We start from the raw sequence: 60,948 nt of genomic DNA, 5'->3' as shown, positions 1-60,948 counted from the left end.
CGCCTAGCACATTGGTGGCGGGGTGTGTGTGTGTGTGTGTGTGCTCATCCACAACTGGGGGTCCTAGGTGCTAGGCTACTAAAACTAACTCACTGACTATGCTGGGCTGCAGGAACTGAGTTCAGACCATCCGTCTAGGCCCCGGGGGAGCTGTCTGTCTTCTAGTAACTCTCACCACGGTTGGCATTTACGCCCCTCCCCCGATTTCTTGGGCTGGGGGGGGAGGGTCAGCAGGGAAGCCAAGAATTGACTGTGGCGTCTGGTCTCCCTTCTCAACACTGGAGGGGGACAGGCAACTCCAGGGCTGGGCTGAGGCACACAGCAGGGGGAAGCGTGAGGGAACTTGTCATAAATTGGAGGCGGAGCCACAGTAGATAAGAGTCTACTACTGCTGTGAGCTAACAGCATTAACCCATGGGTTAAAAGGGTAGCAGCGCATGGTTTTAGCCGTGGCGGTCACAAGTTCAAACCCCACTGGTAGCTCAAGCAAGGGGCTGTTATACTTCGTCTGTGGGCTGTGCGGGAGGGGCTCTCGGGTAAGTGCTATAACCCCCACCCTTTTGTTCTGCCTCCTACAGGAGATGGAAAGGGGGGGGGAGAAGGAGGGAGCATTTCGTGACTACATATCAGAAAAATGCCAGATTATTTGGGCTGCATGCCTTCTCTGCCCCCCCCCCTCCCCCACACAGGACCCAACTGTGTGTTGAAATTTGGATTCATTCCATTAAAAAAAAAAAAAAACCATCACCAGCCCTGCTTCCCTTATTGTTAACCTTCCAAAGAGCCAAATGCCTGGAAATGCCAATAGCATCATTAAAAGAAAATAAAAATCCAGGGATAACACCACCCTCCCCCTCCAGCCCACCCAGCAATGTTCAAACCGCATCAGCCTTGGGAGAGGGGCAGGGGAGATGTTGGCTGTAGGCTCACTGGCTTCATTTGGCTGGAGAGCTTGGGCTCAGGAAGTCATCTCCTGGGGCTGCAACGCAAGATGGGAGCAGGCTAGGGCCTGCTGCAGATGGAGGAGAAAGCTAACATCAGCCTTGCAAGCACACACGCAGCTGAGCTCTTCCCTGCAGAAAATACTGTTAATCTGGGCCTGGCACGTAAGCAAGGTAACAGACCTGGTGCTGGGCCCTGCAGGTGTGAGTGGGCACTGGAGGGGGGAGGGGTTTTGGGGGAGTATTTCAGTGAGGCCACACTGGGATTTCAGTGCCCTGGGACAATGCTATTTTGGGATTTCTGTAGCATCTTGACACTCCCTTGGGATGAAAGTGTTTTGCAGATTGTGCAGCTGATTCTCAGATGCTCTGCCCTTTTTGTAGCCATTTACACCCGTGCAGAATGGATGGATATAAAGATCCTAGGCTATTGGGTTAGGCCAGCTGGACTCTGCTCGTCTCTGAGTACCCTGATGGGCTGCATCTCCCAGTGGCTCCAACATGTATTTCTCTGCCTCGATTCTGCTCCTGCAGGAGATGTCCGCTCCCGGGCAGTGAGGAAAAGTCCGGGGGGAGGATGGGGGAGGACTCTGAACAAATCCTTCTTTCAGCATCTCAGTATATGGGGAAATTAAAGTAGCAAAAGAAAGCAAGTGAGACGAGATGATCACAATGGAGCTGTCAGGCCTTGGTATCTGTGGGCCAAAGAAAGGATGGAGGAAAACCAACATGAAAGCAGACCAGAGACGGGAACGTAGCTGGAAGCTGTGTCTGAAGAACGCCTTTGGAAATAGAGCTGTAACCGATCAGCTCTGCCAACATATTTCCCCCCTGTTTGCATCTCCAACTTCCAGGTGCCAGGCCTCAGGTCTGACAGGTCTAGCTGTCTAAGAGCCTGGAGAGTTTTCCCAGGAAAAGTCTGATGAAAGATTGAGTGAGTTTCACACCCGTTCCAGGGCAGGACTACTGGACCCTTCCCCAAATTACAAACTGCTGATTAATTGGTGACAGAGAGGAGGCCAGCCTGTGGCTTACTGGCTTGGCCTCACAGCCTTCTGAACGCAGGGTTCTGACCTACCCATCAAGGTAGGGCAGTTGTCAGGGTTCCTTTTCTCCCTAGGGGGCTAGCAAACACCCATCAGCAATGCCCACAGCACTTTCCAACCAAGGCTTGAGTAAACGTTTCAAAGTGCTGTCATGCTTGTGGGGCGCGAGCGGAAAGGCAGACACTAGGAAAGGCTGGGACGTGCTGGCTGCATGTGAGTGGCACCTTGCCGGCGTTCCCTTTGCCTTTGGTTTTGCACGGCCAACAAGGAGACCATGGCAAACATCTAACAGGTGTAGAAGGAGCTGGGAAAGTCTCAGCTTCTCAGCTGACTTGGGGGTCTTTGCTAAAACTTAAAGGCCTGAGGCTCCTCTCACTTGCACGCGTTTAGCCTTGGGGTAAATCCCTGGATTTTTGTGGCTTTGTGCCTTGTCTGCATGAGAGGACGATCAGGTTCTTAGCGCTCGCAAGCCCAGGCTTCGCGCCGCTAACAATGACTGTGTCTTGGAGCCTACAGTGCTTACACAATACTGTGAAGGGCACTGGAGAAGACCCGTGGTAGAGAATTTGTTCCTGCCGTACAGTGCAGGAACTGCTGTGCCCTACCCCAGGATTGTCTTCACGGACTCTCCAGGCACCCCTGCTCCTCTCCACCTCTCGGCCTCCCTCCTGCCGCTCCCCGCAGAGATGGCTTCAGCACTCGGCGCGCTGTCTCCTCAGAGCTGCGCTGCTTGAGGCCACAAACTCGCTCTTCATCCCCTACTGAGACACACTCCTGAGCACCCCTTCCACAGCCACGTAGCGAGCTAGGAATCAGACACGGCTGTTTCCAGCTGCAGGTCAGATTCCCGGCCCCGAGGTGCCTCCAACCCATCACGAGTGTGGCCATAGCTTGGAAAACACAAAGGACCCCCATCACTACTACTCCAGCCCCCCACTTTGATCATGGCCCTAAGAAACACAGGCACCCCACCCCAGAGTTATACAGCCCTGGGAAAGCCAGCCTGCAAACCAAACTGCACCATACATCAAGAGCCCAGCAGGATGATACAACGCCCAGGGCGAAAGACCCTGGGGTGGGCGGGTGAGGGAGGAGAGGAATACTCATAAAGCAGGCCGAAGCTATGAGAAACGGGGTATTAGCTAGAGACTGATGGAGCCGGGTAGCAAACGAGGCATTTTTTATTAACAGAAAGGTTAAAAGGCAGATTAATTCTAAAGACAGGAGCCTGACATTTGAACCTGCGGGGGTATCAAACTTCTTTGAGTGGCAGTTATCAAAGGTAAGTCCCACTGGCTCAGTTTCAAAATTGGGACAGCACCACTGCAGAAAGGAAGAAGGGCCCTGGTCGTGGTGACTAGTCATTGGACTTGCCACTGTTAAAAAATCTTTTGTCTCAGCAGAGGCTGGCATGACAGGCTCAGGCCCTACAATGATGCAGGCCCTGGAAGGACCTAGATTATCCCTCTGACTAAAGCAATGTGACTAATGGACTCTTCAGTTTGCTGGCCATTTGGGGGGGGGGGGGAAATGGTTTTGTATTGAATGGAAAACAACTTTTAAAATTTTGGGGGGTGAATTAAAAAGTCGAAAAAAAAATTTTCAGTTAAAACAAAATATTTCAGGTTGAGTTTTGAGCATCATAAAACATTTTAATTTTTTTTAAATGTAAAATTAAAGGAAATTTTGAAACAAAAAGTCATTTTCAATTGGAAAATCTAAAGGTTTTGATCGTTGGAATGTTGGGGGGGGAGTATTAGGGTTGTGGTTTTGTTTGTTTGTTTTTGACCAAAACAGTTTAGTGGAAATGACACAAATTTGCAAAATGCTCCAGTGTCACTGAATCTGCACTATTTGGGGAGGGGGGAAAGTGCCCAGCTCTACCTCTGAATTTTTGCTCTGTTTCTGCCCTAGGGCTGCATGTGACATGCCACATATTTTGTACTTCTTCTGACGCTGCTACAAGGCAGAGGGTGACAGGATTAACATGGGCAAAGGGCTAGACTGGGGAAAAAGCAGATCCGTAACTTTGGTTTCAGTGTCCCCAGAGCAGAGTGCACAATGCTCTATATTGAGATGTGGCAGAAGCCAGTTGGGTATAATTTCAATCAATCATATTGATGTTTATTTTAAGCATTTTTGTCTCTGTTTAGCTATTTAAATTTTCACACCGGCATGAAATTATGGGGATCAGACAATGACTGTAATTATTGAATGACAGTAAACCCGCTGCGATTCAAAAAGTTAAAGCATTATACGCACAAATTGTGAACATCACAGCAAAATGGACAAAGTGACAAAAAAATCCTTAAATCAAATGCTAAAAAGTTGTCAAGCAGCTATTTTCTTACTTTGCCTAGCTGTGAAGTTTGATTATTGATGGACATATTTTTTGGTTGGTTTGTGTGCGGCTGGTGAAATCAAAGGTTTCAGAGTAACAGCCGTGTTAGTCTGTATCCGCAAAAATAAAAACAGGAGTACTTGTGGCACCTTAGAAACTAACAAGTTTAACAAATTAAGCTTATGCTCTAATAAATTTGTTAGTCTCTGAGGTGCCACAAGTACTCCTGTTCTTCTTTTTGGTGAAATCAAAGGTTACTGATTAAAAGCGAACCCTTCTTAGCGTACCCTTACCTCACAAGAGACTGTATCAGTCGTCAAGGACTGAACGGGAAGCTGCAGCTTCTGTGAGGGCCACTTGGTGAGCGCTACAAGGGACATGATGTAATTGCCAGCGCTTTCCCCTACTTACAAGTGGGGCAAGCAAAGCTGAGAGCCTAAGAGTGAAATTCTGGCCCCATTGAAATCAATGGCAAAATGCTCCTTGACATCAGTGGGGCCAGAATTTCACCCAATAAGATTTGTTCTGTGACAGATGGAGCCAGTGTCAAAGACGGGATTAGAATGCTGGACTCAGCCTCTTTTGCTTAGACCAGGTCTCTCTCCATGTAAAATAAAAGGGGTTTTGCAAAACCTTATAGCAGCAGAAATGGGAAAAAAATCGCTGAAAACAATTTTTTAAATGTCACTAATCTTTTGGGTTTTAAGTATCAGGGGGTAGCCGTGTTAGTCTGTATCTACAAAAACAACAAGGAGTCTGGTGGCATCTTAAAGACTAACCGATTTATTTGGGCATAAGCTTTCGTGAGTAAAAATCTCACTTCTTCGGATGCATAGAGACACTCACGAAAGCTTATGCCCAAATAAATCTGTTAGTCTTTAAGGTGCCACCAGACTCCTTGTTGCTTTTGGGTTTTGTAAATCCAAGTGGTGCTATTGTCCTAGCCCTGGAGAACCCAAAAGAGCTATTGACCGTAACCAAAAAAGAAAATGACCTGCCTCTTTTCACTGTCCAACTGAGTGAGTTGTAAGAACTAAATAAGCAGTAACTTAATTTGGTTTATGGTTGTTGCAGTTGCAATAACTTAAGTAGTTTTATCATCTTATTAATCTAGGTATCGTGGGTATTGCTAAGGCAGCTATCACCAAGGTTTCTAAGTGCCACATACCTTATGTGAAGTATGTGTTTATTTAAAATGTTTGCGTTCCAGGAGCACCTCACGAAAAATAAATCTTGTTTCATGACTTGCCCAATGAGACAAGCAGGCAGACAATCAAACCCCTGTGTTTTTCAGAGGCCTCTGAATCCGAAACCTTCCTGCACCATCAGATGGTGCTTAGGGCATGAAAAGGTGCTACCATCCCTGTCTAGCCCGGGTTGCTGCTGGCATGTCCTCTATGTTGTTAAGTCCCATAAATTACAGCTTATGGGGGGTCACTGGGCCATATAAGCCTTCCCACCGTGTCAAGGTGAAGGCCCCAGGGAAGGTTTCAGAAGCCTAGACGCACACTATGATATAGGACACTTTGGATGGGTTTTTTTCAAAGGCCTGCACTGAACACAATACCAGTCACCATTTCAGGGTTTTTTCCGTTGGCAAGGGCACCCTTAGATACATATCAAAAATATCAGTCACACCATGTGGACCTGCATTTCAAGGAACCAAAGGACCAGGACATGAACGATGCAGGACAAAGCGCATTGCTAAGGTAGCGCACCCCACAATGGTCTATTGATGGGACCAAGCCATAGATGGTACACAAATAATCAAACATTTGTATCACAGCATATGAGACTTTGTGTGCCTTTTGTTTCTGAAACATAACCACGTTGCCTCCTCTATGGCCGTGATATAGTAATGGGCCAGCAAGCACCAAATAAGGTCCATCACTTACACCGAAAGCGGAGTAATCACTTTAGGCTGGCTCTGTTACTGGGCCAGAGCGCGTGATCCATTTGGCTGGAGCTGTGATCCCAAAAGGTAAAAAAAAATGTACTTTTAAACTGCAGTGCCTGGCCCTGAAGCACAGCGCACATACTGACCTAATTTCTTTTTTTAACGCATTAGCCCTTTGCAAGCCAAGCTGGCCCTGTTAGGTACTTTAAACACTGATTAACAGCAGATGGGCACGTTGTGCAGCTGGGTTATCAGTGCACAGACAAGGTGCACGCTTGCCCTGTGTGCTACGGTTTGGGAGGGGGCTGAATTTTGGCCCAAAGGGTTGTCACTACATTTGCAAACCTTGCGCGTGAACCCCGACCAACTTTGCCGATGGGCATCTAGCCGGCATGCCAGTGCAGGCTGCAAGCCTGGCCCTTGTCCATCGCTGAGGGCCTTGAGTCTTTGGGGCTGGGGGGGGGGTGACAGTGGAGAAGGAGCCCCTGCAAAGCACATGCCCTGCGGCCAGCCCAGGTTGCAATGGGCAGCTCTTGGCTGGCTCCCCTTTCCCTGTAGGCTGCTGCCCTCTGCTGAGCCAGCCTCCCTGCAGCAGCCCCCTTCGGCCGCTAGAGGGACTCTTAGCAGCAGCCTGTGCGGAAGCGGTTTCCGTTTCCTGTGCGCCGCCCGCCGGGAGGGGCCCCGTGCAGGTAGGAGCGCGCGCCCCGGGCCCAGGCTGGAGCAGGGACCGCAGCGCAGGGCGGGCTGGGGGAGGGGCACCAGTGGAGCCAGGGTGGGGGGGGGCTGATTGGCCCCGGGTACAAGTGGGGACTGGGGAAGGGGAGTGAGCCCGGCCTGTCCCCTCCCCCCCGGAGGTGGGGGCGGTTCTCAGGCGCTACTTCGGGCTTAGGCAGGAATCTTGTGTCTCTCTGGTGCAACGGTGTGCAATGGCAGGGGTGTGGGTGCAAATAACGTGTGGGTGCAGCAGTGTGCAATGGTAGGTAGGGGTGTGTGTGCGCACAGCACTGTGCAATGGCGGGGTGTGTGTGTGCAAGTGGCCTGTGTGGGTACAGCAGTGTGCAGTGACACACACGTGTGTGTGTGTGCAAATAGCATGTGTGGGTGCAGCAGTGTGCAATGGCAGGCGTGTGTGTGCTGTTGCTGGCTGCAGGGTCTGGTACTTGGCAGGGGCATGATTAGCTTTGTGGCGTGTTGGTCACATCCCCTATTGCAATGCCTGGTAGCTGCACTGTGGCAGGTGCTGCTGGTGGCCCTGAGCACTGAATAAAGGCAAACTGCTGCTTTTAGTGAGAGATCCCACAGAGAGCCACCCTGCCTCCAAAAGGAAGCGTATGCCCCTACAACTGGCAAGTGGTCATTGAGTCACCTGGCTTGTACCCTGGGACCTGTGTGAGGCCCCCTGGTGTGTATGATCGGGTGGAGCTGGTTGGGAAGCCTACATATGTGTGTGTGCATGCATGTAACTAGGGTGTGAAATTAAATTTCCCAGCCAGCTGGGTGCTCCTGTGCTGTGCATGGTCCTGTTTCAAGTGGAGGGAGGTGTTAACTGCTTGATTCCACTCCTACAAGGTCATCATTTGCATCAGGTGAATTAAGCACCAGGTGACTGCTGTGCTAACCTTGTGGTATCTTGATGTTCTTGTTATTCCGCAGGTGGTGATATTCATTTATTATTTTTATTGTGGTAGCAACCAGCAGCTCCAGTCAGGATCAGGGCCCCAGGGTGCCAGGCCTTGCACAGCCCCACCCACAAAAGACAGTCCCTGCCCTAAAGAACTTACAGTATTACACCCCAATCCTCCGAAGCTTTATGCCTGTGCTTAACTTTATGCACTGTGAATAGTCAATGGAATTACTTGCAATGCTTAAAGTTAAGCACATGCCTAGGTCTTAGTAGGGTCAGGGTCATAGCAGAAGAGTCAGAAATTAAATCTTTGTTGAAAGGAACATACAGTAAGGCTAAAATCATATTTCAAAGAAACAGAGCGAGGAGTTCCTTCCTCTGGTTACTAATGACACTTAAAATGATTGAAACCAAAAAAAATCTAATTTACTTCTGTCTATGGTTTTGGTTATTTTTACCTTTTGTATTTAGACAATGAAAATAGACCAGTTGCTTTAATGTTTTGGTTCTTCTGTATTAACCCATGAAACAATGCAGGGAATGTTTTTTTTTTTTTTTTAATTTAAAAAAAATTGTTTGAATTTAAAGGGGCATGACCTAGATAGGAGCCAAACTTTTAAAATGTGTAAGGAGTGGGGGAAGCCCTCCAGTTTTTCTAAAAACCTAAGACCAACATGGCTTGTACAAATTAAAAGGGAAAAAATCCAGTGAAAACAGTTGCTTCTAAACAAATACACCTCTACCCCGCTATAACGTGACCCGATATAATACGAATTCGGATATAACGTGGTAAAGCAGTGCGCCGGGGGAGGGGGGAGCGGGGCGGAGCTGCGCACTCTGGTGGATCAAAGCAAGTTCGATATAACGCGGTTTCACCTATAATGCAGTAAGATTTTTTGGCTCCCGAGGACAGCGTTATATCAGGGTAGAGGTGTAGATACTTCTCTGCAGAGATTCCAACTCTGCCCCACAGAGAACCTGACAGTGAAATTGACTAAACAATAGTAGAGATGACTTTGTTGATTCCCATTGTCTACACTGGGAGAAATGCAAAAAGTAAACAAAGGAACTAAATAGTGATGACTTAAATCAGATCTTTACAATCCTTTCATTTTTAAAAAGCTTACGCTGTTTAGGTTCTTATATCATGCTCAGCAGTACGAAATCCGAGCACCTAATGTGTTACTAGTAACAGCAAAAAGTGTTTTGTTTGCAACATTATGATCTTTTAAGTTCAGTGTAGTTAATGGTTTTTAAAACGCCTATGGAGTGTTTCTGTTTATAGCAGGTGTTGAGAACACTTCTTAAAAAACAGAACCAAGACTCCCTGATCATTGTGTCTAACTATTCTATTGATTAAAATTAGGCCACATCTAAATTAGGAAATATTGTTAGATTTTAAAACATATTAGTCAATGTGTTTTAACTAATACGAATTTTAAATAGGGCTTTGGTCCTAGCGTAGACAGGACAACTCGTGTTTAAAAACATGTTACCTGGTCATGGTTAACCCTCAACTCCCCTTATTTATCCGAGTCTACCCTTCGTGAGACCTTCTCACTAGGTTTGTGTGAAAAAGATTTTTCAGTTCACTGGCAGTTTTTAAAAAAAAATGTTTTGGGTCAAACTGAAGACTTTTTTTCAGCAAATTGAAAAGTAAAATTAATTTGTTTCAGGTCAAACAAATAATTTTGTTTTGACAAAACTGAAACATTGTTTTGATTGACCATTTTTAAACATTGTTGATTGTTTTGAATAAAATTAAAGGACACTTTGAAACAAAAAGTTGTTTCAAACTGAAAAACTGAAACACTTTGAAAATATTGAAACAAAAGTATTTTGATTTTTTTTCCAGAATTGTTTAATGTTTTTTTTTCCAATCCAAAACAATCGGCTGAAACCAACACGAATTCGCTAAATGTTTTGGTGTCACCGAATCGTCATTTTTTGCCCAGCTCTATATCTGATGCTCTCCTTCCAGAAACCTGTAACTGATCCGTGTTTGAACATCTGTCTGATTTCAGGGAGAAAAGAAGAATCCATCTCTGGTGCTTGAGACAAACGGATATTCTGGATGATCTCTGAATAGAAGAGCACAATGCCTTTCTTGCATGGCTTCCGCAGGATCATTTTTGAGTATCAGCCGTTGGTAGATGAGATCTTGGGATGTTTGGGGATACAGGATCCTGAAAAGCAGGAAACTCTAGAGAGGTAACAAATTTCAAGACTTTGGTGGCCTTTACTCAGTGTTTTTTGTTTGTTTGTTTTTAAAGTAAGTCACAAACTGAATGAAGGATTAAATAAGTGGTTGTGGGTTACTCTAAGCTTATCTCCACAGAAGTTCCTCTGAATAGCTGTGTTGTATCTAATTAACCCTCTAAATTGTTGTTATCGTTGTTTGTATTACAGTAGCATGTGGAGGTCAGACCTGAAATCAGGGCCCCACTGTGGTATAGGCATGTTGTAAGTGGCGGTCCCTGCCCCAATGAGTTTACAATTTAAATAGACAAGACATACAAGTGGACGAGGAAGCAGAGAGGTGAAATGACTTGCCCAAGGTCACCTGGCAGGTCCAGTGGCAGAGCTGGGACAAGAACCCAGGTGTCCTAAGGCCCAGTCCAGTGGGCTAGCTGGTGCGCTCTCCCTGAATCACTGACTGTACCATCAGAGGCCTCTGCTGTAGAAAGCTGGATGCTAATGTTGGATGTGGGTGCCAAGAAGATTTGGGGAGCCCTTTAATAGAGAGGAGCCAATTGTTTACACAGGGGTTAAAAGGCCGATTACGGTGTTCCCCAGAACCTGCAGAGAGGGGCGGTTTAACCCTTGAGAGAGACCTTCCCTGATAGTCTGTTGACCTGGAGCGAACTCTTGTGATAGGAACTAAGGGGAGTTCTCTCAGGCTGCTGACACTTAATTCTGAGCAAATAAAACCTCCCCCGATGGTCAGACCCTAAACGAGAGCAGGGCGCAATGCACCGAGGGGGCGGCTGGCTCCCGCAACACAAGACTGGAGCGATAGGAGGGCAGGACACCCGCAGAGACCGTTATTGGCCCAATTCCCTTTTCCAACGCACATCCCAGGAGAAATGCTGGAGCTCTAACAATGGGCCACTTTTCTGTGTCTCACGCCCCAGCTGCCTAGCTGAAGACAGCAGCAAATTCTTGGTCCTCAACAAGCTGTTGGAGAGAGAGACCCAGTCCCCGTTCTACCAAGAAGGCGTGAGCTACTCCTTGCTGAAGGTAGCTGAACTCGGGCTGGTGCCTGCAGCTGAAATCCTCCTGCAGAACGGGGCCAATCTTATCTTTGAAGGTAAATCTGGGGGAGATGATGCATTCTAAGCACACCCCCGTTCCTGATGCAAACAGGCTCCGCAGGCGGCGGAGAGGGAGGGACGGGCCGTTTGTGGGCTGGCCGATGGATTGGAGCCACGACGCAGCGTCCTGGATCTGAGTCGAGGTGCCAAGCCCTGCCCCTTCCTCTTTGGGCTGGTCATTCCCGAATTAACCTGTCTGAGGCGTGGAGCAGTGTTAGATGTGTTATGAGTTTTGGAAGAAGCCAGCGCCCAACCGCCTTCCATCAGAGGGAAGATCAGTGAGCTGGGTGGGATCATAGGATAGTCCACATTCCCCTCCAAACCCCCTTCAGGGGGTAATAAAATTGGTCCTTTGCTGTCTGTCTCCGAAGACCTTCCATGCCCCCCTCCCTCACAATGAATTGATTTTTTTTCCCCCTGAACACTTAAGCCAGGGAGAGGATGCTGCGTTGCCTTTTTTTTTTTTATCAATGTTAATGAAAATGCAATTGCTGGCACTGGGCCTGGTCTCTCCCATCGTTCCTTGGTGCTTTTCTCTGAGCCAACTTAGAAATGCATTGTGCTAAAGGTCTGGGCATTGCAGGAAGCTGGTTAGTGCCTTTAGGTTTAAATCCTAGGTAGGAACGTGCTGGCTTCCCAGGCTGCAAGCACCAACGTGGTTCCAGGGAAACAGGAAAATGTTAGGCCAGAATCTGACGACACCACTTTGATTTTACCAACTCGTGGGGCAGGCGACGCGCTAGTGCAGTGGTTTGTCTGGCAGTCGCTGTAGCACAGAGGACACTGCAGGGGGGCCTGCACGGCTCAGGGGCGAGTAATGGGCTCTGTGGCCCCCTCACCTTTAGGTTGCCAGTTCAAATCCACCAACACTGACAACAAGCTGTTACCGACCAGTGGCTGCTTGTGTGAGATGAGCAAGGTGGGGGTTCCAGCCAGTTCAGTGGTCACATCAGACACCCGTGTTGCCAGTCCCAACGGCGAGCACAAGGATGCGAGCCCCCAGGATTAAACCACCCCTTCAGCTCAGGATGGAGGCATGCTGGCTGGTCGGTGCCGACTAGCTTGTCCTAAGCGTGGCAGTGCTGTACCTGGGTAGCGAACGCCAGGCTCCAGGGCTGCACGTCCGGCCTCACTCAGCAATGCTCCTTGCATTAGCTTTGTGTGGTGGCACATGGCCTGTTTAATAGGGTGAAGGGTTTAAAACACTGCAGAACCCAACACTGACTCTTCTGTTCAGCCCGTGGTCAGAGAAACCCTCCCTCCCGGCAGCGGCTGGGCTTTTGTGACATCACCCCCGGAATGCTGGCTGTGCTCCCGCAGGGTGGCTGGGTTTAAACAGCCGGCCCCGGGATCTGGGGAGCAGCCAGCTGTTGGGAAGGGGGTGGGGATGGGGGGAACTGAGCCATGAATTGCTTCCCTTGCAGGCCCAGCCGCACCAGGGCTGCAGTGACAAGCAGTGAGTCTCTTGTCCATCCATTCACCCCTCCCCCCAGCCTTGCTGCCAGGGAGGCGGTTGGGGCCTGCCTGTGGGTTGCAGAGCTTGTAGGGGATGCGGGCTGCCCCACTGCCACAAAAGCAGGGCTGTGGCCTGCCAGAAAGGGGCTGGGATGGAGTTGGCTCTTCTGATCCAGCTGCTGGAGGCTTAGGGCCAGCTTGTTCAGCGGCCTAGAGCTGAGGCCCGCACAATGGCAGAGCCTGGGCCGTCAATAGCTTAGCTTCAGCCCAGCCCTCCCTGTCATTCCTCCAAGCCAAGCAGGATCCCAGCCCCTTCCCACGCTCTCAGCGCCGTCTGGGGAGCTGGACTCTCCGAACCCAGCTGCTTTGGGTTATTCTGCCTCATCGGGGACTGTTTCATCTTTTTTGGAGGGCGTCTTTAGTCCTGGAACTCCCTGACATGTTGTTCGGTCTGGCCCTAGATCCCGTCACCTATTACACTGCTCTGCACATCGCTGTTCTCCGAAACCAGCCGGACATGGTGGAGCTGCTAGTGCGCCGCGGGGCGGACATTAACCGGAGAGATCGGGTATGGAAAGCACCCGCCTTAGACGCAGGGTTAAAGGATCGGACCTCTCCTAGGTTTATGGTACTGATAACGCCTCCTGAGAGATCTGGGCCTGTGAATTCCTTTGCAGAGAGCACAGGCAGAGAGGGATCCAGAGTGATGCCTGCTTAGCTCATCTCCCTGTATCTTTAACGTCTTGGGCTGCTCGGGTCCAGGTGGAGCATTGCATGCTGGGACTCTTAGTTTGCACAGGCTGCACGTCAGTAATGAGGCCTGGCTGCAGTCAGTCCTTTGCATGTCCTGCCCCGTTGCGCTAGCGCTGATGGGAGGAACCTCCGCGCCTCCCTTCTGGCCGTACGAGCCCTGCTTTTCACCTGCTAAAGCGGAAGATCATTGGCTTTTTTTCATTGTTGTTGTTGTCTTCCTCCCCGCAGATTCACGAGAGCAGCCCCCTGGACCTCGCCAGTGAGGAGCCCGAACGGCTGCCATGTTTGCGGCATCTCCTGGAACTTGGTGCCGATGTCAACGCAGCTGACAAAAATGGTCTGTGCCCCTTTCCATCCTACATCAAGAGTTAATTCCCCCCCCCCCAGCTCCTGGTGCACTTGATTCCCACGCAGAAAGCAACCGTTGGTATGTGTAGCAAATAGAATGGGCAGACAGCGTGGTCTAGTTAGAGCAGGGGACTGGGAGGCAGGACACCTGGGTTCTTTTGCCTAGGCTGTTAAATTTGGTTCTGGATTTCTGAATCGCCCAGTGCTCAGCCCATTTTAGAAGTAGGAACCACCTGTGGAAATTCAGATCCAGGTTAAGACCTTCAAACCCTACCGGCGTTCAGGGGCATTGGCAGCTCTAGGACAGACAAGACCGGCAGGTATTTAACCACATTCAAACATGGTGGGTCTCAGCCCTGCTTTAGCACTGCAGTGTAGCAGAGCTCAGACTACCTGGCATTGCTAGTCGCTGGCGCCTTCTGGCTAGCACGCTTAATTCCTGCCCACAGCAGTCTGGGCTAGTGCCACTCGTGCTGTAACATGCTTGCAGATGCCCTACTGTGCTCAGGGGCTAATGGACGAGTCACAATGTCTGGTGCTCCCCCTGGTGACTCTAAAGCAGTAGTGCGCTAACACACACTAGCCCCAAGTGGGGTTGCCAACGGCGGGTAGGGGAGAGTGAACAATGGAGGGAGGGGGGATGGAGGGGAAGGGGCGGGGCAAGGATGTTGAGGTTTGTGTGATTAGACAGTTGGCAACCCAATCCCTAAGGCTGTGTGTGCTCCCGCTGCTGCATCCTTGTACCGTTTGAATAGCTCACTAAGGGGATGCATTATTTTTTCTCCTTCAAGGCAGAGCTATATGCAGAGTGTTCCCCTCCATACTGTCACAGTTCGTGGACAGGGGCAGCCCCAAAAGGGACCCTTCCTCAAAGTCATCCTGATGTAATGCTTCCCCCCCCCATTTTACGCTCTTCTCCCCAGGAAAGACAGCTTTGCTGCATGCCCTGGGCAGCAGTGATGGAGTTCAGATCCACAACACCGAAAACATCCGGCTCCTGTTGGAAGGAGGTGAGGGCAACCGAGCAGCTGTTGGCTCACTTCCCTGTAAAGACCGAGCGCTTGTTCGGGCAGGGCCCATCTGTTCTGTGTTTGTACAGCACCGAGCACCACGGTCTATGCCGGGGTTCCTAGGTGCTACCACAATGCAAACAAATAACGTAACATTTGGCACTGGCCTTTCCTCCCTGCAATAGTCCAAGCTGGCGCTTCGTCTCTCCTGATTCACCTGCCCCCAAGTGCAATAACTCACAGCTTCACCCTTTCTGGTTCATGTCTGATAGTCCTAAAAGCTCATGCTTCAGCCTGCAGGGGTCAGGCAGAGATCGCCCTTCCCACCGTATTCTGGAGTTTGTTTGGTCTCCTCCCTCTGAAGTATGAGGGATGGCCACGGCTGGAGATAGGACATTCGATGAGGAGGGCCAGGGCTTTCAGGTGGCCCCAGGCATTCTCTCTCTGAGATGCTTGGCTGGCTGGTTCTTGCTCCCATGCTCTGGGTCTTACCTGATCGCCATGGGATCAGTCGGGCGGGGATTTTCCCCCAGGTCTGACTGGCAAGGCCCGTGGGGGTTTTTTTGCCTTCCTCTGCAGCGTGGGGTATGGATTGCTTGCCAAGATCAGCTGGGTATATCTGGCTTAATCAGTTCTTCTACAGGGGCCTGGCATTGGTGCACATCAGTCCCCCACATCCTCTGCCTCCGACATCATAATATTGGTCTAATGTCAGTGGTTGGGTTTAGCATGCGGGTGCTGGGGCCTGTGATATACAGGTCAGACCAGATGATCTCGTGGTGCCCTTTGACCTTACACTCGATGACAGCTTCACTCTTCTTAAGAGTATTTGTCACTGTCTGGATGAAACCCTTGTATTGGTCACACTGTGAACCCTCGGTGGAGATTGTTTCAACTGGCAGCACAGGTTGGTGCAGAGAGATGCTGTCCCTCGAGGTGAAACAGTCACAGTCGCTACTGTGCGCTCCATCAAAGCCCCAACAACTCCCTAAATGGCAGGCAGAGGAGGGTTGGAGATGCATGACAATGGAGCTGCAGTTCAGAGGAGAGGTACCACGTGCTGTGACACATACCTGCACGTGCTCTTCGGTGTCAGCCCCCCGTTCTAGGGAGTCGGTGTCCATTGCAGCATCTGACCATAGCTCCCCCTTTTGTCTCTGGCTTCAGGAGCAGACGTGAAGGCCACCACGAAAGATGGCGACACCGTCTTCACCTGCATCATCTTCCTGCTTGGTGAGACGGTGGGCGGGGACAAAGAGGAGGTGCGAATGATCAACCGCTTCTGCTTCCGGGTCACCCAGCTGCTGATGGCCCATGGCGCTGACCCCAGCGAGTGCCCAGCCCACGAGTCCCTCACGCACATCTGCCTCAAGAGCTTCAAGCTCCACTTCCCGCTCCTGCGCTTCCTGCTGGAGTCTGGGGCCTCCTACAACTGCTCCCTCCACGGCCCCTCGTGCTGGTCAGGCTTTCACATAGTCTTTGAGAGGCTGTGCTCTCACCTCAGCAGCTCAGAAGACGACAGCTTCTCCGCTGACCTCCTGCAGAAAGCAGAAACTATCCTAGAGCTCATGGTGGCCAGCTCGCAGATCCCCAAACTGCCCAGCAACTTTGACATCAACTCCACCAGCTGCAGGTTCCAGGGGGAGAAGATCAAGGCCCTTTTCTACTCCCTGAAGCAGCTGCAGCACTCACCGCAGGCCCTGAAACATCTCTGCAGGGTATACATCCGGCAGCGCCTCAAACCGTGGCCAGTGGATGTGAAGATCAAGGCACTTCCTCTTCCCGACAGGCTAAAGTGGTATCTCCTCATAGACCACGGCAACGCCGGTGAGGAGGACATCTGAGCCAGGCGGGGGGCAGACCTGGAATCCTCACTCCAGTCCCTCCCCAAACACTCTGGTGACTTGGTTTCCCCACCCGGAAGAGCAAGAGGTTCCTTATGGTCCAGACCAGCATCCTCCACTGCCAGCCAGTGCTTTGTTTGATCACACTGTCCACAAATACCGCTGCAGGGCCTGTGCATTTAGGCGCCGCATGGGCCTGGCTTCTCTGGGAAGGGACACCCCCAACAGCATGTTACCTGAATCCCAATGAAGTGTGATTCGGGGTGGGAGGGTAGAGGGATAAGTGGGTTGGGCTGGTGATCTGGACTTTGTGCCTTTACGAGTGATGAGTGCTGGTAGAAAGGCTGCTTCGCATGGACATACAGGAAATGCCTGCCTGGAGTTGGGACCATGAGCCCGGTCTGAGGAGCAGAAACCAGAGTAGAGACTCAGGCGATGCTCCCCCTAGGTTGTCCGACTGCATGTGCCATGCTGTTTGAATAAGGCCAAGGAACAACCATTCCCCCTCTCCCTTATCCGCCCGCCAGTCTCCAGTCGCGCACTGAGTGCAGGAATGGCTGAAGCGGTGTCTTAAACGAATGGCTGCTTCTAACGCTGCTGCCTCTGGGGAGCGCGGCCTGGGCAGGAAGAAGCTTTGGGCTGCTAAGGGAAAACGTTCAGCGAGCGCCTCCTCCTCCCGTCTCCTCGGGAAGCTATGCGGGAGGTTTCCCCTCAGGCCAGGCCCAAGCGCAGGCGGTGCTGGCCGAGGGATTGATGGCCTTTCGCCAGCCCCCTCTGCGCAGAGCCTTGAGCAGGCTTGGCTCTCCCACCACTTGGAAAGCAGATGTGGCTCTTTGCAGCATGGGCCACATGCCAGAGGAGCAACTAAATTCACCCAGGATTTCCAAGAGCCACATCAACGTCAACACACTCCTCTCGCAACAGCTTGTCCACCTGTTGTACCACCTGCCAGACTAAACGAAGAGCAGAGAGGTTAGCGTTCTCATCTCTTTCCCCCAGGCATCTGCCAAGCCCTTGGGGTAAAGGCTGGTGCTCCTGTGAGCCGGGTGGGCCTTGGGCTCAGAGAAACATTTACAAATGAGAGGGAAGCGGCAGGGCTGGGCGCAGCACCTGAATCTCTAGCTCAGGGCTTTGCAGTCTGCTGATATTGCAAGTGGAGGGCGGCACCTTTGTGGCAAGAGGAAACGATTGGCTTGTGAAATGAAGTGCTCAGGGGCTATTGGAGGAGATAGTAGGAACAGTGCTAACATGGGGCCTGGTTGTGGATTCCCAGGCCAGGCCATCCTTTCAGCTTAGACTAGTAGCAAGTTATTCCCAGCTCCTATAGTTGTGGGGTTTCTAGTGCAGCTCTCCACGCTGCTGCCTGTGCCACTCAGTGCCTTGGGTGTGGTGGACAAGTCTACTAGAGCAGAGGAGCCACTAACCTTGTTTCCAGCCTAGGCTCCACTGACCCTCCCCCTGAGGCAGTGTCTTGGGCTGGAGGTGCCGCCTCCTGGAGGCTGTGCACCTTGGCCAGAGGAGCACGCTTCTTGCAGCACTCCCTTGTTTTCTTCGCCCTGCTAAACCCTAGGTGTGATCTCAGCCTGGGGCTGCAGAGAGGAAAGGCCAAGTCACAGCACCATCCACTGAGGGCAGGTTTCCCTCCAGCGTGTTAATTACCTTAAGTGCCAAAGCCAAACAGCTGCTAAGCCAGTCTCACCCCTGGGAGAAAAAGCCAAAGCTCCAGTGAGGAAATCCAGTGTGATTCGCCTCCGATTACCAGCTAGGCATGAAATGCCTTCACGGATCTGGGGCTAACATTGCAGCTGGGTACAACGTGAGGCTCTTCCTCCCCAGCCATCACCTCCACCCATTTGTTAACACTCACAGCAGGGCAAGAACATGAAATTCACCCTCCTGCCAAAACACATCCACCCGCTGTCTCCCCCCTCTACCCCCACCCCAAACACTTCACAGGAGCAGCTGACAATCATATTGACAAAGGGGAGTAAAATGAAACACTGTGCCAGTGTCTTGCTGAGCTCAAGCCATTAAACATGTCCTATTGTCATAGAAAATGGCTGCTTGTTTCCTTTGGGGCAGAGGGGGGGTTCCCCAGGGGCTCAGCAGCTGGGACCTGCCTGTCCCTTAGGGGGATGAAGACTTAACGGCAGCACTCTTTAGTGGGTGCGAGGCTAGTCGCCCAGCTGTCAGTAAGTGGGTAACACTGAGGGGCCAGGCCCCGTGGAATCATTCCTTATTTTCAATGAGAGATGAAACAAAGGAGGCAGTGATCACCTGCACCCATCTTTGACCCTGGGACTAGGTGTAGGGCTGGCTGAAGAGTATAAAACCGGCATAACCCCAAATGCTGCCGACTCCCAGGATTTACACTAGACTGCGACCAGAATCTGAAAAAGAAAATCGGGCTCAGCTGTTTGTTTACAGGGCGGACAGAATGAAAACACCTAAGTTACCCAGAGCTAGGGGGGAAAAAAGAGCCTTCGCATTGTCAAAGCCTGGCCCTGCAGGCAGGACGCCAACATTTTATTCCCAGTTCTGTACTGGGCACTTGATCACATCACTTACCTGCATGCTGGCTGCACGAGAGGGATCTTCCCCTCCTCCCAGCCAGCGGGGGACTTGCTGCTGGCAGCCCAGTAAGGGCTGTGCATAAAAAGGTACTAACGCTGTCAAGCATTGAAGTTAGACGCCATAGCCTGTTACTCTGCTGGTCCATGGCCCTACCCAAAACAGAGCAGCCACTGGGCCTGCTCTCCCCCCCTTGGGTTAATCAAGAGGGTGACTAATTTCCCAAGCGGGGCACTGAAATAAGGGAGGGTGCCCCTTGGGAGCTGAATTCCTGCCTAAGTACCACGGTTGCTCTCTCCAACACAGGCCGACTCAGTAGCAGGTCCCAGGGGCTAAGGCAGCTGCTTGTTCCAGGTTAAATGGTGGGGGGTTGGTTAAAGTACAAAAGCCCAGAATGGGCTGCCCTGGGCTGGCCGGGTTTGTCTACGCAGTGACGTAGCGCAGGGCAAGCCAGGGTGCAAATCGAAAGCTAGCGAGCGCCAGAGTCGCAGCCTGGCTTGCACTAAATCACCATGCAGACAAGCCCTGAACTCCCCCCCGAGCTCCTCCACCAGTCAGCGTTTCCTTGTGGGCTGCTGCTCAGCGGTCACGCGCCGAGCGGTAACGGAGGGGAAGTTGCTACGGCGGGGGTGGTGTGCAAGGCCTGGCGCAGGCTCCCACCCTGAAATGCTAGAACAGCCGTGTAAGACGGCCTGCCTGCCTGGAGCAAGCGGGACGCAGCAGTAGCCCTTACCCTGGCCCGGACTGTGCTTGCTTGGAACAAGCTCACTCAGGAAGTGGCAAATACTTCCTAGCCTGTAATTCTACAACGGGCACCAGCAGTGGGGGGCCAGCCTACCCGCACAACCCCCGCTCTGGGCGAGGGGCCAGGGCTGGATTTGGAGTCTCTGGTAATGGGTACTTGGCTACAGCAACATTATTTTTAAAATCCGTTAGGGTGCGAGATTTCCTTTCTCCTGGACATGAGAACACAACCCCAACTCAACTGTCCAACAGGTACAGCAGGCAAGCTGGTCCCGGCTGAGGTTGGGTATTAACCCTGGGGAAGGGGGCACTGGCCTCTCAACCCCTACGCCTCCCACCCCCGCACAGATAAATATGGATTTAGTCAAATCTTGAAAGTTTTTGCTCTGAAAAACTTCCCGCGATTCCATGAAGACACTAACGATTTTGCTATTACTACTGATTTTGCGGAAGATACAGCAGTGATGGGCAGCCATATAAAACCCCACGATAGCCCCAGAGCCTCTTTTCTTCCTCCCCTTGGGAAGATCTGCTCCATCCTGAGGAAATGGCATAGATCTTGGAGAGAGGCCAAACAAACAAAATCACCCCTTTTCCATCACTGTAAGCGAGCCCCAGCATCTACCCCTCTCTGCCTTTGTGACAGATTTCACGTCCCAGGAACCTACAACCTCCTGCCTCAGACTGGTTTTGGGAAGGCAGCAAGAAACGCCTCGCTGAACTGACCCCAGAGGAGGGTTAGGAACAGCGAAGTAGTGAGATGGAGCAGGAGCCAGTGAGTTCTACCCCGCATCTCCTCCTGGCTCCCTTGCAGCAGGGAGAGCTGGTGCTGCGGCCTCCTCCGCACGCCCTGACCTGAGCGGGGTTCAGGCCTAGCGCACACAGCATCGTCTGGCGGCAGGCAAACAAACCAAGGCAGGATAGTTGCAGGGTACTCTGCCTCTCGTACCCCCATCTGGTGCAGCATCAAGGCTTCTCCTCTCTAGGGAGCCTCCAGCCTGGGTAGGTGGCGTGGGCGTGTTTAAGCAGAGTCTGTGTACAGAGGTGCAACAGCAGGAGAGTGTATTTGGCAGCTGTCTTTTCTCACAAACAGCAGCAACGCAGAAGACCCACCCCGATCTTTCCAGCCAGCCCCAGCAGGGTTATTCAGGACACCCCACCCCACCCTGAATTTTAACCATGAAGTGTCTGGACCACACGATAGGTGTCCTCCTGATCCCCCCAGAAGGGGCCTGCTGGGCTGGTCCTGGCACAGTGGTACCTCTTGGTAAACAGCCTCTCCCAGCCCGGGTTCATCTCATGGCAAACGTATAGACGTGGTAGATTTCGTCAGGGAAGTTCTCTTGCCTTTCTTCAGCCAAGAGATTGAGGCCTGCGCGCCGGACAATCATCCGCACCACGTCCAGGTCCCGGCACACACTGCTGTCCACATCGTCCATGATGACTCCCTCCTGGGCCATGTTGTCCTTGATGACGACAATGCCATTGGGGCGCAGGCCAACCTTGCATCTCTTCAGGAAGTCAGACAGGTGGTCATCAGTCAGGTGTCCTGGTGAGGGGAGAAGCACATGAGCGTTAGCAGGGACCATGGAGAACACAGACCAATCATGAGCACGGGACCAGTATAGGAAGGGCCGAGTACTACTGTATCTGTGTGGGGAACAGCTGGTGTTCTGTTGATCCACCCCTAGACGGGTGCGCGGGTCAGTTCTGCAGATCATGGCATCACCTAATGGATTAAGACAAGCTGTCCTACCTGCCCTCCTCAGGTAACTCTCACACCAGCCAGTGCATAGCCTCAGTACAAGGGAGCATAAAGAGGCTGGGGACAGCAGAACTGAATGGGCCTTTTCCATATGGCAGAGGTTCTCTTACCTATTACCCACTGGATCCAGATGACGTCATAGGAGTTGGGCTCGGGGCTGAAGTCCTGCAGGCCACAGCAGAAGTAGTTCCTCACGCGCCTGCCCTCTTCTCCCAGGTAGGTCCTCGCCTTGGTCAGGAAGTCCTCGGTCACATCCACCATGTCCACTGCTTTGAAGAGAGGCAACAGCAGCCTCTTGGTGATCCTGCCGATCCCAGCTCCGCAGTCCAGGGCGCAGGCGGTTCCCGTCCTGTTAGGGCCATCCTGAAATGAAAGTGAAAATGAGGGACAGGAGAGACGTAACCCTGCCAAGAGGAACCTCAAAGCTCACGAGCTACAACAGAGGGACGTGGCAATTGGCGCTGGGAACTGGACCTTGGCAATGCCAGCTGAGGGCCTCTTTCGTCGTAGAGCAGCACGGTCAGCGGCACCACAAGCTGCCCTCCTGTTGCCCGGCAGAGAGGAGATCCGCTCCGACAGGGAGTGGGGGGCTCAGTCTCCAAGGGTTATTCTATCCGTGGCCTCTCAGCTGAGATGCCAACAAGGGAGTTTCCTGCCCCCCATATTCACAGGCCGCATGGACACCTGGTTGCTACAGGTATTGAACTGAGATCATTTCCCAGTGGGCAGAGGTTTGGGGTTGGCTTCATGTGGCGCGATCAGCCAGACATCAGGACCACTCACAAATCCCCCTTTAACAGTGGGTGTGGATGACCAGCTAGGCCTTGAAGGCACTGGACAGCCAAAGGAAAGAGACAACGGTCCATCTTCCCCTGTGCAGAACGGTCAGGTCGCTAGACAGAGAGCTATGGAAAGCTGTGGGGTGGGAGAGAGCCACTCAGCAGGTGTTTGGAGCATGGTGGACATCCACCCACAGTTAAAGGAAAAGCTGTAGGACACCTTCGCCCCTCCCCAGACGGATCCAGACCACCTACCCGAAGGAACTTAAGCAGGAATTTTTTGGAGCTGTTGATGTCAATGCTGGAGATGTGGCCGTACCCACCCAGCATGCCGTCCACCGTGGGCGGCACATCCTTCCAGTATTTCTCAGCCTTGGAATAAAATTCCATCTCATCCTCCACCACCTCGCTTGTCATGCTGCTGAGTGGAATTGCCCCCTGGGTTAGGGATTTACCCCGCTCCTCAAAAGAGAGGAAAAGAAAACAAAGCTACGTCAGCCTGCCAGATGCAAAAAGTCACTTTGCGCCAAGAGCAGCACAATTCATGGAGACCAACAGGGCAACGTATCGTCAGGCCCTGTCTACAAGCCGCCAGTGTTCATACCACCTGGACCCATTCTGAACAGGGTTAAATGAGAAGAGTTTAACCACCGTGTTGTCCATGGTGTTCTCAATTGCAGGAGCAGCAGGAGGGCCTGGTTAATTTCACTTTACGGCTACTTGAGAAAGTTTGGGGCTGTGGCAAAAGCAGTGGCGCAACCTGCAAGCTCCGTGTACAAGTACTGCACTGGCTTACAAGCTGCCGCCTTCCCCTCTGCAGCTATCAGGCCAGGGTTTCCCTTTCTTTTTTTCCCCCCAATGAATATTGATGCCTGGGACACCACCCCCCTCATTAAGGAAGGTCTCCTACCAACCACTCGCAAACAGCTTCTCCCATCCCAGAAGCCCTGACAACTTCTCTCCCTTCCTGGCATCTGCTCTCTTCAAATCTATACGTGGGTTTGCCCTCTGTTCTTGGAGCTTCCAGCCGTCAAGTGTTTGCAAATCCATTTCAGCCTCCTTTTAAGAGCTCGCAGCCAGACGATACATACGGAGCTCTGCTAACCTTTCCTCCAAGTCATCCCTTCCTGCCCTTCTCGTTGACAGGGTGAGATTCTGGGGGCTTTAAGCCACTTTTGCATCCTTCCAATCCTGGGCTCTTCACAGGGCCGCCCAACAAGCCACAGCACGGCATAGAATCTCTGCAGCTCCCAACACGCCCCCCATCCCCAGCACATGCCCAGCTGCAGGGCTTGTGAGGGAGTCCTTGCAAGGTGGCCTTTAAAGCTGATTTCTGCTTTCCGTCAGTGCAGGCTAGTCTCCCCCCAGCCAGATGCAGGTTTTTAGGACCTTTCAGCGCCCATCTGGCCCTTTTATGCACCGTGAAGAGGCAGGCGCGGGGACGATGACCTCACCCCCAGTATCTATCTGGCAGGGACGTGCCCAGAACTGAACGCAACATCCCAGGTGCAGTCACACCATAACCACACGGTCATAACCCTGCTCCATGATGTGCATTTTCAGAGGCTGATCTCTCATTTTCACTCACAATTCCCTTCCTACCCCTGCCTGAAAGCCTTATGAGAGTTACCATTTTATAGATTACATGTTTATCTAGGTTGACACCCCATCAATCACCCCCAATTATATCCAGGGTAGCTAAAAGTTATTCTAAGCACCTACCTGAAGACCATAAATTTCAGTCATGACCATAAGTTGGACGCTTAGCAATATAATAAAGTCAAGGTATAATCAGGAATACAAGCTGTAAATTCCTAAAGTCATCTCATAATTCAAACCACTGAGGACTTGATTCAGTGCGCTGAGGATTAAAAACTAGATTTAACGTGGCCAAAGGGTAAATTCAAGGACTCCAAACACCTTTACAGCGAAAGAAACAGATGGTTTCATGGACTAAATTTCCTGAGAAATATAAAAATCTTTTCAAGGGTAGCCTAAAGAGCTTCCAATACCCTGGCAGGATTTTAAACAGCAACAGAGAGGGAACAAAATAAAAAGTATCCAGAAACTAATAGCTCAGGGAGGTGGTAACAGGTTATGGGAAGTCTCACCTTGATCACCAGCTTGAATCCAGCTTGGGTTGCTAATGATGAAAAGCAGATCCCTGTTCTATGGCCTGTGTGGAAATAAATGGCTAGGTGTCAGTCCAGTGGCTATAGCGCACATGCAAATTCAATACCGCCAGTGTAAGCGATTAGCTACCATCTCAGCAAGGAACCAGAGAGACTGAGTGTCTCTCTCTAACCTGCAGGGGGCTCCTGCACATCAATGCTGAGGCACCTTCAGGTTTGTGATCTTGATGCCTGCACTATTCCTGTTGTGGGGGTCTCAGCGGGTGTCAGTCATCAGGGCAGCCACACATGACAGATGTTAGCTATGCCCCTCAAGGCACAACTGGAAGGGGCTCAAATACTATGGGGATGAGGGCAATGTAAGAACCTACAGAATAAGGCCGTCAGCCCCGCACCTTTCATCAGCAGTAAATTCCCTTTAAAGACACTTACGATGCAATGCAACAAAATACTCACACTTGTTCCCTGATTGGGGCGGGAGGGGGGCGGGGGGATGAGTATTGGGTTCTATGCCCCAATTTAAACCTTCCTTTGAGGACTTGAGTTGGGCAAATTTCACTGCCTGGAGAGGGACACAATCCCATGCTCTAGGTGTCCCTAAGCCTCTGACTGCTAGATGCTGGGACTGGAGGACAGGAGATGGATCACTTGATAATTGCCCTGTTCTGTTCATTCCCTCTGAAGCATCTGGCATTAGCCACTGTCGAAGACAGGATACCGGGCTAGATGGACCATTGACCTGACCCCTTACGGGCATTCTTGCGTTCTTATGGACCGGAAAAGGGTTGTGGCAACCCTTCACAGAAGAGGCGGCAATATTCCAGTGGGACATCAGCACTTTAAGGGCTTGTCTACACTACAAATGCTGTGTTGGTAACACCTGCAAATCTAGCTTGAGTTGCTAGTGACCAAAAGCTAAAAGCCGTCTAATGGAGACACAGCTTCTACTGACAAAAGTTCTTTCGCTGGCATAGTTACCCCACTTCCCCGGACAACGTAAGTTACGCTGGCAGAGGGATTCTTTGCACACACACTAGGGCTTTTGCCAGCACAGCTCTGTCAGGCAGAGGGCGTGATCGTTTTCCCCGCACTCCTGGCTGACATAACTATGTTGGCAAAACTTTGTCCCATGGACCAGGCCTAAGAGAATGGACCAGGTCCACAGAGGAAGCACTGGGAGTTCGTTTTGCCCTTGGTAGGTTAGGACCTTACCCTGCTCCATGTGAAATTAACAAGATCAGGTACGTAGGGAAACAAAGACACTTGAGCACAACTCAGAGATACTGGTGTTAAACTGAGGAGAATTTAGGTGGGTTTTGTTTTTTTTTTTTAGGATCCACTGCTCAGATCTGCCCCCGAATCACTGCAGGGATTGGGGCCCCTCTCTGCGTGCCTCCTTGCTCAGGCTGATGGGAAGAGGGAGTATCAGTGTTTGGAGGCCTGTGTCTGATTCCCAAAAGAAGTAAAGAAAGATGCCCAAGTCATTGCTGCCTGGTCCCCAGTGAGCTCCCACAACAAGCCCTCCTCCTAAGGACGTTCCCTCCTCTTGGCATCCACGCAGGCATTTCACAAGCATGCGGGACACCTGAGAGTGCCAGGAGCACAGGTGACAACTGTGGCAGCCAGCAGCTTCCTCCTGGGACGCTGCTCTGGTGCTGTCATGTGAAACTGGCGGCCCAAAGCCAAAGGGCGGGTCCTGCAGCGGGGCTCCTATCTCCAGGGCCCCTATCTCCAGCTGTCAGGCCAAAGAATGCACGCTGCACTCGACCCCAGCAGCCAGCACTCCAGTCACATGCGCATGCAGGAGTGTGACAGAATCCGCTAAATATACATCTGCTGCCTCTTTGCATGCCAGGGTAGTTCCAGGTTTCCAACCAGACGAGCACCGAATATACTCTATACCCAGACGGTGCCAGCAATCCCAGGGCAGAGAACATGGAACCACATCTTCCCTGCTATTGGTCAAAATCCTGCCTACAACAGGGTGTAAGTCCGGGCAGGGTCTGGCCAAGTGGACCCATGTCTGCCCTAGGGGCTTTCACTCTTGCAGCTACCCCAGTGGCTAAAATCCCAGCCTAGGCAAGACCCAAGAGTTCAACGTTTCAGTACATGGCTCTCAGAAAGACCAACCAAGTGGTGCTTCACCTGAAGAAGCGCCTGACTTGGCATGCCAGAGGCATTTGCATGATGCTGTTTTGTTACGTGCCCTCACCGGTCAGAGGAGTCACTGCACTCTCAGGAGAGAGCGGATTTGTTCTACCTTCCTACCGCAGTAAGAGTCAGATTGAAACACTGAACCCCCTTGAACCACTCTCTTCTGGAGGGTAACCGGCTTGGCCCCAGGCACTCATACCCTTATAATGTAGCCAAGGCCTCTGATTGCCAGTACATGGGGAAATGTAATTCTCCCCGAGGGCAGCCGAACCAGCAGAGGGAGCTATAGAGTAAACAGCACACACGGTGTTTTACCGCCATATTAGTCAGCGCAGTGGTAGAGACGCCTGCCCGGGCCCCATCAGAGTTTTCCCCATTACTGGCGCTACATGGGTGCAGAAGTACAGATCCATATTTTGCTAGACTCAGCAGGTGGAAATAAACTCAGGCTCCAACCACATCCTTCTCATGTGAAAGGCAACCCCAGAACGTTACACGGCACTGGCGACACACCAGCCCCAAAGCGGTGTACAAAGCTAAGGCTGGTCAAGGTTTTTGCCTCTTGCACCACCAACCAAAAGGCCTAGGGCACTGCGGCGATTCAGACAACTGTGTTTTTTCAGTGAAGGTTCCCCCGCCCTATCTCCTCAATCCGGCCCCACATTTTCAAACTTGGATCCGTGTTTAGACCCAACTATCAGAGGGGCTGGGCACCCACAGCCCCTACTAAAACGGTGTGAATCCAGCAGCTTTTATTTAGGTGATTAAATTCACGCACTGAGTGTGAAAACTCTGGCCCCGGTGAATAGTGGCACACTGCATTCCCCAGCCTGCGGTGTGGCTGCTCATCGGGAGAGCCTGGCACTGCCTAGCTGGGGAAGCTAGAAGTGAACATGCCCCAGAGGCAGAAATCCGGCATGCCCCTTCAGGCACCCTCATGCAGGATGCAGAAGACAACTGAAAAGCCAAACCCTTGTGCCCCTCCTCAGCGCACAGAGCAGAAAGATGTGGCTATGTACATGGTTGGGAGGTTTAACACCCCCTCTCCTTGCCAATTAAAGACCCCTGGGGCATAAGAGTAACAACCAGAAGATGCACAAATCAGCTAAAGAAGCAAATGCCAGAGGCCTAGATTGGGGGCATACAGGGAGATGACAGCTCCTCCAGAGATGGGAGGGAAGGCGCCTCTACTTCCAGGCACAGTGGGGATCCAAGCCTCCGGGGAGTAAGTCCCCATTCACAGCAGCTCTCCAACATCCTCCCCCACTTACCCTCCAACCCCATCCCCTGCAAGCGCACAGGGACGGCCCCATGCAAGACAATGCTGAACCCATCAGCAACCTCCTCCATGCAGTGATGCCCCCTTCTCACAAAAGCATTCACAGGCAGGCATCAGCAGCGAGCACAGGAGCCATGCTGCCAAAGGGGAGAGGAAGAAATGGGGAGCAGTGTGGAGGCCCTGGGTGGGTGGCAATTTCTCTGCAGATCTTGGGGTATCAGTGGACTAAGAAGGCTGAACCTCCTGCCTGCTCTATGAAAGGGCAAACCAGGCCTACCCCCCACCCCACCCTCCTGGCACGATGGCTCAGGGAAACAAATCCTCAGTGGACTTCGTCTACTCCACCCGTTTCTCAGCAGAAGGGCACAACACGGACTCTAAGGCCATGTCTACACTGGCACTTATGTCAGCAAAACTTCGTCGCTCAGGGCTGTGGGGGAAAAAAAAACCCTGAGCGATGTAATTTTTGCCAGCAAAAGCACTCATGTGCACAGCGCTATGCCCGCGGGAGATGCTCTCCAGCATAGCGCTCGTTGAGCTGGTTTTACGTCGACGTTGGCATAACGCAGCTACATGAGTGTTCTTACAGCGGCACAGCTGTGCCACGGTTAGCTTGTACCTGTAGACATGGCCTAAGTGCTCAACTCACCAATGTATTCGTGAGATTGCTAAAGGCAGGGGAACGAGACACAGGTCCCCGAGCCACGGACCCAGGTAAACAGTACATAGCAGTGTGGTTAAGAAATAATACTTTGCACCTACAGAGCCCCTTTCATCCGAGGAGCTCAAAGCACTGAGATGTCCCATAATACAAGCCACACAAAGAGGGGTGTGTGCGTGCATGTGTGAGGACACACATCCTGACCATGGGGTGCACAGGGGCGCACACACACCTGATGTGACGTTATTGACCATTTACAGGAGGAAAGCCACGTTTTGAGCTTTGGGGTGGGGATTTCTCACATTCCCAGCTCCCCTTACAAATAAGCTCAGCCAGGACTCTTGACACACACACCCCTTGAGGTTACCCCCAAATCCTGAAGATTCACCAGGGGAACCGAGCTCGCGCTCCCTAGATTTCCGCCTGCTGTGTGTAGGGCGAATGAGTCTCCTGTGGCCAGGGCCCTGAGAAGATCAGCCTGGCATTAGCAACCAAGGACCGAAGCCTTCCCCCTGTGCCAGGGTCTCTTGCTTGGAGGACCTGGTGTCCACGCAGAGGTCCGGCTGCCCGGGAGGCCCTGGGGCCGCTGGTGTATGGGGTGTCTGGGGGAGCCTGGGCCCGGGAGCGTGGTTTGGGGGTTCCTGGTTGATGGGGAGAGGCGGAGAGCAGGGGGGGGGGGGGCTACAGCGGGCGGGGCTTCTCTCTCCAGGCCCGGAGCGGAGGAGGTGCCCCCGGGTCACCCCGCACGCCTACCTCTCCGCTCCCCCGCCACGTGGGCCGGGCCGGCCGGGGGAACGCAGCGAGCCCAGGGCCTCGGGGGAACCGACCAAGGCAGGCCCGCTTCCCCCCTCCCTCCGCCCCGGGGAACCTGCTACAGCTTCCTCCCCACCCCCGGTGCGAACTCACCCCGGGTCTGCAGCGCCTGAGCAGCTGGGGGGGGGGAGCGGGGGTCTCCTCCCGTCCCAGCAGCAGCGATGCACCCCCTGGATTTCCCCCCCTCCGGCAGCAGCAGCTGCTCGCTGGCCGGCCTGCTCCTCCTCCGCTCGAGCGTAATTTCCTTAAATAGTTCAGAGTGAAAATCCCTCCCAGCAGGGCCAGGGGGAGAGATTTATTCCAGGTTACAGCAGGGAGCCACCTACCAGGGGGAGGGGAGAAAGGCAGGGGAGTGAGAGAGCTGTGCTAGCTCCCCTGCTGGGCTCTGCCCCTTCCTCCCTCTCCCGACCAAGGCAGAGCCACCAGGCACGAAGGCTTGTAGGAAATAGCACCATGGGACCCAGGCAGGTTGAGGATGGCCGGAGAGTGAGGGCTGTTGTCAGAGCACACACAGCTCAGACTGAGGCCTGGGCCGGTGTGGGCGCCCAGCGCCTCTGGAAATGTGGCCCTTTGCACCTCTGCGTGGTGGTTTCTGTCTCACTCCCCAGCCTTAAGGGCCCCAAAGGGTGTTTGCAGCCCATGGCCGTGCAATCCGATTTGCGAACGCTCGATTGGCACGGTGAGCTTTACTAGCGCTGCCCAAGCTGGTAAAGCGCATCTGGCCCCTTGGTCTCTCTCTGCGCAGCACTGCTGAAATGCAGCTGCCTATGGGGTGGAGAGCGGTGACCAGTTCGTGCACATCGATGAACAAAGAGGGCAAGGAAGGGAAAATTTGGGTGAAGGGCACCAGGGCAAACTTCCTGTTCTTAGGAGGGGAGGTATCCTGGAGCAGAGGGTATGGTCCTGGACTGGAAGTCAGAAAAGCTGGCTTCTGCCCTTAGCTCTGCCACTGACTGAGTGACCTCTGGCAAGTCAAATCACCTCATGTCACAGTTCTGTGCCAAGTTTCTCCACTTGCAAAACTGAGTATTGACAGGTTTCTGAGTAGCAGCCGTGTTAGTCTGTATCCGCAAAAAGAACAGGAGTACTTGTGGCACCTTAGAGACTAACTAATTTATTTGAGCATAAGCTTTCATGGGCTACAGCCCACTTCATCGGATGCAAGCAGTGGAAAATACAGTAGGAAGATATAGATATACACAGACACAGAGAACATGAAACAATGGGTGTTACCATACACACTATAAGGAGAGTGATCAGTTCAGGTGAGCTATTATCAGCAGGAGATGGAAAAAAAAGTATGTTCACATATTGTGATTCTGTAAAGCTGCTCGGGGTCTTTGTTTTTTCAGTATTGACTAGTAGGGGGTTTTAATGCTTATCTACCAGCTAAGTGAGCGATGGCCCAGGGTGAGCCGTCACTAGCACAGGTCCTTACATGGCCCCTGTTACCACAGTATCTGAGCAGCTCGCACCGTCCCTGTGAGGTAGGGGAGAGCTATTTCATGGTTGGGGAACTGAGGCAGAGAGACCAAGACCCGGATTCACAAAGGGATTGAGGTGTTGCCATGCTGAGCATGGCAGCACCTGATTTTAGGAGCCCAGAAAATCCCAGGAACTGTGATTCACAAAGCTCGAGTTCAGCGCCTCGGCCCCTGTACAATGAACGGGAAGGAAGGCCTTAGAACAGGGGTGGGCAAACTTTTTCGCCCGAGGGCCACATCTGGGTGGTGAAATTGTATGCAGGGCCATGAATGTAGGGCTGGAGCAGGGGGTTGGGGTGTGGGAGGGAGTGTGGGGTGTGGGAGGGGGTGTGATGTGCAGGAAGGGGCTCAGGTCAGGAGGTCGGGGTGCAGGAGGGGTTGTAGAGTGTGGGAGGGGGCTCAGAGCAGGGGGCTGGGATGCGGAGTACAGGAGGGGTTCGGGGTGCAGCCTGGCGCTGCTTGCCTCGAGCGGCTCTGGGGTGGCAGCGGCACGCAGCAGGGCTAAGGCAGGCTCCCTGCCCTGCCCTAGCCCCACACCGCTCCCAGAAGTGGCCAGCATGTCCGGCAGTGGCTCCTGGGGGAGGGGGGGGGAAATGGGGGCAGGTGGCTCCGCTGCATGCTGCCCTCGCCTGTGGGTACCACCCCCGACGCTCCCATTGGCCGCGGTTCCCCATTCCCGGCCAATGGGAGCAGCAGTGGGTGGTGCCTGCAGGCGAGGGCAGTGCACGGTGGAGCCTAAACCTGGGACTTAGGCACCTAAGAGACAACACCCCAGGTCCCACATGGGCAGGGAATTGAACTCGGGTCTTCCAGGTGCCAGACTTGATCCCTGACCATCCTCTCTCCCTGCCAGTCATTGAGTGCCAGTGCCATGGGTCATTCCAGGGAAATAAATCAAATGATAAAAAATAAAAATCAAAGAAATTACCTTCTGCTGGAAAGTTTCAGTCACATGTTACCGTGGATACAGGGTTCTGTTAACAGTATTCGTCTCTCCCTAGGAATCACTGACAGGTTCAATAACCAATAAGAAAGCAGCACTTCAGCCTCAGTGTTCCATAGGGTGTGTCTTTTTAAAATAAATGTACATCATTTTATTTTTTCATCAGGAAGGGTACACTCCAAAAAAATGCTTGTTTTGCACCAAAATCAGAAAGGCCCTCGTGGCCATGTGCAAACCAGAGTGTGGTGTGGGGAAACACCAGCAGGTCCAGGCCATTCCCTGCCACGTCCACTGCTGATAAATGAAGCACAACTTGTGATCCCCAAAATAAGAACAACAACCCACAACATACCAAGGTGGAGTCAGTCACCTCAGACACTTGGGCTCAGTAAACTCGGGAAAAGCTATGTCCACTAAGTTTGGGATTCCAAAGTTCAGGAGTGTTGGGATCCAGAGTTCTGACCTGAACCATAAAATCTGGATTCAGAGCCAGACTTGTGGGGGAAATGTTGGGATCTGAGGTTTTGGCCCATCTCTAAGGAATGAGAAAACATACTTTAAATTGTTCACACGTTCAATACATATTAACATACTCACATGCCCTACCGCAAGCACATGCAGTTGCACTCCCCGGATTGTCGCACAAACCCGTACGCACATCTTCACACCTCTAACTGAGAGAGTTAGGAAGAAACTTCCTTCATGGACAGGTTAATCCTTAACTTCCCACTTCTGGATTCTTGCACTTTTCTCTGAAGCAGGGAACTGAGGAGGTAACCGGGTGTTGGAGAAAAACAATTGTGGTACCACTCTTCAAAATAGGAAAACAGAATGATTCTGGCAATTACCATCTTTTAAGTCTAATTTCAAACTTTCATGGACCAAATATTAAGAGAAAAAAATCTGCAAGCACATCTGGAGGATAACGAAATGGGTTTCTAACGAACAAATCATGCCAGATAACTTCGGTGTTCTGAAGGAACTCAAATATGAAATTGCAGAACTACTAACTGTGGTATGTAACCTATCACTAAAATCAGCCTCTGTACCAAATGACTGGAAGGTAGCTAATGTAATGCTGTTTTTTAAAAAGGGCTCCAGAAGCGATCCTGGCAACTACAGGATGGTAAGCATAACTTCAGTACTATAGAAACTATCGTAAATAAAGGAATTATCAGACACATAGATAAACATGATATGTTGGGGAAGAATCACACAGCTTTAGTAAAGGGAAATCATGCCTCACCAGCGGCGATGGCTCCAGGCACCAGCGCTCCAAGCGTGTGCCTGAGGCAGCAAGCCGCGGGGGGCAGCCTGCCGGTCCCTGCGAGGGCAGCAGTCAGGCAGCCTTTGGCGGTATGCCTGCAGGAGGTCCGCCGGTCCCGTGGATTCAGCGGCAATTCAGCGGCGGGTACGCCGAAGCCGCAGGACCAGTGGACCTCCCGCAGGCAGCCTGCCTGCCATCCTTGGGGCGGCAAAAAAGCTAGAGTCGCCCTTGCTCACCAGTCTATAAGAATTCTTTGAGGGAATCAACAAGCATGTGGATAAGGGTGATCCAGTTGATATAGTGTACTTGGACTTTCAAAAAGGCTTTGACAAGGTCCCTCATCAAAAGCTCTTAAGGAAACTAAGTAACCATGGGATAAGAGGGATGATCCTCTCATGGATCAGTAACTGGTTGAAAGAGAGGAAACAAAGGTAGGAATAAATGATCAGAAGAACGGCAGGGTCCCCCTCAAGGATCTGCACTGTTCATTATATTCATGAATGATCTGGAAGAGGCGGTGAACAGTGTAGTGGCAAAGTTTGCAATCGATACAAAATTATTCAAGGTAGTCCAAAGCAGACTGCGAGGAGTTACAGCGGGATCTCTCAAAAGTGATGACCGGGCAACAAAATGGCAGATGAAATTAAACATAGATAAGTGCAAAGTAATGCACATTGGAAAAATCATCCCAACTATACATATCGAATGATGGTCTCTAAATTAGCTATTACCATCCAAGAAAGATCTTGGAGTCACCATGGATAGTTCTCTGAAAACTTCCCACTGAATGTGCGGCAGCAGTCAAAAAGGTTAACAGTATGTTATTTTCTATCCTAATAGTTTCTAAGACAGAAAACATCATCGTACCATTATATAAATCCATGGTGCACCCACATCATGAATACAGTGTCCAGTCCTGGTCATCCCATATCAGAAAGGATATAGTGGAACGGGAAAAGGTTCAGAGAAGGGTAACAAAGGTGACCAAGGATATGGAACGGCTTCCATACAAGGAGAGACTAAAAAAATTATGGTGGTTCACCTTAGAAAAGAGCCGATTAAGGGCTGATATGATCGAGGGCTATAATATCATAAATGGTGTGGGGTGGGGAAGTGTTATTTACCCTTTCCCACAATACAAAAATCAGGAGTCACCTGATGAAATTAATAGGCAGCAGGTTTAATGCAAACAAGAGAAAGTACTTTTTCACACAGTGCACAACTAACCTGTGGAACTCATTGCCATGGGATGTTGTGAAGGCCAAAAATATAACTAGGTTCAAAAAAGAACTAGATAAGTTCATGGAGGATAGGTCCATCCATGGCTATTAGCCAAGATGGCTAAGGACAGAGCCCCATGCTCGGGGTGACCCTAAACCTCCAACTACCAGAAACTGGTAGTGAAAGACAGGTGGATCGCTCCATAATTGTCCTGTTTTATAAACTCCCCCTGAAGCTCTATATGGGCCACTGTCAGAGACTGGGTGGGCAAGATCGAGCATGGTCGGACCCAGTATGACAGCTCTTGTGTTCTTATGAAATTTTTATTGATTGAATCACGAAAGTAGCAGATATCGTAAATATTGGATTTCAGTAAGGCATTTGACATGGTATCTCACTAAACCTTACGTGGAAAAAATTAGTTCAAATTAGCTTTTACACACTGTCTTGGTGACTGAAAACTACTTGAAAGGCTGTAATAACAATAGTACTGTAATACCCAGCTCTGATATAGCACTTTTCATCAGTAGATCTTAAAGCACTTTACAAAAGAGGTTAGTATCATTATCCCCATTTTACAGATGGAGAAACTGAGGTGCAGGGCAGAGAAGTGACTTGCCCATGGTCACCCAGCAGGCCAGTGGCAGATCCAGGAATATAGCCCAGGTCTCCTAAGTCCCAAACCAGTGCTCTACCCACTAGGCCAGGGCTGATGATAAATGGCAATGCAATATGCTGTGGGGAGATGGCCAGTGGGATGCTGTGGGTTCAGTATTGGGCTGGTCTTATGTGAAATCTTCATTAAAGAACTGGAACTGGGGGTCAATAGCACAGTAACTGAACTGGGAAAGGATCTCAAATTGGGGAGTGATGAGAAAAGAAGCAAGAACAGAGACATAATGCAAAGGGAGCTAGAGAGGATAGAAATATGGACAGAGCTAGACTGAACAAATGGAAGCTAAAATCACTGCTATTTAATAGAAAGGAGATCCTTGCAGAGTGGTAACAATGACAGCAACATTAGGGTCATACTGGACAATGAACTAGGTATGAACATCATACACTGTCAAGAAGTCGACTCCTGCCGATGGGCCACTGACCAGCCGCTATCGTCCATTTATTACCTTGTCAAACAAGCACCAGCATGATTTCTCCCAAACTGCCCCTCGTGCTTGGGAGGAGCTCCCTATAAACACCCGCAAAGCCACTTCTCTGTCCTGCAAATTCCCCCTTACAACTTCCCTTTGCCAGGATGCCTACAAAAAACTTGACAACAGAAAGGCAGCTGGCATGCTAGAATCGCTGCCCATCATGTCAAACAACAGTGTTTCCCTTTGCTCCCCGTGGGTGTCTGTCTCCATCTATTACCTCTTGCAAGATTGTAAGATTTTATGTGGGCTTGGCAGAATTCGATAGTTACTTTTATAATAATTTTGGCAGATGATATCAACATTTACTTTTAAGCATTTTTAATTGTTTTAAATGTTCACAGTTGCGCAAAATTAAGCATTTTTCCTCATTTTATTGCTTTAATTTTCACAGTTGCGGGAAATTATGGGGGTCAGACAAGGGGAGGGTCAGACAATAATTATTTAATGACACAGAGCTATTCAAAGTTGAAGCTCTATAACCGTTAAAACACAAATTGTCAATGGCTCATGTCAAAATAGACAAAGTAAATATCCTTAAATCAAACTTCTATAAGTTCTCAAGCAGCATTTTTCTTACTTTCCCTATCTATACATTTCGATGATCATTGATGGATATATTTTTTCGTGGGTTTGTGTGTATACGGTAAAATTGACGTTTACCGACATTTACCCATCAAAATCTGACCCTGCCAAGCCTAATCATAAGCTCACTGGGGCAGGGATTGTCTTTTCGTTCTGTGTTTGTACAGCACCTTGCACCACGGGTCCATGACTGGGGCACTTAGGCACTACTACAAATACAAATAACAACTTGCAGTGTGATGCAGCCACACAATCAAAGCCACCGTCATTCTGGGCTGCCTACACCAAGGTATCTCCTGATGGCGCCTGGAGGAGTTAGTCTCTTTTTACTGAGCTGTAGTAAGGTTGCCCCTGACATGCTGTGCTCAGCTCTGGACACCTAAGATCCAGCTGATCTGGAGGAACTTCGGAGAAGAGCAGGGCAAACTGGTGAAGAAAAGATCCAAAGAATTAAACATGCAGAGTTTGGCTAAACCTCAGCTGCCGTGGAGGTGGGTGAGTGCGGGGGTGTAAGAACAAGAGGATGAAACTGCGATACTGGGGAGCATGAAAAGCTTCCTGGCCGTGCGTCTGTCAGACCAGATTTGGCAGAGCACTGGGAGCGCAGCAAGGTGTGATACTGATGGAGACCTGGGACAGCAGCTAAAGGAATGGGCCTTTTCCAGCTCTGGCTGGTTCTGATCTCACCCTGGGTTTAAGGGTAGAGTTATTCCTGGTTTACACTGATATGAGTGTGATCAGGAACAGGCAGAGTTGCCGGAACCTCCCCGGCCCTGCCCCACCTCATCCCCCCAAGTCTTCCCTGCCGTGCCCCTGCCATGCCTCTTACCCCCAAGACCCCACCCCACATTTGCTCCACTTCCCCCCTTCCCTGTCGCTCACTGCTTTTCCCCTCCCCTCCCCAACCGGGGTCCACAGGAACTTCCCTGCGGAGCTGGGGCTGGGAGCTGCAGCCGCTGGATGCAGGTAGGATGTGGCCCTGGCTGAGTAGGGGCTGGTGCGGGTGATGACCTGGTGTCTCCCTGCCTCCCCTGCCCGCAGTAACTGGATTTTGGGTGTCCAGTTAGTAGACCTGACCAGACATCGTCAGGTCCCCTTTTCAACCGGACTTTCTGGTTGAAAACTGGACACCAGGCCCTCCAACCCTAGCAACAGCCCTTTCAGCTCTTCTTGTGGGGATGAGGCAGAGGGAGGACACCCTGGGCTAAAATCACTGAACTCAACCGCAAGAACCCACAGACTTTGGTGGGAGCAGGAGCAGGCCCTGCATTGCCGAGGTCCAGTGGGGAAGCACAGCCTTGCAGCTGCCAGAGCCGGAAGTGGCTTACTGTGACAGGGTGGGGCTGAGCCCCGAGGGGCTTGGGCCCTGGTACCTTTCAACTTCCCTTCTCTGCAGACACAGGAGGGAATCAAACCCCGCAGGGCTCCAGAGCACTGGCTCCGCACAGCCGCTCAAGCGCAACCATGCCTAAGCCTCCAACTCCACTGCTAGCAAGGCTGCCTCCAGTTACCAGGCAACCTGCGCGGCAGGCGGCTGTGCGGGCAAGGGGCAGAGCCTAGGAAAGTTCTTCAGAGCCCTGCCAGGTACAGGACAGGACTCCGCAGCCATCCGCTAACAACCGCCTTCCTAGCAACAGAAACATCACAACACCCATTCCTGGAAACAAAGGGCCAGGCTGGAGACAGCCCACTGGAAGGAACAATCGCTCACACATCAGAGCAGCCCTGGCCAAAGGGATGACACGGGAAAATACAGCCAAGGGGAGTAACACAGCCCAGAGAGATTCCACTGCTGCTGCTGCTGCTCTGTGTGTGTGTGTGTGTGTGTTGTGTGTGTGTCTCTCTCTGCTCTGTGTGTGTGTGTGTGTGTGTGTTTCTCTCTCTCTCTCTCCTGGTAGACTTCTGGGTGAATGTATGAGTGTGCATGAGTGAATATGTACGTGCATCTGGCCAGAGCGTGTGTGCATATGTGTGTGTACATGCATCGGGAAGGAGGGTGTGTGTCCATACATATATGCATCTGGATGAAGTGTGAGTGTGCGCGCATGCATACACAGAGAGAGAGAGAGAGTGGGTGTGTATACATGTGCGTCTGAGTGGATTGTGCGCACCCTCTGCATTTGCAAAGGCTGAACCTTACAAATAAACCATACAGTCAGCAGCTGTTTCATTAACATTCACTGTCTCATCTAAACTCTACGGGGATTTGAGGCCATCGTGTTCCCGGACTGACTGCCCGTGGCTGGTGCCCTTTCTCCTGGGCTCATCAGAACATCCAAGCGGCATGGGGGTCAACTATACCTTGGCATACCAACGGGACTGGTGGATAGCTGCCACTCAGGAAGGAGGTGCTGCTGTGCAATCACTGTGTCTAGCATTCAGGAGCCTGACGTTCTCCACAGGGGGAGTCCAGAACGGCCCCTGCTGGGCACTGGGCAGTCCAAGAGGCTGGGTTTGTGATTCTTCCAACTAGGCCTGCAAATGTGCATGGGAGAGGGGGGCAGTAAAGTACCCAGGTCCAGAGCTCTCCGCAGCAGAGCAATAAGTGGCTACAATGAGCCAAGTTCCCCACTGACATGGAAAGGGGACTCTCCCCTGACGTGGGTGCAGTTGCACCCATTTACCCCTGCAGTGCATGGAGCCAATGGCCCCTTTCTGGCCAGACACGTGAGCTTGAGCTGGGGCTGGGTAAGAGGAATAACTGAAAGTGAAGGACTAATGCAGCAGCAGCTAAACTCACCCCCCTGCAGCTCTGCCAATTCACCCCCCTCCGGCTCTGCAGCAGCCCCGGGCCGTGCCTGTCCTGGGCTCCCAGACACACCGTTCCTCTGCGGGATCTCTGCAGGCCAGTCACAGCGGCAAAGTTCCTATCGGTGAGTATTATTAGCTTTGCCAAGGCCCCTCAGTCACGACCTGCAGCATTCCCTGCTGCTGCAGGCCCTGGACTCCCTCCAGCATCCGGAGAACTGTCTGGTGCTTTAGTGACACAGGCAAATGGGGCCTGAGACCAGGTCATCCAACTAACATGAGGGCGACCAGAGGCAGAATTTGAATGCAGAGCTCCCAAGAAGTGACAGGCTAATGCCCTACCCAGCACCACTGCACAACCCTATTAGCCGGTCTCCCTCTTCCCCCCGGACAGCAGCTGCACAGCTGGACCCTCAGACGGACCCTCTAACACTGCCACTTCCAGCAGAACCCAACCACCCTCCCCCCACGTGGAACCACCAGAGCGCAGGTAGCCTCTGCTGGCTCCTGCAGTACCCCTGCACTGGCACACGGGGGCAGTGTTGGCTTTCCTTTGATGAGCCTTGGGTTTTCCCCTGTACATTGAAGCTGGGCTAAACTTCACTCCCTCTTGCTAATGGGTTGGGAACTGTCCCACCCCCACCCCTTCCCTCCTTCTGCTGCCGGTGATACTACCAGGCTGGCTCCTCTCTTGTCCCCTCTACTTCCATGTCCCCTGCAAGGGGAAGAGAGGGGTTTTAAAAGTTAAATAAATAAGGGAGGGAAAGTGGGGGGTGGGGGGAGAGAGAATCCTGCCAGGGTTGCAACAGAGCTGGAAACTGAGTCACGAATGAACCTCGGGACACAGGGTGGCGGGGGAGAATGGGTCCAGTTCCCAGCCTCTCTCTCTTCTGTCTGCTCCCCCCCACCCCATCCCTTTGTTTACAGGAGACTAAGCAAATCCCCGGGGCTGCTTTCCAGGGCCTTTAGTCAGAGGATCTCAAAGCACTCTGCAAACAGGAGCTACTCTAGAGAGCTGGGTCTCCCCCCCACTCCTCCCACCACTGCATCTCAGCACCACCACCCCTCCTTGGTAGCTTTATCCCATGCGTGCTTTGCTCACCCTGCCCGGGGTGCTGAAGGGGCAGGGCCGGGGATTTAATCCCACCCCCCCTTATATCTCCTGGGTCAGTCAGGGTGCAGCCGGTCCCACCGGATCCTGGAGGCAACATCTCCCAGCCTGTCTCCCTCCAGCCAGAGGCTGCTAGCTCTGGCAGGGAGCCATGCCAGGCTTATGCGGCTGAGGGGCTGAGGACCGGCAGGCTCATAGCAATTGGCTCTGCAGGCTGCATTCGCACAGCAGCACTGGAGGTCAAAGGAACCAGCCGGCCCTGCCTGAAATCCGCAGAGGAAAGCAGGAGTCCTGCTCCCAAGCTTAAGGGAGCCCGACTCCTGGACAGCTGTTGAGCTTTGGTCCGGGGGCGGGGGAGGATTCTCCCTTCCCTCCCCAATGTGTTAGCCAGGGACTGTGCTTTGCACCCCTCTCTGGTGCATTCAGCAAGGGGGGGCACTGTGCAAACACTCCAGCCCCCCCTCTGCCAGCAGAGGCCTCCCACAGGAAGTCTGGGGGAGCTGGTGTCTCACCGGCAAAATCTCCTTGTCGAGCGGCATGTGCAAGGACTGTGCCCAGCACCCAAGCAGGACAGCAGGGTCTGACCCGCAGGAATCTGCCCTTGCCTGGCTACCTTCTGCTGAGCTCTGCTGTGGGGGGTACAGAGGAAAGCAGAGTACCCAAGTTGGGATGAGTGCTGCCTACCCCCTCCAAAAGCCACCTGCTCCCTTGAGTTAAGAATGCCCCGGCACCCCTGCAATCCTTAGACTACTTTCAGAGAGAGGGGGATTTGTTCTGCCCAATTTCAAAGCCACTCCCACATGTTAGCTCTGTCACAAGCTCCAGCGCCGTTGAGTTCCCCTTCCGCTACAGAGAGAAATGAGGGAGCGGAGAAGGGGACAGAGAGAAGGCGCCAATGTCAAGAATAAGAGGGTGAGAAATGGCAGATCGTGAGCCACGTGGAAAAACAGACACAGAGATTTGGGGAGCAAGGAGAGGAGCAGAGATTAAGTCCACTGGAAATAGACCTGCCCCCTTCATAGTTCGTACAAGACAGCCCCTTTGCCCCACTCCAACTCGGGGGACTTGTGCAGTCGTTCCTGCCTGGGATCACGGCTGCCCTGGACCTACAACAAACGTAGGTTTTTTAAAAACAGAAACCGCCCTTGAAAAGCAACGAGTTTCCAGTAGACCCGTGGCCAAACCCAGAGCACTAGATCCAACCACTGCTGAGACCTGGGGAAGTTGGGATCCTGATCCGAATGCCAGGCAGAGCTCTCGCGAGAGTGGCCTCAGTGGGAATGTAAACTGAGCACTCCTAGCCTCGGGGGAGTTGGGATCCCAGTCCAAGTCTCACCCTGCTGCTCGGCTCCATCTGGAGCTTAAATTACAAGGAGAGGGAAGGCTCAAGAGCTGAAAACGGTTTATAATTATTAATTATTTGCATTGTGGTAGCACCTACGAGCCCCAGTCATGGCTCAGGGCTCCGTTGTATTAGGCGCTGCACAAACACAGAACAAATACTCCCTCCCCTGAGAAGTAGACAATCTAACCAGCTTGAGGTTCACCAAGCCTTGAATACCACCATGTTCCCTCATCCCAGGTCACTTCCCACCTTTCTTTGTCACAGTGGGAGGTGACAGGTGAAGGACAGGAATTCTCAGTGGTATAAAATCACCCAACCACCTTTTCCCACCCTACCACCCCAGTCTTCCCACACATGGACTGGTTCTAGCCTTCCTCCTCATTCCCCTGGACAGCGAAACCATCTGCCATGAAGCAAGGCAGAGCTCGGTCACTGGCCAAGCAGCATAAAGCCTGCCCCATTGCTAGCCAGGGTGACTCAGGAGACTGCAGGCTAAGCAGCAGCCTTGGGGTTGTGGCTACATCCGAGCCAATCAGTCACTGGGGAGACAGATGAGGACTCCAGGTCTCCTGAATGGGATGGATCTGGGAATGGCCACTGGAACAGATGGGCTGGAGGGATGGGGTGGAGGAGCCCACTGCGCTGGGTTTCTGCATCACTGGAAGACCTGCTGTCGAACGCTGGAGCGAGTCCCCTGATGGTGGGGGGAGGGAGAGACATAAAAGCTCTTTCCGGGAGATGGTGCATTTCCATTTCTAATGGCTGGACGGGAGCCAAGCTCCTTTCAGAAGGCTTCATGGGAAAATGCGATGTGAACGCCGGCTGGGCTACAGGCAGCTCGCAGGCAACGCTGCAGAGAGCCAGAGCTCCAGGGCAGCTGGAGACCCACTGGGCACCCCCTGCCTGCCCCAGTCAGTGCCTTGTTGGACAGAGCGGGAAGGACAGGGAGGTCTGGCCAGGCCTCTGAGCACTGCTATCCCTCACCTGTCTGATCTCCTGTCCTACCTCTGGGGGAGGACAGAAAGGGGATGGGATGGAAACTCTGGTCTCCCATTTACGTTCTAACGCCAGCCTGATCTCAGTGAGAATTTGGGGTGGGGGTGCATTCCCAGCCCCCACTCAGCAGAATTCCCAGTCCAAAGGTCTCTTCATTGCATGACTCAGTTGGTTTGCTCTCTGCTCCTGCCACCCCCAGCAATGTTGTGAACTATTGCAAGGAGCCATGGTAACTAGAGGGGGTGGCTTAGTGCACTAAACACCCAGATTCATTCCTAGACACCACAGTACAAATAAGCGATGGCCACATTAACACCACCCTATACCGAAAACCCACCGACCGCTACGCCTACCTTCATGCCTCCAGCTTCCACCCCAGACACACCACACGATCCATCGTCTACAGCCAAGCGCTGAGGTACAACCGCATCTGCTCCAACCCCTCAGACAGAGACCAACACCTACAAGATCTTCACCAAGCATTCTCAAAACTACGATACCCACACAAGGAAATAGAGAAACAAATCAACAGAGCCAGACGTGTACCCAGAAGCCTCCTGCTACAAGACAGGCCCAAAAAAGAAACCAACAGAACTCCACTGGCCATCACCTACAGTCCTCAGCTTAAACCTCTCCAACGCATCATCAGTGATCTACAGCCCATCCTGGACAATGATCCCTCACTTTCACAGACCTTGGGAGGCAGGCCAGTCCTCGCCCACAGACAACCTGCCAACCTTAAGCATATTCTCATCAGCAACCACACACCGCACCATAACAACTCTAACTCAGGAACCAACCCATGCAACAAACCTCGATGCCAACTCTGCCCACATACCTACACCAGCAACACCATCACAGGACCTAACCAGATCAGCTACAACATCACCGGCTCATTCACCTGCACATCCACCAATGTTATATATGCCATCATGTGCCAGCAATGCCCCTCTGCTATGTACATTGGCCAAACTGGACAGTCACTACGCAAGAGGATAAATGGACACAAGTCAGATATCAGGAATGGCAATATACAAAAACCTGTAGGAGAACACTTCAACCTCCCTGGCCACACAATAGCAGATGTAAAGGTAGCCATCTTACAGCAAAAAACCTTCAGGACCAGACTCCAAAGAGAAACTGCTGAGCTCCAGTTCATTTGCAAATTTGACACCATCAGATCAGGATTAAACAAAGACTGTGAATGGCTATCCAACTACAGAAGCAGTTTCTCCTCCCTTGGTGTTCACACCTCAACTGCTAGCAGAGCACCTCACCCTCCCTGATTGACCTAACCTCGTTATCTCCATACTGATTTATACCTGCATCTGGAAATTCCCATTACTTGCATCTGAAGAAGTGAGGTTCTTACCCACGAAAGCTTATGCTCCCAAGACTTCTGTTAGTCTTAAAGGTGCTACAGGACCCTTTGTTGCTTTTTTACAGATTCAGACTAACACTGCTACCCCTCTGATACCAGATTCATTGTAAACCCAAGTTCCCATCACAGCAAGGTCCCTTCATCATCCTCAGGCTTGTGATCCATGGACTTCATTTTGTGTGGGGGACGTGTTTGGGGTGACCCTGAGACGCTGAGGTCCCGTGCTTTGTACGCAAGAGAAAGGGTTTGCCATAAGCAACAATAGCTCCTTCCACCACCTTCACCACCACGCCGGCTGGCTGCCGACCTCCTCCACAGAGGTGGCTGCATTTTAGTGGGGCTGCATGTGGATAACTTCCTGGCCCTTTAAAATTCCACTTGTGCAGGGTATTTCCTGGCCTGTGGGTTGAATTCCACTGATGCTCCCTTTCTACTGGGAATGTTTAAAGTTCTGATTGGGAAGCACATTGGGATGAGAGGCATTGTAAGGTAGAATCATCATTATGGACTTGATATAACAATTGAGACAGAAAAAGACTCCTACAAACCAGGGGCACAAGAGAAGGGGACAAGAAAGGCCAAGGCTCTCCCGTTCCTTCCACCCCCTGCTCAAGGGCATGGCGCACTGCATGGTCTTTGGCTCACTGAGCACACCCATAGAAAGGTAGGGCTGAAAGGGACCTCAAGAGGTCATGTAGTCTAGCCCCCTGCATTGAGGCAGGATTAAGTTTGTCAGGGGTGGTCTAGGTATATCCTCAGGGGAGGAGAAGTGTGCGGCTCCCATCAAGTTACCAGAGCCCCCCCATTTCCAGAGTGGTTGAGGATGGGGCCTTGTTCATCTCTGGCAATGCATGCCAGCATTGTTCATAATTACGGGGGGGGGGACTTGTACAGACACAAAGAGCAGTGGGACCTGGGCATTGCTCCCAACTGTGCCTTTGAAAACCTCCCACTATGATCCCTGGTTTCAACACCAATTGAAAGAGATCACAAACTAATCACATGGATGCAAAGGGACCCACCCCAGAATACCTTGAAATGAAGCACACGCGCCCTGGCCCCCTCAGCTCCAGATCCCACTCATGGCCCCGGCCCAGCGCTATTAATTATTAACATCACCGACCACGTTAGACCTGCATTCAAAGAAAATTATTTATGGGGCTTGATCCCAAAGCCCACAAATAGGCAGGACTCCCACTGTTATAATGAGAACGCTTTGCATTTATACAGCGCCTTTGGTCTAACAGTCACCCAGCATTTGCCAGCCATGAATTAATTGTCCCAACATCCCTATGATGTAGGTCAATATTAATAACTGCATTTCACCTGACGGGGAAGCTGGAGTTCGGGGATGTAATCAGACAGGTTGTCTGCCCAAGTACATGTTGTGGGTCAGTGACAGAGCAGAGAATAAAACTGTCCAATAATAGTATTTTCCTCCATAGTTCTCAACTCACTTTACAACGGGGGGTCAATATCGGTAGAAAAGAGATAGGGCAGAGGCAGAGCCAAGAACAGAATCCAGGTCTGCCAACTCCTACTCCAATGGTCCATCCAGTGGACCATGCAACCATCTAGCCCCTACACCACACCCCCATTGGGTGGGAGTGTCGCAGTTTCTTCACTGATCCTCCCAGACAATCTTGTTGTGAGGACCCCCCTCCGAGCCCCTTAGACTCAGTTTGCAGCTGCACCCGTAGGCACTCCTAGTACCTGCTTCCCATCACGCTCCTCCTCACTGGATGTTGCACATTACATGGAAATGGTTCATGCTGCAAACTGGCCACGCATCAGGGCCACGGCGTGTGTCATGGGAGCAGAATCGGCCTGGTGCATCCTGGCAACGCTCAGTTCTCTTAATACCCTGGACACTTCATGCTCTGCTGCTGGGATCCTGGGGAGTAAAGGTGGGGTTCTCCAAAGTGCTCTGCCCTGGCCTACCTGTTGTCTCATTGGCATCAACGGTAAAAAGAGCTGGCTGAAAAAGGCCAGATAGTTTGCAGGAGATTTCACACACACCCCAAATTTCCCCAAGTAAATATTTGGATCTTTTCAACAAAAAGACAAAGTAAAAAAACGTTGTGAAAACTGTGTGCAGGAAATCTCTCCCAGTGCTAGAAAACCAAAACCCACCGAGTTTTGCTTAAAAACATCGTTTTGACAAAAATATTTCGACTGGCCCTAAGGGTAAAATTCCCACTGACTTCAGTGGGAACAGAGCCAGACCAACACTCAGGCAGGGTAGTCAATTATTTTCTGTCAAGGTTCAAATTTCTTGGCCAAGGTATAGTCAAGGTCCAGATTCCAGAGAAAATAATTAAAACAGGATAATAAGACGTAAATAAAAAGATTTCGCGGTCCGTTCAAAAGTGTCTGGCAGTCCGGATTGGGCCCCCAGTCTGCTTATTGACTACCCCTGAATTAGGGTATGTCTACACTGCAAAGACCCATGGCTGACTCAGGTCAGCTGACTCAAGTTTGTGGGGCTCGCGCTGCGGGGCTATAAAACTGCAGTGTAGACGTTTGGGCTCGGTCGGGAGCCTGAGCTCTGGGAGCGGGGAGGGATCTCAGAGCCCAGGCTCCAGTCTGAGCCCAAATGTCGACATTGCTATGGAAATTGTATGCAAAGAGCTTTAAGAGAGCGGCTGCTCCACCTAGGGTGACCAGATGTCCCAATTTTATAGGGACAGTCCCGATATTTGGGGCATTTTCTTATATAGGTGCCTATTACCCTCCACCCTGTCCCAATTTTTCACACTTGCTATCTGGTCACCCTAGCTCCACCCCTACTGTCATGGTTGGGTCAGTAGGAACCCCACTGCCTGGACAGTCCTCGGACCCCCAGGAAGAGTGGGGAGGTTACAGATGGAGTGTCCTCTTTAACTCTCAATTTCCTTGGGCTCTACGGTTTTAAGATAGACTCTTAATGCTGCTTTACTGTGGATTTGGGGGGGTTAATTGAACTGACGGTAAATCTATCTTGCAGATTCCCCCCTTGATCTTCATTTTGATTATTATTAGCTCAACAGAACATGCTTTAAAATAAAAAAAAAAACACGTTTCCATATTTCTCTTGGTCTTCACTCCTTAACTGGGACCAAAAGCCCTGTTTCTCTTCATCTGTCCCCTTGAATTACACACAGATTCCCATCAGCGCACATGCTATTCCGACATTTGCCATCCAGCTAAATCTTCCGGAATACACACAACCGTGGGGAAGTTGGCAGCCATCGTATCTCTAGGTGAATTGACAGAAACAGGTGCCATAACCGGTGCTATACAAGCAAAGACGGTGCTAGCTTCCCCTGCCACCCGCACGCCTTACCTTACCTAGAGGGCTGTATACGCTGACTACAAAATTAACTGCAGAATCCACCCCTATGGCTCCAGAATCAAATCTTTCATTTAAAAAAAAAATGCTTCTAGCCTTCCTAGTTGCAAAGAAAACCTTTCCAATGTGAACTGAGCATGAACCAGTGCGATGTCTGCCTGAGTTTGAAGACAGCCTGAAGCAATAGTTCTGAGACAGGTATGACCTGTTCTATCATCAAACTGGGCTGTGGCTTCTGAAACCTAATGATGACAGATTAAATGTCAGTCCTATTAACTGTTTCACTGCTGGTACTTTTAGCAGAAATGTCCAATCACCCTCAATCCCCAACTGCCAAAACCTGAGTTCACCCCCAACTGCTTCTGTGATGCAGTTTTGCTTGGTCAGGACTTTGTAACACGTGGCAAAGTGACAATGTAGGAGCAGAGTAAAATAAAGGGATTTTAATCTTCATATAAATTACACAAAAAGAATGTGCCCTATTCACTTCTGTATTTAATCCACACACACACAAAACAGCTGGAAGTTGTGGCAATATTCCTGTTCAGCTACAGAAACTGAGAGATCTTAAATTGAGCTTGCTGCAAAATGCACAGGGTATGTGTTCTCAAGGGTCCTCTTCTAGGCAAGATTTCAGAGTAGCAGCCGTGTTAGTCTGTATCCGCAAAAAGAACAGGAGTACTTGTGGCACCTTAGAGACTAACAAATTTATTTGAGCATAAGCTTTCGTGGGCTACAGCCCACTTCTTCGGATCCATAGAATGGAACATATATTGGCCTCAGAGTTGGTAAGACAACTCCCACCTTTTCATGCTCTCTGTATGTGTATATATATCTCCTCAATATATGTTCCATTCTATGCATCCGAAGAAGTGGGCTGTAGCCCACGAAAGCTTATGCTCAAATAAATGTGTTAGTCTTTAAGGTGCCACATGTACTCCTGTTCTTTTTTCTAAGCAAGGGTGAGCAGGTGACTCTTTATGGTCCAGCCTACCCAGAGTCTCTGCTGTGACTGCCAGCAATGAGCTAACCAGTCTCAACTACTAGGGTGGCTTTTATTATGCAGAGACCTGTCTGCTAAGAACTGGACTGAGGTCGCCAGCTTGTTCTCATGGGCACCTGAAGAGACATCAAGAGATACAGGGATCTTTTGGCCACAGCAAACCTGGATTAGATTTTAACTGCTGGAAGGCTCTCCAGCTTCCCCAGCTCCCCAGTCAATCCAATCCCCCCAAACTAAGCAGCCATCTCCTGTTGGGCCAGGAAATCCATAAACCTTCATTTTGATAAATTGGGGTAAATTTGATGCATAGAAAATTGAGGGAGCTCCACCCTGGCTAGAGACAGACTTGGTGTAGGGGTTCCTCCCTACTGCCCTGTTACCCCTTCCCAAGCCTGATCTTTCCCAATGGGGCTCCTATGGCAGTACCGACTGGGCGATGGTGAACTCTCTGCTTTCTTCGTGCAATACCAGGGGTGACGACTGTACTTGGTAGTAGGAATCAGCGTTCCAGCCTCTGTCTCTGGAGCATCTTTGAGTGTGGGGAATGAGGCTCAGTGCTCTTTCTTTAACAGAACCGCTGTGACATCCCGCATAGATGGCAATGAATGCCATCCCTCTGCAGCAGGTTTCAGTGGGGGACCACTACAGCACTCCTAAGGGGAGGCAATGTGAATTCAGCCTTAGTCACTGGTTATGTAAGGTGCTGCGGATCAGTGGGAGTCCAGATGCGCCTGAGTCATGTAATAAGGAGGTGGAACTGAACCTCCCCAAAGTCCAGGGCTGCCTGGATACCGGGCTTTGATCCGAGCCATTACAGAGGTAGAGTCCAGGGCCAAGTATGGCTCTGACCACCTGCAGAGTCAAGGAATATTTGGACGCGGGATTCTGAGCAGGCCCATCTCTGTCTCTGGGATGGTGCAAGGGGACAGTCATGATAGCCAGCACTGTGCCATACAGAAATACCTGCACAACCATAGCACCGCTTCAGTAGCCCCATCTCTGCTTTTCTAGACACCCTTAGAGTTGCTAGCAGGCAATGCCGGAGCACGTACCATAGGGCTATTACTGCTAAGCTTAGTGGCCAATGTGCTTGAACTTGCCAGGGCCTCCAGAGGTATTTGACATGTCAAAGCATCGCAGGATGAAAGGGAATCCGCTGAAACTTGTCTCCCCTCACAGATCACATCACCTCCCTCTTCCAGCAACCGGATCTCACTCAAGGCAACCAGCCCTTTGATGTTAAAGGAGAGAAAGGCTGCTCTTCCCCACTCCAAAGGAGCTGAGGAGACAATGAGGCAAACATCAAAGGATAAGCACCCACGCCCCCCGCTCACCAGCTGAACCCAGAGAACTGGGGCAAGACCAAATGGCTTATTGTGCTGGGCACATCAGCTGGGGATGGGCTTTGCAACCACCTCTCTGGTCTCTGGTTCCCAGCGGTGCTTTCCTCAACCCCAAGCACACCCACCTCCTTCCAGCGTCCGATGCAGAGTGGTGTGGGAGGGGGATAAGGTTGCAGGCAAGAAGCAGAAGGAGAGGGTGTTGACAGGGCGTTGGAAAGAAATGAACCTTAACAGGGAAAAGAACAACGCGAGCGGTGAAAGGGATGGGGGAGAGATGTTTTGGGGATCTAAGTGGAGGAGATCTCCACCCATCTACTTGAAATCAAAAGTGGGATGAGCGGTCAAAGGAGAAGCTGCTGCTTCACCTAATGTTGTGGCAATATGGAGAGCCACCGACCCATCCCTCTCCTTTTCCTGTAAACCCCCCATGTGGGAGACTGGAGGTCACCCCCAAGGCATCAGCAGCTGTATGTCCAGATGTGCAGCAGGCAATAGACATCATTGTTGTATCAATCACAGCCACAAGAGGAGACCGCACAAGAATCCTGCTCCTTCGGCTTCCAAGATGGCCTTTATCTAGCATTAGCAGTAGGTTTCCTGTCCCCGCTGCAGCCCAGGCACTAGAGAGCAACATCCCACCCTCAGTCACATGCATGTTACACAGTGGTAGAAGAGGCAGACCCAGCCCTGGAGAACCTGAGGCACTGAAAGAGATGCAGAGAGGAGCAGGGGGTTAAGCGCCCAGTTTCAGAAGAAGGAGAAATTCTGGGAATTTGACAATGGGACATTCCAAGTAACGGGAGCCTCCGAGAGGCCAAGATTCCATTTCATTCAAACGTAACAAGATGTTAGGCCCTAAAGGAATGGTTCAGTGTGGCTGGAACGTTGACAAGGTCCCAGCACCCACATCTGGGGGCCAGACTGTCCGAACAGCGTGGCACGCCTTGTGAGCGTTGGGTGCTGAGCAGTTTTGAAAGTCTGGCCCCACGTGTAGAAATATTGATCTGTGAGGTCCTGGCGCAGGGAGCGTGTTAGCCTTCAGCACGGGATGGTAGGGGGATGGATGGTCTTCAGCAGAGCTTTCAAACCTGGAATTCCATCAATATACTGTAGATTAATATTCACAGAAATTTGATCCAAAATGGTGGTGGTCTGCAGAGGATTATTTAATATCTAAACTGCAGTAACATCCAGTGGCCTCAAAGTGCTGGGGTCTGGACAGACAGATAGAAAGACAGTCCCTGCTCTGAAATAGAAATGGTCTATGTATCACTATGCCAGGAAAAATAGTTCCCAGGAATGAAAAGGCAAAGAATGATTTATCTTGTTTGGCTTCCTCATACGCTCTGCTCTCAGTGGCTCCAGTATGTTTCTGGTTTGTACAATGGCTAGCCCAATGGGGTCTTTGTCCTACAGTAATACAAATACAGAATGATCATCTTAATCGGAGTTACTCCAGATGTTACACTGGGAAATGGGAACGGAATTTGTCTCTCAGCACCAGGGTGACCAGATGTCCCAATTTTATAGGGACAATCCTGATATCCGGGGCTTTTTCTTATATGGGCATCTATTACCCCCCACATCCTGTCCCGATTTTCCATACTTGCTGTTTGGTCACCCTCCTCAGAACGTACTCAGGCCAAACTCTGAAGTCAATGGGAGTTTGACCTGAGGAAACATTGAATGAGGATCTCAGGCTTAGGCCTCTGAGCTATCTGCATGTTTTGATATTTGCCAGTCATCTTACTAGGAACACAGGATTTGTCATAACAGATCAGATTATCAAGTGTCATCATGGCCCATCTCATGATGTTTCAAACGAAGGCGCTCACTCTTCCCTTGGACTACTACTAATTCTCTAATGCTGCACATGCTGGAGGGTTGCGGGGGGGGGCAGCATTACCACCTGATCCCTGTAAGCCACCAGCTTGTGCCCTGAACTGGGAGATCTGATTGCCCCTGTTACCTTAGCTTGTTTAGCTAGAATATATCCACATGGTCATAACATCACTCCACCCTTGTTTAAAGCCAGCAACGGTATCTGGCTCTATCACTTATGGCTTATCCAGCCCTCTAAATAAATGACTTACTTTGAAGGCTGGAGACATCACACTCGCATCCCATCAGTTATTAAAAATGTTAGAAGAATTGGGGAAAGGCCAGCGCAAATTAACCTAAATACATGACAAGTGACTGATTTTATAATTTGGTCTCTGTTGTTATTTATATCACAGTAGCACCTAGAGGCTCCATTGTGGTAGGTGCTGTACAAAGCAAGAGAGAGTCCCTGCCCCACAGAGCTTACAATCCAAACAGACAACTCAGAATTATCAGGCATATGGGAAACTGAGGCACAAAGCGAGGAATGCTGGGATTTTCAGAGATTAAGGTAGTAATATGCCCAACTCCCACTGAAACTCTCTCAAGCTTTTTGGAAAATCCCAGCTTAAGTTGCTTGCCCTACTTCACCTAAGAAGCTTTTAGGAGAGCCAAGAATTGAACCCAGCTCTTAATCGCAAGACCATCCTTCCCATCAACAAAAGGCAACTGAAAATGTCTGTTTTATTTTAATTCCTGAGCACACAGATCCCTCCTCTTGAAAGATCAACTTGTTCAGACTCATGGAGACATTACTTAACTTTCTCTTACATAATCATAGGCAGCAGGGCAAAAAGTGTTGACATTTTGGCTGAAAAAGGGCCTTCATCAAGTGAAAAAAAACCCACTGGCTTTTTGTTATATTTCTGCTCCCTAGCCATGACCTGACTCATGGTTCTGCCACTTGTGATTTAATAAAAGCCTGCAGCAAATTTGCAAAAAAATAAATCTGGTATTTTCTTTCTGAGCCATATCATCTTCATGCAGGAACAAAATCTGCCAAAAACCCCCAAACCCTCACTGACAGAGGAACATACGGATTGCCAGACAGGATCAGATCCAATGGCCATCTAGTTCAGTAACCTGTCTCTGACAGTGGCCAGCACCAGATAATGTTTCGGAGGATGGTGGGAGAACCTGCAGTAGCAGGTATGGGATAATCTTTCCTCATGTTAGGTCTCATCTGGTCTCTAACAGTTAGAGACTGGCTTCAGCTCTAACACATAAGGTTTAATATCCCTTCCACAAAATTCGCTATCCTTAATTATGTCCAAACACTTAATAAATCTTAAGTCCTTGGTCTCACCAACCTCTTGTGGCAGGGAGTTCCACAGTCTAATTATGTGTTGTGTGAAAAAGTATTTCCTTTTGAATTTGCCATCTTTTAATTTCAAAGCCGACTGTGAAGAGCTACAAAGGGATCTCGCTAAACTGGGTGACTGGGCAACAAAATGGCAGATGAAATTAAATGTTGATAAGTACAAAGTGCACATTGAAAACATAATCCCAACTATACATACAAAATTATGGGGTTTAAATGATCTGTTATCACTCAAGAACGTGATCTTGGGGTCATTGTGGACAGTTCCCTGAAAACAACGGCTGAATGTGCAGCAACAGCCAAAAAAGCTAACAGAATGTTAGGAACCATTAGGAAAAGGATAGACAATAACACAGAAAATATAATGCCATGCTCTGGGTGTCCCTAAACTTCTGACTGCCAGAAGTTGGGACTGGATGACATGGGATAATGGTTCACTTGATAATTGCCCTGTTCTGTTCTTTCCTTCTGAAGCACCGGGCACTGGCAGAAGACAGGGTACAGGGCTAGACGGACATTGGTCTGACCCAGTGTAACTGTTCTTACGTTCTTACAGAATGTCCCTTTATTCTTGTTTCAGGGTAGCAGCTGTGTTAGTCTGTATCCGCAAAAAGAACAGGAGTACTTGTGGCACCTTAGAAACTAACAAATTTATTTGAGCATAAGCTTTCGTGGGCTACAGCCCACTTCATCGGATGCATAGAATGGAACATATATTGAGGAGATATATATACACACACATACAGAGAGCATGAACAGGTGGGAGTTGTCTTACCAACTCTGAGAGGCCAATTAAATAAGAGGGAAAAAAAACTTTTGAAGTGATAATCAAGCTAGCCCAGTACAGACAGGTTGATAAGAAGTGTGAGAGTACTTACATGGGGAGATAGATTCAATGTTTGTAATGGCTTAACCATTCCCAATCTTTATTCAAACCTAAATTGATTGTGTCTAATTTGCATATCAATTCGAGTTCAGCAGTTTCTCGTTGGAGTCTGTTTTTGAAGCTTTTCTGTTGTAAAATAGCCACCCGCAGGTCTGTCACTGAATGACCAGACAGGTTAAAGTGTTCTCCCACTGGTTTTTGAGTATTAGGATTCCTGATGTCAGATTTGTGTCCATTAATTCTTTTGCGTAGAGACTGTCCGGTTTGGCCAATGTACATGGCAGAGGGGCATTGCTGGCACATGATGGCATATATCACATTGGTAGATGTGCAGGTGAACGAGCCCCTGATGGCATGGTTGATGTGATTAGGTCCTATGATGATGTCACTTGAATAGATATGTGGACAGAGTTGGCATCGGGCTTTGTTGCAAGGATAGGTTCCTGGGTTAGTGTTTTTGTTCAGTGATGTGTGGTTGTTGGTGAGTATTTGCTTCAGGTTAGGGGGTTGTCTGTAAGCGAGGACAGGTCTGTCTCCCAAGATCTGTGAGAGTGAGGGATCATCTTTCAGGATAGGTTGTAGATCTTTGCTCAAATAAATTTGTTCGTCTCTAAGGTGCCACAAGTACTCCTGTTCTTTATTCTTGTGTTATGAGACAGGCTGAACAGAAGCTCCTGACCTACCTTCTTTAGACCATTCATTTTTTGATCATCTCCCCTCTTATTTGTCTCCTTTCTAAAGTAATGATCCCAATCTTTTCAATCTCTCTTCAGAGGAGAGCTTTTCCAGGCCTCTAGTCATTCTCACAGCCCTTCCCTTCATCCTTTCTGTGGTGGGGTGCCCAGTGCTGCACGCAGTCTCCCAGAGGAGGCTGCACCACTGATTTATATAGAGGCATTATAATAGCGTATGTGTTATTCACCATTCCATTCCTTATGTTAGCTTTTCTGAATGCAGCTGCTCGTTGAGCAGAGGTCTCCATGGAGCTGTCTACAGTGATACCCAGGTCCCTTTCCTCGGTTGATACAGTTCATTTAGAAAGCTCTAAAGTGTAGGAGTCGTTTAAAATTTTCCCTCCAATGTGCACTACTTTGCATTTATCAACTTTGAATTTCCTCTGCCACTGTGTTACTCGCTCACTTAGCTTCTTTAGGTCTCTCTGAAGTTCCTCACACTCCTCTCTGGTCCTAAGCAACCTAAATAACTTCCTCATATCAGCAAATTTTGCCCTCTCTGCTCACCCTACTTTGCAGTTTATTAATAAATATATTAAACAACATGGGACTTAATATGGATCCTCGAGGCATGCCATCAGTACTCCTTTTCCATTAGGAAAATTGACCATTTAATCCTACACTTTGATTGCTATCTCCTAGCAAAGTTTTGCTCTAGGAGAATACTTTGACTCTCACTCCAGACCTACTTAACTTCTTTAGTAGCCTCTTGTGTTTAGGGTGACCAGATGTCCCGATTTTATAGTGAAAGTCCCGATTTTTGGGTCTTTTTCTTATATAGGCTCCTATTACCTCCCTGTCCCGATTTTTCACACTTGCTGTCTGGTCACCCTACTTGTGTTGGATGTTGTTGAAGGCCTTTTGGACGTCTAAATAAATTAGTTCAACTAGTTCTCCTTTATTCACTACTTTATGGACATTTCCAAAGAATTCTAAGAGATGAGAAAGACACAATTTTCCTTTGCAGAAACTGTGCTGGTTAGACACTATCGTACGTAGGTGTTCAGTTTTAGGTGTTCAGTTTTTTAATTGTTGCTTCATTACCAATTTGCCAGGTACATATGTATGTCTTACGGGTCCAGATCACCCCTGATCACCCTGGAGCCTTTTTTAAATATAGGTTCAGCATTTGCTACCCTCCAATCTTCTGGAACAGTGACTTTTTAAATGAGACTGCATCTTCTGTTAGCAGATCAGCTACTTCATACATAAGATCCTTCAGAATTCTTGGATGGACCATCTCAGCCTGGCAACGTACTGCAGTTTAAATGATCAATTTGATGTGGCAGATTCTTATTCTGACACCTCAGTCTCCTATTGTAGCTCATCGTTATTACCAGGAAAGAGCAGGGCCAGGGTAAGTACTTCGCCAGCATCCTTAGCAGTAAGGGTTTATATAAAGAAATCATTTAGCATCTCAGCAATGTCCTTATCATCCTTAATTGCTCCCTATCCCCTTGGCGATCCAGTGGACCTACTGATTCTTGCACAGGCTTCCTGCTCCTAATATACTTAAAGATTCAAAGGTTTGTTATATTAACGAACAGGTCAGTAACTCAGCTAGTTTAAACTGGCATAGCACCATTGACTGCAATGGAGGTACATCAGTTTACACCAGCTGAACATCTGGCCCCATGATTTGTTAGAAATTCTGGGAAAGGCAACCAGCAGCCATACAGTCTCCAACCTGGGAACATAGCTGGAGCAGGGACTATCAGAGTAACGGTTAATATCCAGACAGGTGTGTAAGTGTCGCTAGGGACGCACTGATACTGCCATAGTTAGGTGCAACGCCCCATTAAAAGGGGCGTCTGATTTACAAAAGGTTGGCTAATCAGTCATGACCAGGCAGATCAGGGGTTCCTCAAAATCAGAGGGTGGGATCATTCTGCATTCCCTGGTCTCCACGAACATAACTTTTGTGGCAATGGGAGCAACTGATCCTCAGGTAATGCAAGTTGGCACAGCTCCATTGGCAGCAATGGATTGACATAGAGTTACACTGTTTGTCTGCTCAGACAACAGTAAAACCCTTTGCATCTTAGTGACATTTAATGGCAAGCCCAGCCAAGGACAATCCCTGCTCAGTGCTGGTTTAGAAGCCGAGCTCTGTATTCAGCACAGATTCCGCTGACATTTGTTAGCCTTGGATAGTTTTGCTAGTGGAGGCTTAAAAATCATGAGATTTAAAAAAAATATATGCTGGGTTCTTTTTATTTGCCTTCTGGTTTTGAGGACTTTACAGTTTGTGTTTTTAGCTTTCTTCCATGATCACAAGAACTAGAAACCTACTGTTCATTTTTTTTTAATTGAAAGCTGAGATTCTGCTGTATTCACATGACTCCAGGAGCTGGGGCTTTAACAAACATACCATACACCATGAGACTCGTGATAAAACGATGAGTGACATGGTAAAAAGAAATTTAAATTTTTGCATTTCTCCCCGACTTTTAATAATCTGAGGCGTCACATGTGTGAGTGTGTATGTCTATATCTATATATCTACAGATATTTATAGAGATATAGGATCTCATCCTGCTATCACCAGTCAATTACAAAAAAAACATTAATTTCTAGTGGCCCAATCCTGTAAGCCGTTGTGCCCTCCCTGTGTGGTGTTGAGTACCCTTGGTGGTTTAAACGGGATGCACCTCCTCACAGGGTTGGTCCCATAATCCTTAATTTGATCGCGTCTCTTTAAAAGAAACAAATATTTAAAGGGGAAGGCATCATTCTAGCAGTCACGGTGGTGCGGCATTAAAGTATTTCCTATTGTCACAGCGATGTCGGATACAGGCCCACTTGGATCCATTTCAGACTAAAGCTTAGCAAGCTCCCATCCTACCACCTTCGCAAACCTCATACAAACCCATCTTGCGGGTCCATGCAGTTGTCCCCCTGGTTGCCGAGTATCTATAAACACAAATCCAAGCCTGTCCATCATTTATTATGGTTGGCTCATGCCTGCTGGAGGGCGGTACAGTCAACATGGAGCGAGGATTCTGCTTTTGCCCGAGGCACTTTCCCAGGAAGTCTCTGTGGCACCCTACCCCGTTCCAATGGCCGGCTCATGGAACGGCAGCAGAAAGGGTAGAGCCAACAGGGGGAAAGTGTGCAGAGCCTGGCAGCATCGGAAGTGGACGGCCAGCACCGAGCGCAAAGGGGCTCGAATCCCAAATTAGGGTCTTCAGGTTTGACCACAGTACCAACAGAAACAAACCCATTTGCCCCCCCAATCACCCTTAGAAAATACGCTAGCTCTTTACCTGGCAACCTGCATGTCCTGCATTTGGTCTCTGGAAGTCCAGCAACTATGGACCAGACCCTCAGCTGATGTAAATTAGCATCGCTCCATTGACTTAAATGGCGCAAAGCCGATATACAGCCAGGGAGAACAGAATGGTGGAGGAATGTGGAGCAACTGAAAGGGAAAGAGGAGGAGGAGGAAGAAATGCAGAGGAGGGTTCAAATGAGAGAGAAGAGAAAGAATACAAAATACTCTGAATTATAAAAGCTTCCGTATTTGATTAATTGGGCTTTCTGTTTGATAAATGTTACTCAGGAGTATAACTATGCAAAGCACTTAACAAGTTCACATTATTAAAAGAACTCAACTAACTAAATTAAAATTCCATGATATTAACCAAACCACTAAAGATCAACTTCTCCTTCTCCTTAATGTAATGTTTGGGGAACCAACCCAAGCAAATGATTGTGACACAGGCAATTTTACACAGTTAAAACAACCTGGGCATGTTTTTCCTCCAAATGATTATCACTAAAATTTAACTAAAAAGGGAGCAGGTTTGGTCACAGTGGCCATGGAGAGGGTTGTGGGGAGGTGATGTTAGAGATAGGCCATGTTGTCTAGTGGTTACAGCAGGGACGTTGGAGCAAGAACTTTGGGATGTTATTCAAAGCTCTGTCAATGGTTTGCTGTGTGACCTTGGGCCAGATTGGCAACGGAGCCCAGGACCCAAAGTGCTGAGTTCTTCTGAAAATCTGGCAATTTATTCAGGTGCCTAAATAGGAGGTGAGCTCATCGGAGAATCTGGGCCCAACTGCGAGTACTGGGACCTTCAGAAAATTTACGTCTTAGCCGCTACATGCCTCAGTTTCCCCCACCATCAATATTTCTCTGCCACACAGTGGGGTTGTAAGTCTTCATTAATTAACGTTAGTAGAGCAGTTACAGATCCTTGGGTGGCAGGTGCTACCATAAGTACCATGCCCTGTTACTAGGGACATCTCTATTTCTAAGCACACCGTATCTGTGAGACAAGCCATTGCTCAGAGCTCTCCAGCTCTCAGGGATTACAGTGACACAGGCCTAACTCTGGGTGGTACTGAGCACCTCGGCTCTGAGTTCAGAGGAGGTTGAGGGAGGTTCAGCACCTCACAGGTTTGGGCTCTGGTCAATTTCATTCCTTCTTTTCCCTGAAGAACCTTCTCCCCCAGGAGTAGTAACATACCAGAGCAAGGAGTAAGCTGGTAAGAGCTGGTTATTCCTCCTCCCCTACAGCCTCAGCAGTCTCATTCTCTGGCTAGGCAGAGGCCAGGGGAGGGAGGGTGGAGGAGCAGCTGCACCTGGCATTTCAGCTCCCAGGTTCAGTCAGACTCGCTTAACCTGTTCTCCGCCTCCAGGGCCAAATACCAGGGTGTGGAGAGAGGGAGCAGCAAGCTTGACATTGTCTTTCCCTGTATGTGTGTGTGTGTGTATGCATGCACGTGTGTGTGTTTGTGGGCGCACCAGGCGACAAGGGGGATGCCAGTGTATTGCAGCTTGTGTGCAGGTCTCCCATTAATGAGATGTGCAACTCATGAGACAATCGCAGAGAACATATAAAAATACAACAATGGCCTAGGTGTGTGTTTCCCCGGTGCATCTCTCTCATCGTTCTCCCAGTGTTACGGGGGTGTGTGTGTGTGTGTTTTGTCTGGAGTGTTGGTGTGTTCTGACGTTGCTCGGTGCATTATATGAGTCTCATTGTTTGGTGTGTCTGTGTTCTGTCATGGTCTAGTGTGTGTGTTCTCCCATTGTTTTGTCTCTCTCATTGTTTGGTGTGTCTGTGTTCTGTCATTGTCTAGTATGTGTGTTCTCCCATTGTTTTGTGTCTCTCATTGTTTGGTGTCTGTCTGTGCTAACGGATTGTTTGGTATGCCTCACTGTTTGGGGTGTGTGTGTATATTTTCTCATTGTTTGGTGCATCACCCATTGTGGGGTATGTTTCATTGCTGGCTCCGTGTACGTGCGTGCGTGTATGTGTGTGGTTATCATGTGGTGGTTTAGCGTGTTTGTCTGTCACTCACTGCCCATGCTGAGCTATGATTCAGGAAGTGCAACCCAGGTTAGAAGGCAAGAGGGAAGGGAAAGGTGACTTGAAGCAACTTGCGAGCCCTCTGGATTCCAGGGCCACCTCAGATAGGGAAAGCGAGGTCCAGAAAGGGTAGCCCTACATTTTCAAACACTTTTACATTTTGGATGCCCCTGTTTTCAGGTGCCCAACTTGAGGCACATTAGGCCTGATTTTCAAAGCCAGCTCAGCTCCCCTGGACTTTAACTGGTGGTAGGGGAGCTGGGCAGCTTCTAAAAATTAGGCCCCAGGCGTCTCAAGCCGGGCCCCCCAAAAACGTGAGTGCTCAAAATGGAGTAGCCACGTTTGAAAATGTAGCCCTGCTGGCTTCACAGCAAGTCCGTGGCAAAACTGGGGGTTAGTACTCGGGAGTCCTGGCTCCCTGTCCTGTGCTCACCCAGTGCACCACCCTGTCTCAGGGACCAGGCAAGAGAAAGAAACACACACTCATTTGTTCTTATATTCTGCTGCGTTCTCATCCCTTCCTTTGACATCTTATAAATCACCAACTCCCAAATCCTCCCCACCCTCTCCTAAAAGGGAAATCGGTCTGGTATGGAGAGGAATTGAGACCTGCTTTCCTGTCCGCTGCTTAATGGTTCTGACAGTTCCCCATCTATTCCCTCAGACGTGGCTTACAAGGCTACAGTGTGTTTGCTAAGCAGTTTCCATGGCTCCCAGCAAGGGGCGTACGCACAATCCGCTCCAGATTGGGCACGGAATCCAGCCTGGGATTTCTCTGCCACTCCCCCAGGTGAGCAGGGTTGGCAGGAGGAGTCTGCAGTGCACTCATGTCAGACAGGTAGAGGACTCCTTCAGGATTGCTTTTTAGAGGAGAAAGGGGGAGGAAAACCTGGACTGGAATAGAGTCTGGCTGACTCCTGGCTCCCAGGAAGGAACACAGCTGAAAGCCTGATGAGTCCTGAAAGCTTCCCTTGGCCTTAGCACCTGCTCTCTTCCTCGGGGCTCCAAAGCGAGGGCTGTGTGAATTAGTACTGTATGTGCAGGGGAGAAGCGGAAAAGGGGGTGATTAACATGAAGTCACGCTGGGTCCCTAAGATGACAGAACTCTGCAGCTACCCAGGGTCCAGGCTTGCCGTGCTGTGCAAAGCGGTCCAGAGTTTACTTGAAACCACAGGTTTTTGGAACCAGATTAACCGCTCTTCTTTCTCCCACTCTCCCCTCTCTCCGCCTGATGCTCTGTGCTTTAGGAACTGACTCTCCTGCTCACCGATCCAGAGTGCTGGATTTGTCCCTTTCCTGCAAAATCTGACAAAACTCTTTGCAGCTTGGCACTCTCGACTCTCAGCCAATGCAGGAGTGGAGGCCTCTCAGGATCAGGCCCCAGAGAAATGTAAAGGGCAGAGAACTCTTGAAAGACAGAGACCAAATTCG

General features: G+C 50.4%; 2 protein-coding genes across 8 annotated transcripts; one reads left to right on the top strand and one right to left on the bottom strand.

Annotated features, from left to right (window-relative positions):
* The first annotated feature begins 6,842 nt into the window (after nucleotides 1-6,842).
* ASB6 (ankyrin repeat and SOCS box containing 6) lies at nucleotides 6,843-18,630 on the top strand. Of its 4 annotated transcripts, none has more exons than XM_034793398.1 (7): nucleotides 6,843-6,914; nucleotides 9,874-10,060; nucleotides 10,984-11,159; nucleotides 13,080-13,186; nucleotides 13,600-13,708; nucleotides 14,643-14,729; nucleotides 15,897-18,630. In XM_034793398.1, exons 2-7 carry the CDS (start codon nucleotides 9,948-9,950, stop codon nucleotides 16,571-16,573), a joined length of 1,269 nt encoding a protein of 422 aa, XP_034649289.1. In that variant the 5' UTR covers nucleotides 6,843-6,914; nucleotides 9,874-9,947; the 3' UTR covers nucleotides 16,574-18,630. The 4 variants fall into 4 exon arrangements, with proteins under 4 accessions (XP_034649289.1, XP_034649290.1, XP_034649291.1 ...); XM_034793399.1 differs by lacking the exon at nucleotides 6,843-6,914 and adding an exon at nucleotides 7,635-7,811; XM_034793400.1 differs by lacking the exon at nucleotides 6,843-6,914 and adding an exon at nucleotides 7,635-7,827.
* Nucleotides 18,631-19,066: 436 nt separating this feature from the next.
* Nucleotides 19,067-29,761, bottom strand: NTMT1 (N-terminal Xaa-Pro-Lys N-methyltransferase 1). Of its 4 annotated transcripts, none has more exons than XM_034793402.1 (5): nucleotides 29,565-29,761; nucleotides 24,544-24,608; nucleotides 22,688-22,870; nucleotides 21,764-22,016; nucleotides 19,067-21,437 (listed from the first exon to the last, which is right to left on the bottom strand). In XM_034793402.1, exons 3-5 carry the CDS (start codon nucleotides 22,847-22,849, stop codon nucleotides 21,181-21,183), a joined length of 672 nt encoding a protein of 223 aa, XP_034649293.1. In that variant the 5' UTR covers nucleotides 22,850-22,870; nucleotides 24,544-24,608; nucleotides 29,565-29,761; the 3' UTR covers nucleotides 19,067-21,180. The 4 variants fall into 4 exon arrangements, with proteins under 4 accessions (XP_034649293.1, XP_034649292.1, XP_034649295.1 ...); XM_034793401.1 differs by having other exon boundaries at nucleotides 22,688-22,894; nucleotides 29,565-29,759; XM_034793404.1 differs by lacking the exon at nucleotides 22,688-22,870 and having other exon boundaries at nucleotides 29,565-29,751.
* Between the last annotated feature and the right edge of the window lie 31,187 nt (nucleotides 29,762-60,948).

This window comes from Trachemys scripta, chromosome 17, assembly GCF_013100865.1.
Source record: "Trachemys scripta elegans isolate TJP31775 chromosome 17, CAS_Tse_1.0, whole genome shotgun sequence".
Lineage (NCBI taxonomy): Eukaryota > Metazoa > Chordata > Testudines > Emydidae > Trachemys > Trachemys scripta.
Note: the sequence above shows the minus strand (reverse complement) of the source record. Positions and strands in the feature narration are given on the sequence as shown.

Bases quoted from the DNA above. Each gene is read 5' to 3' on its own strand.
- ASB6 (XM_034793397.1), top strand. From the start codon at position 10,820: ATGCACCGAGGGGGCGGCTGGCTCCCGCAACACAAGACTGGAGCGATA. The intron at 11,160-13,079 runs GTAAATCTGGGG...GTCTGGCCCTAG, and splicing joins GGCCAATCTTATCTTTGAAG to ATCCCGTCACCTATTACACT. The intron at 14,730-15,896 runs GTGAGGGCAACC...CTCTGGCTTCAG, and splicing joins CCGGCTCCTGTTGGAAGGAG to GAGCAGACGTGAAGGCCACC.
- NTMT1 (XM_034793402.1), bottom strand. From the start codon at position 22,849: ATGACAAGCGAGGTGGTGGAGGATGAGATGGAATTTTATTCCAAGGCT. The intron at 22,017-22,687 runs GTAGGTGGTCTG...CTTTCATTTCAG, and splicing joins TCCTGCTTAAGTTCCTTCGG to GATGGCCCTAACAGGACGGG. The intron at 21,438-21,763 runs GTAAGAGAACCT...TCCCCTCACCAG, and splicing joins CTGGATCCAGTGGGTAATAG to GACACCTGACTGATGACCAC.